At 47.9% G+C, this 69,537-nt stretch overlaps 4 protein-coding genes across 8 annotated transcripts; 1 reads left to right on the forward strand and 3 right to left on the reverse strand.

Annotated features, from left to right (window-relative positions):
• Positions 1–11,107: 11,107 nt before the first annotated feature.
• On the reverse strand, positions 11,108–18,487 carry LOC138241055 (uncharacterized). The gene is made up of 9 exons (XM_069193586.1): positions 18,390–18,487; positions 17,103–17,216; positions 14,716–16,398; positions 14,475–14,574; positions 14,108–14,256; positions 13,408–13,520; positions 12,743–12,832; positions 12,409–12,531; positions 11,108–11,970 (listed from the first exon to the last, which is right to left on the reverse strand). Exons 1-9 carry the CDS (start codon positions 18,454–18,456, stop codon positions 11,806–11,808), a joined length of 2,604 nt encoding a protein of 867 aa, XP_069049687.1. The 5' UTR covers positions 18,457–18,487; the 3' UTR covers positions 11,108–11,805.
• A 5,138-nt stretch (positions 18,488–23,625) lies between these two features.
• Positions 23,626–28,904, forward strand: LOC138241056 (glutamine amidotransferase-like class 1 domain-containing protein 3, mitochondrial). Of its 2 annotated transcripts, none has more exons than XM_069193587.1 (5): positions 23,626–23,730; positions 25,329–25,441; positions 26,031–26,202; positions 26,826–27,027; positions 28,093–28,904. In XM_069193587.1, the coding sequence occupies exons 2-5, from the start codon at positions 25,334–25,336 to the stop codon at positions 28,283–28,285; spliced, it is 675 nt and encodes a 224-aa protein (XP_069049688.1). In that variant the 5' UTR covers positions 23,626–23,730; positions 25,329–25,333; the 3' UTR covers positions 28,286–28,904. The 2 variants fall into 2 exon arrangements, with proteins under 2 accessions (XP_069049688.1, XP_069049689.1); XM_069193588.1 differs by having other exon boundaries at positions 23,632–23,730; positions 25,332–25,441.
• Positions 28,905–30,625: 1,721 nt separating this feature from the next.
• Positions 30,626–35,920, reverse strand: LOC102685327 (L-threonyl-[L-threonyl-carrier protein] 4-chlorinase). 2 transcript variants are annotated; one of them, XM_015351528.2, is made up of 8 exons: positions 35,771–35,920; positions 34,198–34,321; positions 32,915–33,165; positions 32,076–32,400; positions 31,679–31,770; positions 31,304–31,443; positions 31,054–31,158; positions 30,626–30,858 (listed from the first exon to the last, which is right to left on the reverse strand). In XM_015351528.2, the coding sequence occupies exons 3-8, from the start codon at positions 33,042–33,044 to the stop codon at positions 30,757–30,759; spliced, it is 894 nt and encodes a 297-aa protein (XP_015207014.1). In that variant the 5' UTR covers positions 33,045–33,165; positions 34,198–34,321; positions 35,771–35,920; the 3' UTR covers positions 30,626–30,756. The 2 variants fall into 2 exon arrangements, with proteins under 2 accessions (XP_015207014.1, XP_015207015.1); XM_015351529.2 differs by lacking the exon at positions 34,198–34,321.
• Positions 35,921–38,180: 2,260 nt separating this feature from the next.
• LOC107077881 (TNFAIP3-interacting protein 1) lies at positions 38,181–56,007 on the reverse strand. Of its 3 annotated transcripts, XM_015351505.2 has the most exons (8): positions 55,559–56,007; positions 55,141–55,447; positions 50,344–50,497; positions 49,869–50,012; positions 48,572–48,700; positions 47,826–48,059; positions 44,484–44,609; positions 38,181–43,972 (listed from the first exon to the last, which is right to left on the reverse strand). In XM_015351505.2, exons 2-8 carry the CDS (start codon positions 55,281–55,283, stop codon positions 43,664–43,666), a joined length of 1,239 nt encoding a protein of 412 aa, XP_015206991.1. In that variant the 5' UTR covers positions 55,284–55,447; positions 55,559–56,007; the 3' UTR covers positions 38,181–43,663. The 3 variants fall into 3 exon arrangements, with proteins under 3 accessions (XP_015206991.1, XP_015206990.1, XP_015206992.1); XM_015351504.2 differs by lacking the exon at positions 55,559–56,007 and having other exon boundaries at positions 55,141–55,533; XM_015351506.2 differs by lacking the exons at positions 55,141–55,447; positions 55,559–56,007 and adding an exon at positions 52,894–53,045.
• Between the last annotated feature and the right edge of the window lie 13,530 nt (positions 56,008–69,537).

Consider the following 69,537-nt stretch of genomic DNA (forward strand, 5'->3'; position numbering starts at 1 on the left):
AATTCTTAAGGATTAAGAGATGCCAAATCTACCATGGTATAAAGCAATTGATCAATTAAGCAAATAGTGCTTCAGTGAAGTGAACACTGAACATCAAGGGCAGAAGGGTATTTGGATTTGTTTGATCCCTAAATAAGAAAGGAAACTACCAGGCCTATCTAGCTAATTTGGTGGCCATATATGAGAAGTTGTGAGTTGTGAGAATATGGAAGAAGCTTCCCAGCCATGTAGCTAAACTCAGTAAGAAAACTGACTTTAATCAAGAAATAATGAATTGAGATTTCTAATTCAATTAACTACAAAAGGGGCTAGATGGTTGAATGGCTTCCTCTTGTAACCTTTCTTATGGTCCAAATGACTGAAATGGACATACCACGAGTTTAACTGGATTGCAGCTAAATTGTTCAAGGCCATTGGCAATTGAGGACTTAAGACCACCTGTTACACCTGCTGGACTGGAGCTCTCTAGAGACCCACAGGTCTCCTAAGGTTACTCGGGACTTGGGGTTTAGTCACAAGAGGCTATTTTGATACAATATAACTAAACTATGTATTATAAACAGTAACCATTCACTAACAATCAATGCCGGAACTCAATATACAGGTTAGTCTCAAAACCAGAACATCCAGTGATTCCTGAAGGGGGAGGTGAGTGTCTCTGGTCAACCCTCAGACCCAGAGAGCCATCACTGGCGGAGTCCTAGTAGACAATGGGGTTCAGCCCAGTTTCATCACAAATGAGGAATGTGTCAGAAGTGATAGGAGACAATTGTGCCCAACAAAGTCTGTCAAAACAATCTGAACTATCAGGTTTGAATCACAGCCAGAACATTGGGTGATTCCTGCAGCAGAGGGGCTGAGTGTTCCTAGTTTACCCCAAGGCCATTGAGCCATTACTAAGTGTGGCTCCTTCCTCGTGCCAGAGGACAATGGGGCTAGTTAGGGAGAGATTCCCACCCCGCGAGTGCAGTTACTTATGGAAATGAAGCAGCAATTTCTTTTATTTTCTCTTCAACAAACAGCTCATAAACGCAAACAAATATTATTAAAGCACAAACCAAAAACAATATACAACAAACAATATAAAAGACAAGGAAAACACAAATAGTCCATTATTCAATATTCTTCTATCCAAATCAATTACCAAAAAGGACTTATTACCCCCTCCATCCCTCACACTGAGTCAGCCACTTCCTTGTCTCAGCATCCCCCATAACAGCCATTTTCAACATACTGTATAATAATGTTTAACACGATGCCTAAACCATTTACAATTGATATTTGCTTGTTGTGTCTTGTAAAGCAAGGCTTTAGCAAGTAGTATCAGTATATTAAACACTCGAATCAATCTTCAGATCCCCAAGTATTATCATTTGCAATATGAACAGGTGATAGGTTTATTCCATGCTGTTTTCTTTCTCCCTTCTCTTTCAGCATGGAATAAACCTATTACTTGCTCCTTTGCAGCCTACACATGCTGACACAGCTCCCCACCTGAACTAATTTGCAATATAACCATAACATTGCCTGTTATAGGAAGTAACCAGTCTTGTATTGATAGCAATTTCTTATTTGTCAAGTTGTCATCTGATTTCCCAGACCCAATGTGCAATCTGAACATAAACAATATTTGAGCAATATTTAAATTTTGTATTCAAAAACACTGTAGGCATTGCATCACATTGGCTTTGAACACATAGGGTAAAGCCCAGCAGTCCAGTCCAGCTCTTGGGAGTTTTGACACCATGCTTACATGTCATGCATGTAATGGTGGAGGTCATAGTACATATGCAGAGATACAGTACAGTACAATACCTCTTTTGAATGAGTTACCTTATTTCTAGAGCAACCTGCCACTGTCCAGATTTCATTTTGTTCTTGAGAAGATCTAAAGAGATCTTTTCACAGTCTTATAATTTCTCATCGAATAGATTATCCATCCATCAATTTTCTAACCAGTGTAACCAATACAGGGTTGCAGGGGAGCCAAAGCCTATTCTGGCTGGCACAGAGGACTAAGCAAGGTATATCCTGAACAGGACGTCAGTCCATCACAGGGCCCGCACCCAGACACAAACACAGACATGCGCACACTCACACCAGGGCCAATTTGGCAAAAAGCAAATTAACCTGCACTACCAGCATGTGTGTGGATTCTGGGAGAAAACTAGGGCACCCTAGGGAAACCCAGGCAAACATGGGAAGAACGTACTAACGTCAAGCATGTTGGGAATTGAGGCACAGGAACTCAGTGGTGCTAAGCATTGCTAAACACTGCGCCACAGTGCTGCACTGACTCCTACCAGTCCTAAGATCTTTCTACAGCTACACTCCAGCTGGAACTGGAACCCACAGCCTCTGACTTACAACACAAGGGCCCTGATCACTGCCAGGCTGTGTTTTTGACAAGTACAACTGCAAGTACTGTATGTATAATACTGTATATCCAGTATATATGAGGAAGATCTGTGTTTTATCTTCTAATGCCGAGCTATTCAGACTGGTAATAAGGCAATGTCAACAATTAAAGTTTCAGTCTCAGCACGTATTAATCCCCTTCGTTTGAAGTGTGGGGTTCTGGTCTGTCCACTCTTCGCGATCCTGGGGAAACAGAGTGGGGTGCAGTTCATGGGCTGGGGAGCCCAGGGACAGTCCACTCCACAGGGCTCTATAGAAGGGACACGACTCTGAGGTTTTGTTTTTAAAATAGACATCAGTGCATCTGCATCGCATTTACAGTATTTGAAACAGGACAGCTAGTCTGTACTTAGAAGAGCGATATCTTATAAGTGACCATAGAGCAATTATGCCCATGAATACCAATCAATCCAGAATCTGAATGTTCAGGTCTGAATCACAACCAGAACTTTCTGTGATTCCCGCAGCAGAAACTCTGTGCCTCTGCTCTATCCCAGGGCCTGGGAGAACAATGGAGTGGATTCAATTCTTAAGGATGAACAGATGCCAAGTCCACCATGGTATTAAGCAATTGATCAATTAAGTAAATAGTGCTTCAGTGAAGTGAACACTGAACATCGTGGGCAGAAAGGTATTTGGATTTTTTTGATCCCTAAATAAGAAAGGAAACTACCAGGCATATCTAGTTAGTTTGGTGGCCATACATGTGAGTTGTGAGAATATGGAAGAAGCTTCCCAGCCATGTAGTTAAACTCAGTAAGAAAACTGACTTTAATCAAGAAATAATGAATTGAGATTTCTAATTCAATTAACTACAAAAGGGGCTAGATGGTTGAATGGCTTCCTCTTGTAACCTTTCTTGTGGTCCAAATGACTGAAATGGACATACCACGAGTTTAACTGGATTGCAGCTATATTGTTCAAGGCCATTGGCAATTGAGGACTTAAGACCACCTGTTACACCTGCTGGACTGGAGCTCTCTACAAACCCACAGGTCTCCTTAGGTTACTCGGAACTTGGGGTATAGTCACAAGAGGCTATTTTGATACAATTTAACTAAACTATATATTATAAACAGTAGCTATTCACTTACAATCAATGCCGGAACTCAACATACGTCAAACTCAAAACCAGAACATCCAGTGATTCCTGAAGGGGGAGGTGAGTGTCTCTGGTCAACCCTCAGACCCACAGAGCCATCACTGGTGGAGTCCTAGTAGACAATGGGGTTCAGCCCAGTTTCATCACAAATGAGGAATGTGTCAGAAGTGATAGGAGACAATTGTGCCCAACAAAGTCTGTCAAAACAATCTGAACTATCAGGTTTGAATCACAGCCAGAACATTGGGTGATTCCTGCAGCAGAGGGGCTGAGTGTTCCTAGTTTACCCCAAGGCCACTGAGCCATTACTAAGTGTGGCTCCTTCCTCGTGCAAGAGGACAATGGGGCTAGTTAGGGAGAGATTCCCACCCCTCGAGTGCAGTTACTTATGGAAATGAAGCAGCAATTTCTTTTATTTTCTCTTCAACAAACAGCTCATAAACACAAACAAATATTATTAAAGCACAAACCAAAAACAATATACAACAATCAATATAAAAGACAAGGAAAACACAAATAGTCCATTATTCAATATTCTTCTATCCAAATCAATTACCAAAAATGACTTATTACCCCCTCCATCCCTCACACTGAGTCAGCCACTTCCTTGTCTCAGCATCCCCCATAACAGCCATTTTCAACATACTGTATAATAATGTTTAACACGATGCCTAAACCATTTACAATTAAGATATTTGCTTGTTGTGTCTTGTAAAGCAAGGCTTTAGCAAGTAGTATCAGTACATTAAACACTCGAATCAATCTTCAGATCCCCAAGTATTATCATTTGCAATATGAACAGGTGATAGGTTTATTCCATGCTGTTTTCTTTCTCCTTTCTCTTTCAGCATGGAATAAACCTACTTGCTCCTTTGCAGCCTACACATGCTGACACAGCTCCCCACCTGAACTAATTTGCAATATAACCATAACGTTGCCTGTTATAGGAAGTAACCAGTCTTGTATTGATAGCAATTTCTTATTTGTCAAGTTGTCATCTGATTTCCCAGACCCAATGTGCAATCTGAACATAAACAATATTTGAGCAATATTTAAATTTTGTATTCAAAAACACTGTAGGCATTGCATAACATTGGCTTTGAACACATAGGGTAAAGCCCAGCAGTCCAGTCCAGCTCTTGGAAGTTTTGACACCATGCTGACATGTCATGCATGTAATGGCGGAGGTCATAGTATATATGCAGAGATACAGTACAGTACAATACCTCTTTTGAATGAGTTACCTTATTTCTAGAGCAACCTGCCACTGTCCAGATTTCACTTTGTTCTTGAGAAGATCTAAAGAGATCTTTTCACAGTCTTATAATTTCTCATCGAATAGATTATCCATCCATCAATTATCTAACCAGTGTAACCAATACAGGGTTGCAGGGGAGCCAAAGCCTATTCTGGCTAGCATAGGGGACTAAGCAAGGTATATCCTGAACAGGACGTCAGTCCATCACAGGGCCCGCACCCAGACACAAACACAGACATGCGCACACTCACACCAGGGCCAATTTGGCAAAAAGCAAATTAACCTGCACTACCAGCATGTGTGTGGATTGTGGGAGAAAACCAGGGCACCCTTGGGAAACCCAGGCAAACATGGGAAGAACGTACTAATGTCAAGCATGTTGGGAATTGAGGCACAGGAACTCAGTGGTGCTAAGCATTGCTAAACACTGCGCCACAGTGCTGCACTGACTCCTACCAGTCCTAAGATCTTTCTACAGCTACACTCCAGCTGGAACTGGAACCCACAGCCTCTGACTTACAACACAAGGGCCCTGATCACGGCCAGGCTGTGTTTTTGACAAGTACAACTGCAAGTACTGTATGTATAGTACTGTATATCCAGTATATATGAGGAAGATCTGTGTTTTATCTTCTAATGCTGATCAATTCAGACTGGTAAGGCTATTTTGTTACAATTTAACTAAACTATATATTATAAACAGTAGCTATTCACTTACAATCAATGCCGGAACTCAACATACGTCAAACTCAAAACCAGAACATCCAGTGATTCCTGAAGGGGGAGGTGAGTGTCTCTGGTCAACCCTCAGACCCAGAGAGCCATCACTGGTGGAGTCCCAGTAGACAATGGGGTTCAGCCCAGTTTCATCACAAATGAGGAATGTGTCGGAAGTGACAGGAGACAATTGTGCCCAACAAAGTCTGTCAAAACAATCTGAACTATCAGGTTTGAATCATAGCCAGAACATTGGGTGATTCCTGCAGCAGAGGGGCTGAGTGTTCCTAGTTTACCCCAAGGCCATTGAGCCATTACTAAGTGTGGCTCCTTCCTCGTGCCAGAGGACAATGGGGCTAGTTAGGGAGAGATTCCCACCCCTCGAGTGCAGATACTTATGGAAATGAAGCGGGGTATGAGTAAGGTAAGTGCCTATTCTCAGACAGACACAGCTTCGCATCATATCACTGATTTCAGTTAAAATAATGTTCGCCACACTCAGTAATGCCTCCTGTTTTGCAAACCATGCTCTTTCAGCTGAATCTTTGCCTATGATTGGACCATGGTCTCCACTCCAAATACAGAAATGTTTCTTACACTCACACACCATGTCTGACAATGTCCTTCTGGTTATTTTTTTAAACCTGAGGATCTTCATGATAGATAGGCAAGAATAATTTAATGCAACTTTTGCACCAACCTGATTTCTGCTCTCATTCTACTAGTCTTTATGTCTTAAGTCTTTATGAGCACAGAATGAAAGCACACCCCTTTGTCCATCCAGCACAGGTCTCGGTGCTGTTCTGTACATGCTGAGCAGAAAGAGACAGCAACGCTAATTCATTCCCAGCATCTGTTTTTTGTAGCTCAAGAAACTCATCCTATGTGGTTGTGCCCAACAGAGAATGACACATCGCATCTGCCACCTGTATGCCTTTATTTTCCAGAGTTCCCTGTGCTGAGAGCTGACTGACCAGGTGATAGCAAAATGATAACTCAAAGGACTTTAAAGTTCAGTTATTCACAGGAAGTTTGAAACTAATCATTTCTAACTCAGGGTATAATATAATGCAAATGATAATTAGATGATTAAGTAATAAACATAGTAGAAGCAAGAATCAAGAGAAAGAGGCTGTGTGAGAATATTTGACACTGCTTATATCAAAGCTGGAAGGTTACATAACTTCATCACTTCAGGGTCTCACAAAATTTTTAAGCAAATTTGATAAATTTGCTTGGCTTTGACTTGATTCTGCAGAAAATTGCATGTATGTCTGGAGGGTGGAAAGACTGCATGAGTTTGAATGTATATTAGTTCAGAGGAAACCATGACTGTACCAAGAAATGCAAGTTTAGCACTTCAGGTACTTCAGAATTGTCTTTCTTGCATACAAGCAGTACAGCAGGTTCCGAACACAGCCGACTGGTCTGTAAAGATACAACTGCAGCAGGCTGTCCCCCTCAGTCAGAGCATGGTGGGAGCTCGTCTTTCCCAGAGTCTGCAGGGATGAGGGGATGCAGTGACAGCCTGAGGCGAGGAGCTCCACAGGGATGGGGACTGTCCACATGTGTGCTCATGAGCAGGAAAAGGTTCCATATGTAATTCTAAACCGAGGGGGCGTCATTGTCTTCATCAGAAATTTCATAGCTTTGCAGTGATGTCACGCCCCTGTCCACTTTCATGGCTCTGAGCAATAGGGCACAGCCAGGGAAAGTCCCCAGAATGGTCTGGGTTAGTGGCGTCACCAAGGACAATGCCAAGGCTGCCCACTGGAGGGTTACCTTTTCCTGCTGTCGAGAAAGATGCAAGGAATAGCTGAACAACAAGGAAGTCGTGCAATTTCCAGTAAGTGCTCCTTCGAGTGCACTACGGAGTCTAGAGCTTTCCTTTCCTAAATTTAGAATCACAATTTATTTATTTTATAAATATCTGTAACTCAATTTACTGGAGTAGCCTGTTGTGTTTTTCACAGCTATGAATACCTCCACCGCAAGTGACAGATCTCTGATGGAAAAGCACCTGTTGAAGCTATTAGAGCTATTTAATGCTCTTTCCCCCCAAGCCCTCCTGACAATCCTTTTGTGACAACCCACCCTCTAAGACACAAAGAACAAGTGACTCCCACACCCTGAAACACAGAAGCCTTATTCATGAAGGAGAAACCAAAGTTTACATTGCTCAATCTGTCAATATAGATATATGGGTATATACATATATATATATGTATATACCCAAGCTTTACATTTGGAAACTTCTTATTAACAAAACTAACTGATCCCCAGGTGTTTTTTTAGTTCAGCTTCACTTCCACCTGTGTCCCGGCACTCCTATGAAGTTCAGGTCTGAAGCTCAGCCCATACCAAAACTGGAACGAGAATAAAGGCAAATTAATGACTGGAGCGTTTTTGAATAGAACGTTCAAATTTTTTCATAGTCAAATAACACAAAGACACAAAGTCTGGTACAAGGTGCATATCAATGACTCCAAAGGGGAATATTGGGTACAAATGATATAATCCTAAACGACCCTTCCTGCATTCAATATCGCCTCTCCATTCTCAGACTGCCACAGCCTGGTCATTCAATCTACACCACAGAGAAATCAGAGCTTCTCCGAGTCTCCGAACCCCTTCTGACTCACGATCCTCCTGCTCAGACAGCGGTGGTGGTCTCTCAGTTCTCTGCTACATCGCCGTCTCTCTCACTGTATCGCACTCATGCTTTTCATTTTCCATCTTATTGCACTGGAAGCAAGACATGTTTACACTGCTGCTGGGTAATTTCGTTCTGACTGCGCCTTTTGTTTGAGTGGCGTCTGTGATGCTTGTCCAGTTCATACCTCATTGCCTTTTTATTAATCTGATTTACCTTCTCAAACCTGGACAATTGCTCTTTGTCCAGAAAGTACACTGGCTACATCCATCCATTTTCTAACTGCTACATCCAGTTTTGGGTCATGGGGGAGCTGGAGCCTATCTCAGCAAGCGACAGGCATAAGGCATGATGGAATGCCAGTTCATCACAGGGCAGACAGACACAAACACACACACACTCACACCAGGGCCAAGTTTACCAGAAGTCCATTATCCTACAAGCATGGCTTTGGAGTGTGTGGAGGAAACCATGCAAACATGATCATGGGGAGAACATACAGACTCCACACAGACAGCACCCTAGGTCTGGATTGAACTCAGGCCTCCAGCACTGCGAGGCAGAATTGCGAACCACAGCACCACTGTACCACCCCACGCTTTCTGCAGTACATTGTAAATCACCCTGGATAAAGGAGTCTGCTTAGCAAATTTTAAAAAATCGTGCAAGGGGAAAAACATTTAAAACTGTCCACGTGAAATAAATATTTAAGGACACAGCTCTAGTGTGTTTTTGAAACATCAACACAGTCTCAAGCTAAGTCTAATAAACTTTTTCATGTTTAGTTTGTGCCATGAAAATGCACCGCAAGACAAATAAAAATACAAAATCCTGCTGATTTTTTCCAACATGTCTTATGTATATTGGATCACGAAGGTCTATTTGACTTAGCCTTGGCTGGACTAATCCACTTGGTATAAAGTAAAAAGCATTCCATCCTAAAAAAAATCAGTTAAAAAGTGGATGTGGAATACCAAATTGCAAACAATTGATTCAGGGATGCTTTTCAGAAAAACTCTGAAATAACAAATTAACGAATAACAATAATCATTATTCCTCAGTGTTTGTACAGTACAGGGGTCTCCAACCAGAGAGCCCCAATCCACTTACTGTTGAAAGTCACCCGTTTCTAAAGACAGATAACACCTCTGTTTAAAGCAAGTAATCCGTTCAAGTAAGAGAACTCCAGTCCTCTGGAGGGCTGGAGAGTACTTAGATTTTAGACCTAAATTATCTCAAAACCATAGAATGTTACAAATCACACTTTTAACTGATCACAATGGAATTGTTCCATATCTTTTCAGACTGGTGCCCTACAAAAGCCCCTACAACCCAGGTTGTAGGCCCTAAAAATCTTCCTGGCCATCCAATTAAAAACCTTGTTGGTTAATTAGTGCACCTTCCATACTCCATTGGATTTTCATGCTGAATTAGAAGACTTCAGGAAATAGGTAAAGGATAAAGAGGCATACAGGGGCAGTCAACAGCTGTTATAGCTGAAATGCAGCCATCTCTGACTCCTGTGTCTCTTTATACCCTTTCTCTCAGGTGCTGCACATCAGACTGCACTCATGGTGAACTAGCTAATAGGCGAAGTCAGCAGAGCCTCATGGAGAGCAAGCAACCATAATAACACTATGCCCAAGAACACAGTGCACCCTCTGAGACTGCCTGAAACCCCGAATTACCACTAAACAGCCAAGGTAAGGTGTTTTTGAGCCCAACACCTGCAGTTAAGCGTGTGACATGAAGTGAATTAATCTCATGCCTTCCCTGTGCCGATGTTTGTCTCTATTTAGGTTCAGCAGACCTTTCTGGGAGACCCCCTCCCCTGCACAGCCTCTGCCCACCCCTGTCCACCCCTGTCCTACTGAGGAAACCCAGGAACCGGAAAACAAAGCCGCTATTATGCTTGGAATGAGCAATCAAGGACCCCGAGCAGGACTCCACCAGCTTGGGCTTGTCTTCGGGCTGGGCGGTCATCTTTTCCAGCACCGCAGGTCGCCCCCTGCTGGTCTGTCATCTCTCTGCCCAGTGCCACGGAGGTGCGTGGCACAGGCTCCTGTACCCTGCCCTGTCCTGCCCTCGCTGGCCCGCAGGACATTCTCCACATATTCACATAATCCTCCGACACCAACGTTCATTTGCCTTTTTTATTTAGGAAAGTAACGTTTCCTATTGAAAGTTTCCAGAATTTTGTTTGCAAGAATGCACAAGGGTGATCGAATTCAATGGGATTTCTGCAGAAATAGTTTAAGGTGCACGAAGTAGAATGACGTCATTAAAGAATTTTCATGCTGAAAAGAGAAGAAAGAAAACACGTTTCGGCTCTGGAGCCTTCTTCGGGTGTAAGTTTACCCAAAGAAGGCCCTGTCACAGGTGCCGGCCCAGGCAGTCAGGACGTCTGGGAATAAGACCAGCCCTCAGGATACCCACGAGCCCGGAGAATAGCCAAGCCTTGTGGCGTCCATTTTCCAATGCTGAGCCAGGAATAGTGGGAGCACTTGGCTTAAATAACAGGCAAAACAGGGGGCAGGTGCACATAATAAACTAAAATGTGAAATGGTCAGAGCGCCCTTAAGAGGAGGGGCCAAAACGTTGTGTTTTTTTTTCTTTTCAGCGTGGAATAAACCTATTACTTGTTCCTTTGCAGCCTACGCGTGCTGACGCAGCTGCCCACCTGACTTCTTAAATAATTTTGTATATTACTATAATAGTGACCCTGCCTTGTGAACAACAGTCTGTATTATAAATGCAGTGAACAGGCAGGGCAATGTTAAACCATGTGCATAATGACTTCTGTGTTCAGTTCTGCCTTGCCGTCACGCAGAATGTATTTAATTACAAGTTGGGTTATTTTTTGAGTTTCACTGTTTGGATTTTCCGCAGTCATTTCTGCCAAGCACTGCCCGTTTGAATATGCCATACCAGCAGCTCTCAATAGAACACACAACACAACTGTAAACCACAAGGGCTTTATTGCAGAGGAGGAAAAAGGTCCAATAATTTAATTTAAAAAAAAAAACACAAAACAAAGGCGTTTTATTCAGAGTTAAGAGGGACGATACGCAGAGCAAATCTGCTAGAAAATTAAAATAAATAATTCAAATTACTTTTGAAACAAAGCACCGTGGATCAACTCCTTCAAAGTTCCATTGAAAACTTTCAAGAAGATGATAAAAAAAGCAGCATACTTACATTATTTACAATGATCAATCAAATGATCTCTTTTTGGAATAGATATTCTAATAATATATAAAAGGGATTATAAACGATCACTTGGGCCATCTCCAGCTGTTTGAAAATCTCTGAAGAGGGGGCAGCAGATCTCCCAGTCTCTGAACAAGCAGTGGGCCGGGCAGCGCAGACTGCAGCGTGGTGAATGAGCTCTTCAAACGATCCTGGACACTGGGACTCAGGTTTGACATAACGGAGGCGTGTGGAGCTGACAGCTTCCCACTGACACTGAATGGAAGCGTGGATCTAAGGATCTCACTCATACAGAGACTGATGAAGGACATGGCCACACTGACAGACAGACAGTAAGGTAAGAGGTACTGTATTGCTGTCATGCAGTACCACATCCCTGCGGATCATGCTTTTAATTACAAACAGCATGCAGCTGTCTGTGAGGGCGTTGTGTGGAGGGCACAGCTCCTACAACTGCTCATCCTCCTCCCTCACTGGGCTCAGTTCCCCCTGCTGGGATTCAGCCTCGTGGTCCATCTCCTCGCCTGCGTCGGGGGTGTCTGGTTCGAAGGTGGGGTTCACCATTCCGCCCCCCGCGTGCTTCCTCTGCACCTCCTCGAAGATCTGCAGCACCTGCCGACAGAGACGCGCCGCGCGTTAGCAGGGGCTGGGACCCCGGGAGGGAGCTGGGAACAGCAGGACGGAACACAGCAGTCTCGTGGTTTGTAACTCGGGTGTGAGACCGCTCTACATTCAAATCGGATTTCCTAGGATTCTTTTTAAACAGCAACTCTGGGGGAAGTCTATCCATACTCCTGCCCACTTCCACTCCTGCTATGCAAAGATATCTCACGGTTTTAACGCAGCTCCTTTGCAGCCCTCCCTCTATCCCATCATCCCCACCCACCCTGCCAGATCTGATTCACTTCCTGCCATCATCCTTATGGTCAGGTTGCAGGGGACCTGCTGCCATTCGCCTGACTGTACGGATGAGACAATGTCTCCAGAAGCTGACCAAGATCCCTGGGAGATGGGGACCGAGATGGGTGGCCCAATGGGCGCAGGGATTACCTGGGACTTGGGGATGATGCCCACTCTGAAGAAGCCGATGTTGCCGCTTTCGATCTTGGTACAATCCACCACCGTGGAGGCGATGTTCTCGGGAGAGGGGCCGTCACACAGCACGCCATCCACCTGCGGGGAGAGGTAATGGGACACGTGAGGAGACAGGGCAGACAGAGTCCCGCTCGGAGGGAGAGGGAGCTGGCCGTGGGGACAAAGGCTACGACCGTTGAACACAAAGCCGCCATCCCTGCAGAGACAGCCGACGATCGCCAAGCTAGAGTTGGAGCGACATGGGGACAGAGGCTCTCCTTCCCCTAGCTGATCCCCTCCACCTGCTCACCTTGTCTCCCAGCTTGGCGTACACCTGGTTGTGATGCGTCGTGTCCGCCTCGCCTGTGGGATTCGCGGACATCGTGGCGATGGGCCCAACCTGCGGGAGAGAAGAGGGGTTCGTGTCTGCCGGGCCCATCGGTGGGGAGTAGTGACCTGTGGCTTATACAGCACACGACCCGACCTGGTGGGAGCAGCATAACAACGGCTACACACAAGAGGAGCCCCGGAGGACCATCTGGCCCGTTTGGACCCGAGGATCTCATCCAGCTGCTTCTTGAAAGAAGCTGGGGTGTGAGTTTCAACAACATGGCCAGCTCATTCGTTTCATTCTTTACATCCCTCTGTACAGAGAAATGCCTCTTCCTCTCACTTTTAAATGCACTCCCACACAGCTTCCACCTTTTCCCACAAATCGCACCATACGAGCAGGGACAGCCCCACACATAACAGACAGTGGGAGAACAAAACACTGGGGTGTGTTCCAAATCCGGCTTCTTCGCTGTTTGCATTCTGAAATATCCCACTACAAAGACTTCATCCCAGATTGAGTGACTGAGGCCCTTTTTAATGAATGCAATCCTGTCTGGATCACAGTGTGGTGTGGGAATGGTCTGGAGCTGGACAGATTGTCTGCTGCTCCTGTGTGCCGAGGTGCACCTGTCCGTATCTCACCAGGTCAATGAGGTGTGTGGCAACCGTGCAGTCAGGATTGCGGATTGCAACGCTCTGGGGAGTGCCGATGTACTTCGCCGACTCTTTCAAGCCAAAGCAGTCCATCCACGGGCCTGAGGGACACAGACACACTCCCTGTAAACGTCGCTCAACACACACACACAAGCTGCTGCCTCTGAAATCAGCAGGACATCCTGGCTGGAACTCTCCCCGAGTACTCCAGGACAGTGCTACCACCGTCCTCCCGCTGAACATCAAGCTTGACTCCCGGCACGGCTTGCACACCTGCCCGTGAGCTCCTGTAAGCAGCCTTTGAACTACTCGTCTGTTTCTGCACAAACTGGCTGGGATCCGAAAGGCATTTGCATGTTTGCATGTCGCTAACAGGGAGAACGTTTGAATTATGGAAATTCTTTAATCAAATGTAAGATTAAGAAAATTAACACAAATGTATGAAAGAAAACAGCACATGTGGAGAGTAATGAATCTGTAAATACAAGTTAGAGACTACACCTATATTCAGATCTGGATGTAGAGAACTACAGTCCTGTCCTTAACTCTGTCCAGATTATTCACTTAATTGGTCCTACATTTTTATCCATTGACACTGCAGAACCAGCACAGATTTAGCTTCTACTCTTGACCCAACTCCTCCACCACCAGCATCTCCACTGCTCTTGTGCTCTACAGCGCCACCTACCTCTGGGGATGACCATGCTGATGGAGGATGGCCAGGCAGCCTCCATGAAGTCCCAGAGTACAGGGTTGATGAGGTGCCTGGATGGCTCCAGCTGTTTGATGCTAGAGATCCACAGAGACATGGGCCTGTCCTGGGCGTGCACTTTTACCCTGCAAGACCGACACACAACACTGAGCACCAGCGACCCAAAAGGATCTGTTAACAGCAGTGACGGAGCAAAGCCTCTTCGGGCTGACCAACAGGGAAACCTGCAAATGCTTGGCTGATATGGAGGACACCAGTAACCAAAGGTGGGATTTCAGATGCTTCATAGGATCAGCCCTAAAGCAGAGAAGGGGAGAGGTCTGAATAGAGGTCAGCGACTTACTTGTACGCCTTCTCCACTGCATCAGGGCGATTGCACGCGGCTACCAACACGTAGACTGTGTCTGTGGGCATCCCACAGGCGCCACCGTTCTTCAGGATCTCTGCAGGTCAATGGGACAACAGTTAGACACCCCAAGACTCAATGCAAATGTATGGTGACTTGCTATGTGCAGGTTAGGGCAATGGCTGCAAAGGAAATGAGGCTGCAGGTGGCAGCCTGGACCAGGAGGGGGCGCTCTCACCCGCGATCTGCAGCACAGAGGTGGCTTTGCGGGCCGGGACGTGGGGGCACTTGTCGCCTCCGCTGCCGTACCCGCTGAGCTTGACGAAGGGGCTGCCCAGAGGCAGCTGCGGGCTCTGGAAGCTGCTGTTGAAGAGGTTGGCGAGGAAGCAGTAGAAGCTGACCAGGCCAAAGATGATGGTGACGCCGATGTCGTAGCCGTAGGGCAGGGCGCCCACCGCGTCCAGCAGGAAGCTGATGAGGATGAGCTCGAAGGTGAGCGCGTAGGCGAACCAGGCCTTGCTGAGGAACAGCGCCCCCGCCGTCACGAAGCAGTTGAACAGCATGAAGCAGATGATGCCCACGGCCACGTTGAACCCGCGCGCGCTGCCGTACAGCCCGCCGTACCTCGTCAGCCCCCACACCACCCACATGATGCCGTACAGGATGAAGGCCGTGCTCTCCAGCGTCTTCCCCCGGGCGAAGGCCACCGAGCCGCACACCAGCTGCAGCGCCCCCCCGGCCACCACCACCCAGGGCAGCACCAGCACCCCCAGCGGCCCCTCGGGGCCCACGGTGGCGGTGATGGCGAAGGCGGCCAGGACGCTGCAGGCGTGGCCCAGCACCTCCGCGTCCGCGTACTTCGAGTACCCCAGGTAGGGCGCGTGCAGGTCTTTGTCCTGCGGCCGCAGGACCAGGCGGCTGGTTCGGGACAGCAGGGATCTCAGCAGCCCCTCGCCCGTGGGCACCCGCCAGGGGGAGGCCATGTTGTGAAGGGTGACCAGCAGCATGAGGGCGGACGCCACAAAGATGGCCGCCTGCACGCCCTGCGTGCCGCCCTGGAAGAAGCCCTTGGGCTGGGCGGCCAGCGCGATGCAGTAGGCCACGTAGAAGAGCTGGTACAGCCCCTCGGCCAGGCTCCTCTGGGTGCTGAAGAGGGCCAGGACAAAGAAGAGCACGGCGAAGACCGTGGGGAAGGGCACGGGGGAGTAGGGTGGTGGCAGGCTCCAGGCGCCCAGCAGTAGGCTGTACCCCTCGGCGAACTTCAGCACCGAGGTGAAGCCGTAGAAGGTGGCAGCCAGGGTGTCCATGGCCCGGTAGGACAAGATGCACACCCCCAGCTGGTACACGCCCGCCGTCCACAGCCAGGGCACCTGGCCCGGGAACAGAGCAGGCACCACGCCAAGCAGCGGGCAGGCCAGCACGCTGGCGGACAGCAGGTTCAAGGCCAGCCCGGCCGTCGTCACGTCGTTGCGGTCCTGCGCCTGCGCGGCGGTGAGCTTCGCCTTCCTGCCCAGCCGTGTGCCCGGCAGCTGCAGCGCGCCCTTGGTGATGTAGCTGAGGAGCCGCCCCGTGCCGAAGTAGGCGGCCACGAAGCAGACCAGCAGGTAGTTGGCGGCCGTGGCGCCCTGGCCGAAGCCCAGGTCGTAGAGGCCGGCGATCTGGTGCGCGCAGGCCATGCTCACGCAGAAGGCGATGACGGAGAGCACCGCTTCCTTCTGCAGCAGCCCCACCACGCCGATGATGAGGAGGGCCAGGGTGAAGGCCGCCAGGCCCGGGACCATCGCCCCCCGCAGGCCCGCCGGGCCCTGGACCACGCCCTGCCCAGACAGGATGTGCACCAGCCCCGAGCCGCACCACAGCGCCGAGATGGTCAGGCTGAGAGAACTGAAGAGAGGGGCGTGGCACAGGCAGCGACGCACTCCTGCAGCACAGGGGGAGAGACAGGGGAGAGAGTGAGTGAGGACAGGAAGAGAGAGGAGACACAGGAAGTGAGGAGAGAGAGGAAGACAGGGAGTGTGGAGAGAGAGGAGAGAGACGGGGAGACAGGGAGTGAGAGGAGAGACACAGGAAGTGAGGAGAGAGACAGGGAGTGTGGAGAGAGAGGAGAGAGACGGGGAGACAGGGAGTGAGAGGAGAGAGACGGGAGAGAGGAGAGAGAGAGTGAGAGACAGGGAGAGAGAGGAAGACAGGGAGTGTGGAGAGAGAGGAGAGAGACGGGGAGTGAGGACAGGGAGAGAGGAGAGAGAGAGAGAGAGGAGAGAGACGGGAGAGAGAGAGGCAGAGACTATCGTCAGTAACCTCTCACACACACAGTGCGAGACTCCTGGACAACTTAAAGAACACACTTGCAGCTTATTTTGTATATTTCAACAAACTTCTAAAAGTTCTTGCAAAATGAAATGCTGCGATTCACATGACTTGTATTTACTGATATGCTATTCCATCTCCCCTGCTTCATCGGGCATGACCCCAATCTTTATAACTAGTCTTTTTTTCCTGAAACACTCACTGCACCTGTCCTTAGGGCCTGAGTAACAATTCTATTGAAAAGTGACATTCGTGCATTTCCATTTTTATTCGTGCATTACAGCTGAATGCTGGGGATGAGAGTGCTGCTTGCCATACCTGCATAGGCCAGGAGAGAGGCGATGATGAGGAGGAGGATGCCCAGGGCTGTGCCAGGGATGAGGGGCTGGACCGGGGAGTCAGTGTAGCCATTGACCAGCAGTAGCAGGGACCCTGCAGGAAGCAACGCCACACCGGACACCGTTAGCGAAAGCCTGCGTTACAACCGCCCGCGTGTTTTACTCGCAACTGCTTCGCGCGGCGCCCTCTGTCGGTGATTCGCCCGCAGGTACAGGACACCCTGTTTCGAAAGCGCGATTTCTCATCGCGTCCTGTCGTTTCGCAAACTCCTCTCGGTTTACAGCTTTGGGAGCGCCGCTTGCCCTTCTGATCTGCCGGCTCCTACCCCGGGACAAACGCGGTGCTCATATTCGCCGCTAATTCGGGACCAAAACCCACAATAAAATAGATCAAACACTTTCTCATCCTAATTAACGGGTCTTAGAGGTACACAAAGAAAAGCGATTCAAGGAGCTCTTTTTCTGACTGAAGGCATTTTGGGACAGCGACACTTGCTCTGTACGATGGGGGACGCAGATATTGCCCAATTTTACCAGTCTCTGAATGTAACTGCTCGTTTCTGACTCACTCAACACCAGCTCGGTCTCAGGTTGGATCCGAGCGGAAAAAGGGGGCAGAGAATTTCAGCTGTAGTTGTACAAAATACCAGAACATTCTTAAAATGATACAGATAAGTGGAATGTGATCGAGAAACGGTTGCAGAATTTCTGTGGTTCGCAAGTTTATTTAAAAAACTAGAAAATGTCCTGTGCTATAATATTAATTACAGTTCTGCTGATAAGTACTCATTCTTCTGTCCCTTCAGTGATATGAAGACTTTTTTTAACCTGCTTTGCGTTTTTTTCTGTTCTAAACTCATATATTAAACCTCCATTCCTCCATTTTCTAACCCCTTCTTCCAATTCAGGGTCGCGGGGTATTTATTAAACTGGCATACACATTTCTTCAGCTAAAAACGTAATTGATCAGAAAGTGTGGTATATTACTTAAGGAATATTAAAATGAAGCATTTCCCAAAAAGCGAGAGATTATTCTACCTAGGCTAAGTGTTTTAATGTTTTAAAGTACACAAATCTGAAATCGGTTTATACACTTCTCTATAAAATACATAAAGCAGATAATCTATTCTAAAAGACTCCGTTTACCGTTTCCCATCACTGCGCCTAAAGTTTCGAGAGGGGGAGCGGCGTTATAAACTGATTTTACTCGTGAAGGGTTAAATTTGCTGGAGTGAAGCAACAGTCAATTAAATGAGAAAGATTGTACCTCCGGCGATTCCTAGAACTCCGACTGAGAAGTGCAGAGACTCGACGTGCGCCCGCGGTTCTGCCATCGCTGCGTGCTGCCCAGAGGCTTCGGGTGAACAAGACACACTGCAGCGCTTATCAGACCCCAGCCCTTATAAATCCTCCCCTCCCCTCCCCTCTCGGACAGCTCGCTTCTCTTCCTGGAGGAAGTTAGGCAGCCTGGTAGTATGTAAATTAGAACTACTTTAGGACTTCTTAGAAGGCACCCGAAACCCGTCACCTGAAGAAGAACAATGCATTTCTTACGCTGACGTACACCCGCGAGGAGTGGCCCTGAAAAAAAGAGAGATAAAAAAGGCATAATTTCCTGGGAATGATGTATGACTCGCAGCACGGATACACTTCTAATACGAGGAAAAGCCTTCTGAAAATGACAGCTACAGTGGTGTGAAAAAGTGTTTGCCTTCCTGATTTCTTATTTTTGTGCATGTTTGTCACACTGAAATGTTTCAGATCATCAAACAAATTGAAATATTAGACAAAGATAACACAAGTAAACACAAAATGCAGTTTTTAAATGAAGGTTTTTATTATTAAGGGGGAAAAAAAATCCAAACCTACATGGCCCTGTGTGAAAAAGTGATTGCCCCCCTGTTAAAACATAAATCAACTGTGGTTTATCACATCTTTGGAAAGCTGAGTTCAATTTCTCTAGCCACACCCAGGCCTGATTACTGCCACACCTGCTCTCAATCAAGAAATCACTTAAATAGGACCTGCCTGACAAAGTGAAGTAGACCAAAAGATCCTCAAAAGTTAGACATCATGCTACGATTCAAACAAATTCAGGAACAAATGAGAAACAGAGTAATTGAGATTTATCAGTCTGGAAAAGGTTATAAAGCCATTTCTAAAGCTTTGGGACTCTAGTGAGCCACAGTGAGAGCCATTATCCACAAATGGTGAAAACATGGAACAGTGGTGAACCTTCCCAGGAGTGGCCGACCAAAATTACCCCAAGACCGCAGCGATGACTTATCCAAGAGGTCACAAAAAACCCACAACAACATCCAAAGAACTGCAGGCTTCACTTGCCTCAGTTAAGGTCAGTGTTCATGACTCCACCATAAGAAAGAGACTGGGAAAAATGGCCTGCATGGCAGAGTTCCAAGACGAAAACCACTGTTGAGCAAAAAACATAAAGGCTTGTCTCAGTTTTGCAAGAAAACATCTTGATGATCCCCAAGACTTTTGGGGAAAATACTCTGTGGACTGATGAGACAAAAGTTGAACTTTTTGGAAGGTGTGTGTCCCATTTCATCTGGCCTTTTTTCTTTAGAGTGGCCTAGTCAAAGTCCTGACCTGAATCCGATTGAGATGGTGTGGCATGACCTTAAAAAAAGCGGTTAAGGCTTGAAAACCCTCCAATGTGGCTGAATTACAACAATTCTGCAAAGATGAGTGGGCCAAAATTCCTCCACGGCGCTGTAAAAGACTCATTGCCAGTTATCGCAAATGCTTGATTGCAGTTGTTGCTGCTTAGGGTGGCCCAACCAGTTATTAGGTTTAGGGGCAATCACTTTTTCACACAGGGCCATGTAGGTTTGGATTTTTTTTCCCCTTAATAATAAAAACCTTCATTTAAAAACTGCAGTTTGTGTTTACTTGTGTTATCTTTGTCTAATATTTCAATTTGTTTGATGATCTGAAACATTTCAGTGTGACAAACATGCAAAAAAAAATAAGAAATCAGGAAGGGGGCAAACACTTTTTCACCCCACTGTATATAAGGCCACCTAAAGATCGGAACCTTCCCAGAATACATAACGTGGCCTCGCGCCATCACAACATTTATTGTAACCCAGCGTACTTCATTCTTTTCAAACGTTGTCAAAAACGTTTGGTGAACACCGGCACAGCAAGGAAGCAGAGCACGAAGAATTAGGAAGCAGCCACAGAGGGGGAAAAGGGGGCACTCTCGTCACGTCGAGCAACTTGAAAAACGCCCCAGCCTGTCTTTCAGCGTGGGATAAGCAAGAGGTGATACACAGAGCCCCACTCACAGAACTGGAGAAGAGGCAGGAGTTTAAAGGGAAGACGTTCAGACATATAAACGGTTTGAGCTGGATTATACAGCGAACAACAGGCTCAAGCGAGGGAATTGGGGTGATTTGGGGTGCAAGATGTCCGGCCATCATAGAGCGATGTAAACAGGCACAGTGGCAGTGTATACTTTTTCCTATATAATGTAAGTAGAAGGTGTGGACATTTGTAAATATTTTCTAACCACTTCTTCCAGTTCAGAGCTGCAGGGGAGCTGGAGCCTTTCCCAGCAAGCAACGGGCGCAAGGCAGGGTACGCCCTGGACCTGATGTCAATCCATCACAGGGCAGAGACACAGACACAAGCACTCACACCAGCGGCCATGTTATCAGGAGCCAGTTCATCTCCCAGTATGTCTTTGGACAGTGGCAGGAAACTGAAGCACCCAGAGGAAACTCCCACGAATACAGGGAGAACATGCAAACTCCACACAGACAGCACCCCTGGTCCTGAAATGAAGGCAGCAACGCTAACCACTGTGCCATCACGCTGCACTATTTATAAATATATAGACTGATATGTTTGATATGTGTTATACAGTACTATATAGAGACGACAACATCCAAGAGCTGAGTGCCCTGTGATGTTTGGAATACTGGGTGAGACAGGTTTGGCTTGACGACCCTGGTTAATGGGCAGCCTCTTGGCCTCAGGGCGTGCAGGCTCGAACCCCCGTTCACACAGGGTGGCCCCAGGGGCAGTGGAAGGGTGGAGGAGGGAGACATTAGGCGAGTGTGAAGAGAGGCGTCTGAAGTCAGGTTATGCAGGTGGTTTAGTCATGAGGGTGATTAGGTGCAGCTGTGTCGTTGTCGTCCCCCCCGGACGTCAGTTAATGGCTTCCATTACCATGGCATATCTCACGGCACAGTAGTTTTTATTATTTTAATGCTGTGATTCACCCAGTATGCTTCTTGAAAGGAGTCAAGAGATGGCTCTCGGCACGGCTGACCAACGCCTATCCCCGGGGCAGTGCCCGCCTGTGCTGAGCTGCTGAGCACCTTCTCTCGGTTAATTATTCACCTGCTGCTCGTCCCTGCCGGCTCGTCACGGTACTTCCTGGAACCCTGCCTGCCCTCACTTCCTGGAGACCGGCGACAGAGGCAGGACTCGTTAACACGTCGCGATCAAAAACCTCTATGCAACTGTTTCTGTACATCTCATCTCTGTATTAAACCAAACGAGAAATCCTTTGCGTGTGTGTGTGTTAAAAACATTTAACTTTTTTCAAATTTTCCTTTTGTTTAAAATACCTTGCTGACCTAAGTATTGATCGTTTTGTAAATGGCTGGAAACGTGCGCCGATTTCGATCATATTTCCCAGTCGCCTGAGAAATGACGTTTGTTTTTGTGTGATACAATAACTCCCCCTGTTTTATAAACACTGTACAAAACCAGAAACAATTCCTTTGTGAAAGTTACAAGCACGAGGCCAAAAACAAAAACTTCCAGTGTGCCGTTTGGCAAAGATTTCAGCTTGATTTAAAAGGCTATGATTGTATCTGGAAGGGAGTTTCAGAGGTTTGAGAACAGCCCAGCCTGCACAGTCCTATAGTGAGAACACACAGACGTTTAGAATTAGGGAGGTGAAGGTTGAGTCTAACTAAATTACAAAAGAAAATAAATCTGTCAACAAAAGAATGTTATGATTAATACAAAGATTGGCAGTGTTGAAAATAAAACTATCACTATTAATACATTATTAACAGAATTAAAAAAAATCATAAAACAAAATTCCTGTAGACAGGACTAATATGCTTACTTGAACGGGACCTGGTTAGTGTTCTGGTTGCTGAGAGCTCGATATCCAATGGCTGGGATTTCAGAGATCGATTTCTGCTGCTGATGAAGAACCTCTCAACGTGACCTCGTATTACAGCCTCACGGTGCTGGAGCCCCTCAGCTCCAGACCTGGCTCCAGCTCCCTGTGACCCTGTGTTAAGGGTGTAAGAGAATGGATGGGTATACAGTATATGAGTATGAGTTATATAAATATGTGTGAGGTCAGAGTGGAGAACTGCATCAATGCATTTTAGTCACACGTTTGGAAATAGCTCCCCCATGAAACACTGTTTTACCAGTTATTCACGAGGAATTAATCTCGACTGATTGCTTAGAGGGGTAATGAAGAGAGCCAGTCGTTCGCCCAGATCAGATTGTGGTTTGATTCCATATCCCTGTCTGTGAGGGCAGAGGGGCTGACGATATTGCCATCGCGACCACACCGCCATCATAACTATCTCCGGAGAAATATAACACCCCCAAACCACACAGGAAGGAGTCCCAGCCTGAAACTAAGAACAATGAGGCAGTAACATTAATCTGCATGGCACGCCATATATAAATCCAATACAAGAGCAGTATAAACACGACAATACAAGACAGTACAAACAGGGGGAAATATACACATTTTAAATGACTAGAGTAACACCCCAAACTTTCTTTAAAGAAAAGCCGTAGTTTTCCCGACTCCTGAAGCAAGTCTGCAGATAGCAGCGGGAAGGCTGCCCCTATTGGACAGGCTGCGTCATTGCACCGTGTAGGACTGTGGGATTTACAGTAGTTTATTTCACTACTCCGATGGGTTTTCTTCATCGTTATAGGGGGTATGCCCCCCCGCGGTGTACTCTCCCTGAAAGTGGGGTAATAAAGAGGTTCCAGGCGAGTCAAGATCTCTGCGTGTCCGGGTCGCCTTCTGTGAGGCGAGAGTGACCGCGTACATTTCCATCATGCGCGCACCGCTGTCTAACCTGTTGCATTTCACACATAACACACAATCACAAACTACTTAAATGGGATTTTAAAAAACCTCGCAGAAGTTTGTTTTTTTTTCGGTAATGCAGCTCAACTGGAATGAAAACCGGCAGGTGTGTGTGGGCCTGCAGCGCTGGGACTGGGACTGGGTGAGGGGACTTTGTCTGAACAGGTACTGTCAATAAACCTGATGATAAAAAAGCACGGAGCAAGAATGACTCAGCGAGTTTCTTTTCACTCTGAATGGGTTTTTAATTTGTTTTCCTCGTTCTGCGCAGCACGGAAAGCCCCGTGTTTGTTCTTCAGGCCCGCAAAGGCGAGATAAACCCGCCCGCGTGGGCGGAGTCGGAGCCGTGGGACCCGGCCCCCGTGGGTGCGGCCACACCGGTGCGCAGCGGCTGCTGCTATAAGTCAGCCGAGCGCAGCGAGAGTCATTCATATCTCCCAGTCGGAAAATTCTTCCGTGTGTACCTCTGCTTACCTGCCGGCTACCAACTCTTCAACAGGTAAGAAAACCGCAGTATGAACTTGTTATGGATGCTTCTCTATCGCATGTCGACTTATATATGCAACTTTTTTTTTCCTTTACATAGTTCCAGACTTCTTAGAATAAAGAAGAGATTTTTTTTTTCCTGAAGGCTGAGGCAAGAGCAAGTCCGATCTAGGTCTGTTTTTGTCCAAATAGTGCCTTGCAGTTTCCCGTTTTGTGCAGAAGTAATCCAGTGGTGTCTGCGTGTTACCTGCAGGCCCTGTTTACAGAGGTCTCTCCCTGACACCTGGCCTGGAGACACTGCGCGCACTCCTCATGGGAGATCGCTCATTCGCACTCTCTCGTCCTAATTACTGAAGGAACAAGTAATAGGTTTATTCCGAGCTGAAAAGAGATAAAGAAAACACAACGTTTCGGCTGTGGACCCTCACACCCAAAGAAGCATCTACGGTCGGAACGGTGTGTTTTCTTCCTTCTCTTTTCAGCACGGAATAAACCTTTCCTTGATTTTTTGCAGCCTACGCTTGCTGACACAGCTGCCCATCTGAACTACTAGTTACTGAAGGGTTAGAGTGCTGCTGGCTTGTTAACGCACAGCAGCAGTTGTGTTGGTACCCTACCGCTGTGAATAGCACCTGGTTTTCATGACAGCCTGCGAGTTTGATGGTGGTTATCCTTCTATCAGAAGTCTTTCTAACTTCTGGTACCTCCTGGGAACCTACTGTCTGGCAGAGAAACGCTAGTTTGTCTGAGGGGACGCTTGAACAGAAAGAAATGCTAACCGCCTGAAATTATAATGAATTATTAGTAGTCAGCTGGCGTGTCCGTGCGCGGCGTGTGGAGCTCAGCGCGCCGAGCGAGCGACGGGAGTGACGTCACTCCAGAGCAAGTTGAACTTGGGCGTGACAGTTCCTCGACCGACAGGGGCAGAATCCCTGCAGGGGCAGGCGAGATGCGCTTACTACACTTCACAGTCCAGTTAAATACCGGTTTTTACAGTATTGCGGTGTCCGTTTGCTTTTGCACTGATCATTCCAGCCATGTCACCCTGCAACTCACAACCCACTGAAGCTCAGCAGGTGTGAGCCTGGTCAGTACCTGGATGGGAGACCTCCTGGGAAAAACTAAGGTTGCTGCTGGAAGAGGTGTTAGTGGGGCCAGCAGGGGGCGCTCACCCTGCAGTCCATGTGGGTCCTAATGCCCCAGTATAGTGAAGGGGACACTATACTGTTAACAAGCGCCGTCTTTCGGATGAGACGTAAAACCGAGGTCCTGACTCTCTGGTCATTAAAAATCCCAGGGTGTTTCTCTAAAAGAGTAGGGGTGTAACCTTGGTGTCCTGGCCAATTTCCCCCTGGCCCTTACCAGTCATCACCTCCTAATAATCCCCCTCTCTGGACTAGCTTCATCAGTCTGCTCTCCTCCCCACTGAGACCTGGTGTGTGGGGAGTGTACTAGTCCATCATCCAGGTGGGGCTGCACACTGGTGGTGGTGGAGGGGATCCCCATCACCTGTAAAGCGCTTTGAGTGGAGTGTCCAGAAAAGAGCTATGTAAGTGTGAGGGATTATTATTATTCTGTCCTAATGACGCTCTGTGTGTGTTTTGCGTTCAGCAGCAATGGTGAAACGAGTGGCGGTCATTCTCTCTGGCTGTGGGGTGTACGATGGCAGCGAAGTTCACGAGTCCTCTGCTGTGCTGGTGCACCTGAGCAGGGCGGGCGCCAAGGTAAGGATCCGCCCCCCCAAACACCCACCCACGCACGCCGCCGGCACGCACGCAAGCAGGCAGGCACGCACGCCTCATGCAGAACCACAGTAGAACTGGCAATGCCCAGCCTGGTCTGTGTCTGTGTTCCCTTATCGTGACATTCACCCACAACGACCCCCCACGCTTTTGAGTCCGAGCAGAACAAAACGTACCTGTTCTCCGTTCATGGTCTGCTTCCTGGCAGGTGTTGGTGGTGAATTTTTAACCTGCTGATGGCGGTTAAGATCCAGTATTGTTCCTTAGCTGGTGTCTGACACAGTCAGGATATCTGATAGCCGGCCTTTGTGAATATTTCATCAGTAGCATGTGCTTAAGGACACATTATTGACTGCAGGGGAGGGAGGAATGGCCTTATTGTTCTAGGTTCTGACCTTGGGAGTCTGTCCGTGGGGAGTCCACATGTTCTGCCTGTACCTTCGTATGGGGGTTTTGCACGGCTCTCTCGTAAAGACATGGCACCTGGGCCTGTTATTCAGACTCGCGGGGTAGCTGGGTCTGTCCTCTCCCGTTCTGCGGCTGACGGATGCCGACGTTTCCCGTGTGGCAGGTGCAGATGTTCGCCCCAGATGTGGAGCAGATGCATGTGGTCAACCACGTGGAGGGCAAGCCCACCCAGGAGAAGCGCAACGTGCTGCAGGAGAGCGCCCGCATCGCCCGCGGCGACATCGCGGACCTGGCCAAACTGGACCCCAAGCAGTTTGACGCCCTCATCATCCCCGGTGAGTCACATAGGGCTGTACACTGCTGTACTGATGCATGGAGACCAGCTGTGCACACAGACCTGGCTACAATACAGTGACGCATAGAACCCCATTTCAGAAAGCTCCCCAAGAGCAGAGTGATGAAGCCAGTTCGGAGATGGGGATTATCAGGAGGCCATGATTGGTAAAGAGCAGGGGGAAATTTGGTCAGGATGCCGGGGTTACACCCCTATTTTTTGGAGAAACACCCTGGGGTTTTTAATGACTGCAAAGAGTCAGGACATCTCATCTAAAGGACAGCGCCTTTTTACTGTATAGTGTCCCCATCACTATACTGGGACGTTAGGACCCACATAAACCAGGGTGAGTGCCCCATGCTGGTCCCACTAACACCTCTTCCAGCAGCAACCTTAGTGTTTCCCAGGAGGTCTCCCCTCCCGGTACTGGCCAGGCTCACACCTGCTGAGCCCCAGTGGGTTGTAGGGTGATCTGGCTACTGGCTACATTTATTTAGCCTTCTCTTCAGTTGCATAGTTTCTGATCGCACAGCGCTGTGCAGAGGGTTCCTGCGGGGAGGGCCGGGCCGCGCCGCAGGCGGGAGCTGACCTCGCGGCGTGTCTTTGCTCTCCCGGCGCGCGCAGGGGGCTTCGGCGTGGCGAAGAACCTCAGCTCCTGGGCCACCGAGGGGAAGGAGTGCACCGTGCGGCCCGCCGTGGAGACCGCCGTCCGGGCCTTCCACAGCGCGGGCAAGCCCCTGGGCCTCTGCTGCATCTCCCCCGTCCTGGCCGCCAAGATCCTGCCGGGCTGCGAGGTCACCGTGGGGCACGACAAGGAGTCCAACAAGTGAGTGAGGGGCCGCCGGTGAGGAAGGAGGCGGTGGGCTGGTGGGGCCAGCAGCGTCCGTTCCATAGAGCTGATGGTCACCAGAGCCAAGAACGCAAATGTTCCTTAGAACAGGATGTCTAATTGTGGCCTTTAACCTGAGTTAAAGAGGAACCACACCGCTCTTTTTACATTTCGTGGTTAGAGAGAACTGGCACTGATGAGTGCGGTTTGAAATGCAATAAAAGTAAAGCGTACAAGGGTAATGAGTATAACCTCCAATTTACATCACGCGGTAGACGGCGTTTCCTGGTAATGCCTCAGCAGTTCAGAACCAGGCAACCAAACTTCCCGAGAGGTGAAGTGGCCCTGTTCCACTGTGAACAAGCGGGCTGGGGAATCCAGCTCTGTAAGTCCACTGGAAAGATTGCTCTCCACTTCCAGACGGGTTTGCCGACAGCTGCCACTCGATAACTCTGCAGGCGGCTCACGTGGGAACATCTCTGCAGGGAAGTATCTGCTGCGCAACCTGGACTTTTTCCACTCGTACGTCGCGTTACTCTGACTGCGGCTCGAAATCGCTCGTCAGTGACGATTCTTTCTAACCCTGAAATGTACAGTGACTAGTGAGCAGGAAGGGCCGCCTCATGTCGCGGTTCTCGTGAACTCTCCCTCTCGACCGCGGAGAGTTTGTGCTTAATATAAAATTGGTTTAAAAAAATCTATAACGTCAAAGAACTTATTCTGTTACTTGGTTTAATCACTGGTCTGAGAAATTGGGACTGCAGTTCCCCTTTGAGTGGCCATCCTCGGTGACTCGCCATTAGGGAAAACGCAGATTGCTCCTCTAGGTGAAAAACAAATGTCAGTGTCAATCAGCAAAGACGCATTCGTGAAGTACACGTGCGCAGGCCACCTCCAAGGACAGAATTAGGTCTCCTGTTTGAATTGATAGTGAGCCACCGAAGATGGCCAATTTTAAAGTCGCTTGTGCAGGTCGGCTGTCGCGAACCGCGGCTCCCCGAAGCGGGCTCTTGGTGTGACCGCAGCCGTTTACCCGCCCGCCTTGCTCTGCTCTGCCCCCAGGTGGCCGTACGCGGGAACCGCGGCCGCGGTGAAGGAAATGGGCTGCAAGCACGTGAACAGGGACGTGGGGGAGGTGCACGTGGACGCGAAGAACAAGCTGGTGACCACGAGCGCCTTCATGTGCAACGCGCCGCTGCACCAGATCTTCGACGGGATCGGCGTCATGGTCGCCGACGTCCTCAAGATGGCCTAGAGCCCCCTGGACCGGAGAGCTCGGGGGAGGCATGAGAGAGGCGTTACAGTGGTGGTTTGAGGAGGTCACGCCCCCCCCCCGTGGAAGAGTTACCCCAGGGGTGTACAGTTTCTTACGCCCTTGGCTGTTAAATCGCGTGTTGCTGTGTTTTACACCCTGATTGGCTCATCCTGGCTTTCTCATGTTCCTTGGAATGCTCCTGCTAGGTAGGGGCCACGCCCTCCATCAGCCTGCTCCAAGTGGAGTGTCTTTGCAGTGTCGTGTACAAGCTGGGCATTGAAACGAGGAGAACTGATTCAGAGGGAGGGGTAAAGGTTTATTCCATGCTGAATGGATAAGGAAAGAGACGCAGCATTTTGGTTGTGGGGCCTTCTCCAGGTGTGACACTGTTATGTTCGGACAGACGCAGCTACCCCTCGAGTCTGAATAACAAAACAGTACAACTTCTGAAGAAGTGTTGTTTCTTTTCCTTTCAGCACAGAATAGACCTTTACCTGTTCCTTTGTAGCTTATACCTGCTAAAAGTAAACTGATTCAGATGCCATGTTTGTGTTACCCCTGTGTGTGTATTTAATGTGTGAGTTTTCTGTCATTGTTCAATAAAACGAAAGTGAAACTATCGACGAATTCATCCCGTCTGATTAAATGTGTTGATTAAATATGGTTTAACTGATACAATTCAGATTCATTTTTAAATTGATTAAGTATGGAGGTCACTGTTCTCCTTTATTAACTGCTTGGTTATTTCCGCCTTGCAAATTGGCACCATGCTGCTAAAAGGAGCTCAGACTTCCTTAGTTTCTGACGGCCAGGGTTTGTACAGGGACCTGTTCCAGGCTGCTATAGTGACAGATCAGCGCTCCTGACTGGCTGCATGGTGCCATTGCCTCTTCCTGGTTAGCATTCTGAGCTGACACAGCAGCAGCGTTTCTTTGTTGGCAATGTGTCTGGAGAACAGGCCGTGCCCACTAACTATGGAGACATTCTTACAACACCTGCACACATATTCCTTGACTGAGTGCAGGGAACCTGCAGAACTAGAAACCAGCAGGGCGGGCATTTCTTCCCTGTTTTGTAAGGATGGAAAGCTGGTGCAGAAACAAGGGAACATATCTGCTATAGTACAAAAGACTCCTCTTTTGATGCAAGCCAAACTACACCTCTACATAGCTGCTGTATCTAGTCACTGTTATGGAACAGGAACAAGGTCAGATTTTGTGTGTTAAAACCAATGAACGTGTTTAATTTTCCTTCTCTTTATAAAGTATCACAGTAACACAAATATTGCTCAATATACAGGTGGCCCAAAAAGTGCTCTGATTTTGATCATATTTTCCAGAGCCATGAGAGTCACACCGGCAAACAGTTACAGCTGGGATACAGCTGTGTGTGTTTGTGGGATTTGGAAAGTTTGTGTTGTCAACCTCACCCTGCTGTGTAAAAGAGATTTGGAATCTCATCTGACTTCCTAGCATCTTGTAAAATCCACCTCAAGGTGCAGTATGGAAAACACAAGATACACTGCAAAATCAAGCTACAATTGTACAGGCTAAATTAAGTGCCGGTTTGAAATATTTTTTTTGTGCATCCAAGGAAGCATTGAGTCACTTCATTTGGAGGGGAGATCCAGAGTTTTGAGCCATATCGCATATTGTGAACACAGAACCCAAGAAGTGTTCTGGCCAAAGAAGCCAATTTAATGCAATACTTGAACTTGATGGAATTCAGCAGGAAGTAAAACCATCAGGCCCACCCTTTCCATCGCAACAGCTGAAAGCTGAAGCCCAGGCCAGGACACTGGAGATCAGCCCTCTTATATTAACCCTTAGGACATTCTAATTACTGTTATTGTTACATTTATTAAACCACTACCTGGAGGGTCAGGCTGCAGTGTGCGATATGAGGAAGTGAAAATATGTGAGAACTGAGATTTAACAGATGCTGGTAGGAAACCTCCGGCTTAGAAAATAACTCGCGACGATGATAAAACTCATGTTTGCTCGATTATATTGGGTCAGTAAAGACAGAAGAGCATCTCGAGAATGGCAGGGGATATCGCTGCTTTTATAAACAGTGATACGCGACAGCTGAGCCAGTAAATGTCACAAAGCAGCAGTAATAAAAATGAAAATGATAGGACGAGATGCTTGAAGGAAAGTGCAGTTCTCATCTGAACCATCTGAGGTCACTGCTACCCTACTCCTGACACGCTGTGTGATCACGTTCGAGTTAAATTCCTGCACTAAAACACTGGGGGTCAGTCTGATTCTGGCTGGGCACTCTTGTTGTGCCTCCACATGTACCCACAGAAGGATATAAACATGGCTTCAAAGTCAAAACTGGAAGACAATACCAACACAGTTTATTTTCATGCAGGAAACAATAATCATTTGGACGGTGGTGTGGCTCTCATTATGTAAACATCATACAAGCCACAAAGGCCCGTGCAAAAGCCTGTTCTTCATCTCAGCTCAGCACAGTGCAGCTGTTGGCGTGCTGCTTGGGAAGTGTTTGAACTGGTCTCTTCCAGACACCAGGACAGTGGCGGGGAAGTGGCGCGGGCGATCAGGATCCTGCCAGGAAGGGAAAGGTGCAGCTCAGACATTGGCAAAGTCTTTGTCACAGTCTGGACTTCTGCACTATGCAAAGTGAAATGCAGATGATCATGTACAAAGCGGAGGTACTGTGACGCTCACATGTAATGCGTTAGGGCCCTCAGGGACAGGGAAGTTGGAATTGTTTGGTTCCAGTGAGGGCCAGTCACTCACCTGCACAGGAAAGGCGGACGTGGGGACAAAGCGGATGACAAATCCACAGCGCCTCCTGCTGGATGTGTTGGGCTCACTGCCATGCACCAGCAGCCCATCATGCACCTGCAACAAAGGTCATGGGGTTAAAGGTCAGGGGTTAGAGCAGTGACCTACTAAAGCACAAACACCAATGCACCAATGAAAAACCTCTTCTGCTCAGCCGAGAATGGGTTTGTTCTCTGAAAGCAAAGCCTGCAGCGACACTTACAGACATCTGCCCAGCCTGCAAGGGACAGAGCTGAGCGCTGTCAGTCAGAAGAAGATGTTCTGGTATCTCCTGGTTGGTAGACAGCATGTTCCCAGAGCGTGCCGAAGACTGGTGAGGCAGAATCCCCAGGGTGTGGCTGCCTGTGGGCAGAGTGATGTCAAACAACAAGCTCAGCAGACAACTCGCAGAGCTTACAACCCCCCAAAATCAAAACCAGAGACGGGAGAAACCCTTTTGACCTCAAAGCATTCAGAAATGAAAACAATCAACCTTCATAATCACTTCAAAATGAATCACTGGCATACAGGTCAACACAAACCAACTGCAAGACCGATAAACCTGAAACCTCGGACCCAATGTCTTAGATCGCAGTACCTGGGATGACCTGCAGGGCTCCGTTCTCCCTAAAAGAGTCATCCAGAGCCAGCCACACCGACAGCACTGGACCCCCAGCCACGCCCCAGTACCTGCAACCAATCACAGCAAGGTCACCACTGCACTACAACTCCCATGAAGCTCAGCACACACACCCTGGTTATGTCTTGTCCATCACAAACTGGGTGCTCTTGGCTTATATCTCATTTCTTTCCTTTGCAGGACTTCAGACCCACAGAAACTTAATATTATCCTAACTGACCTATGAATATTTACTGGCCCTAACGTTTTAGTATTTATCTACTTAAATATTAATTGTCACAAAGGCTGGTACAGAACTCAAAGAGCCAAGGCTGCCTATCCTTGCTCCCTGTTGTAGAGATCACATGGGACCAACCTAATGTCCTGGTGCCAGGCCACAAAAGGGAGGTCACTGGTCCCCTGCTGCTCAGAGGGGGAAGTATTGAGTTTCCCACAGTCTACACCGGGGGTGCTGCTAAGTTGCTCTGGTTTGCTGTCAGAACGGTCACTCTCCTCCCCTCCTCCAGGACTGCTGTGTGGGGCCACAGGGTACTTGCAGATGAAGCGGGAGTCGAGCAGGATGACATCGGGTCCCAGAATGGCCTTGACCAGCTCCAGTACCTTGGGGTGCGTGGCCAAGTCCATAACCCATCCATACTGCAGGTGGACATTGTGCAGGCTGTACTGAGCATACTCTTTCCCTGTACAAGGACACACAACCACCCCATCACTTGTGCGCAATGAAGCTTACCAATCAAACCGCCACCTGGCTTTTCTTCAATCCAAGTGTTCAATCTGAGACACTAGCAATTCAATTGGAAGAGCTCCTCAAGCCAGAATCAGAGAAAACAGCCTCAGTTTTCAGGGCCTCCAGGAAGACATTAAAAATGGCCCTGTATGATTAGGGTGTGGTACCACTGATCTAAAATATGTTCCCACAATTTCACCCCTTGAAAACAAAAAGAACCTACAGTGGGACAGTAATCGGAAACACTGCAGCACTAACAGAACTGATCTGCTTGACCTGACTGTGCAGGGTGTGCACTGTGTTAGAGAGGGCCACTGGCCAGTGTTCCTGAATGACTGTAGTTGCAGTGATTGATTGGGTACCTTCTCTGGGATGATCCTGATGGACGTTCAGTGTCAGGCGAAGAGATCTTAACCACATGAACCTCAAATCAGACACTCTGCCCCCTCCCTGGGTGCCTCACTTACCAAACTCCCTCTCCAGCCTGCTGAAAGCCTCTCTGGTGGTCTCCAGCTCCTCCTGGTTCAGCACTGGCACCCCTGACACAAAGCCCTGCCGCCTGTAGGAGGCGCCCAGCTGTGCCAGCGAAGAGCTCATGTCTGCTTCCTCAGTGAACCTGCTGCTCCTTCTCTTCTGGACTCACGGCTTCTCTCGCTCCTGGGGCTCAGGGCTGGGGCTGAGCTGGATGCTGTGTGATTTTATATCCTGTGCTGAGTGACTGGGGGGAGAGAGACCAACCACTGACCTCAAGGATGATCGAGATACTGCTGCTTCTCTGCACCCTCCTTGACTGAATTCTTCTCAAAGAGAGGGGTATTCTGGGATGGTTATGGAGCTACAAGAATTATCAGACTCGTAAAGTGTGGCGGGGGCTGGCTCAGTGTTAAAACCATCCTACTTGCAAGAACAACTCGACTCCCCCCCACTAGGGAGCAGTTAAACAGCAGTACTGTAAGAACAGAAACAACGCTCAGATTCAGGTCCCTGCTACTGGGACACAGGGCTCCAACTGACACCCAGATTGCAGCCAAAGTAACGGACATTGGCAGAGAAGTGAGCTGGGCCATTAAGCAACGTGCTGAAGGATCTGTTCAGCTGCTCTGTTCCCCCACCATCCTGCAGGATTTATAAGCCTTCTGGAACCTCTATTTGTTGGGAAAAGACTCAATCGTACTTAAACTAAGCAGTGCTACACTGATCTGAAAATACTTTGGGGAACAATAACCTTGAAATTGAAAAACTGAAAAATAAAAATAAAAAAAACCAACAAAAAATGTATTTAAAAACAAATTTACCTGCAACTATTTTTCACCATTTTCATACAGTATATACAGTATATTGTAGGGCTTACTGCAGAGAAGTCAGAGCAGTCAGCCTCAGCTGTTCCATAACAGAACAACATTACAGACTTCTTAGAACAAAGCAGACAGAATAATCCTAAAAACAGCAAAGGGTAAGTCCTGATTTATAGCTGTACTTGAGAGCAGCAAACATTGCTCCCTAGAGTCCTCCTGACGAACTGGAAGTCTGATTGGTCGGCCTAATATACTAAAAGCTGCTTTCTCTGGTAACTGCCTGTGGGGACTCATAAATGGTTCTTATTTCCTTTTTTCACACATATACAATTATAAACAATTTGTTACAGACATAATACATTCCAATTAGTGTTTGTTTCCTACACGTATTCGTTTTGTATTTTTCCTAAAAACATGTTTAACTTAAATATTGTGATGCGATCGGAGTTGCTTACACACGGCGGGGGTCACCAGTACGCCTTCAGTCCACAAGAGGGCGCTCAGGAGGAAGTCCGGCGGCCGAACGGAAAGTGATCTCTTTAGCGCTGACCGTGTACAGCACAGTGGTTTTGCATAGACCTGGACAGTTAAAATCTTTTTAGTGAATTGATTCATCTGATTCAGTTCTGTTCAGCGAATCGATTCAAACGATTCGTTCATTTGATTCGCCAAGAAAAAATGCTTAAATTAGGCATATTCACTTAAGAACCTAAATGGAAAATAGGATGTACTGTAATGCACAATTGAGATTCCTGGTCGTGTTCATTCTTCCGCATGAAGAGATATGTGGTTTGAGAAACATGGTAATAGTTTTTGTAAAATGTCTGTACGAAATCATTTCTAGGGGCAACTGTAGCTGTTTGTCACGTACAGTTGTTTGCAGGGTGAAAGGCTGGAAAACGAATACAATTGTAACTGCCAAAATATACTCATTGCATTATGCCGAATTAGCAAAAAAATCAGTTAAAGAAGTAGATTAGTTAATAAACAAGGCGAGAGCTTTTACAAACGCACGAACAAAGGCGAAACAATTAAAGAAAAACATCGAAAATAATAAATCAGTAACATGACACTTTATGAATTATTATTTCGAAACATATCAATTCAAGTTAAATCTGTAACAGTGAAATGATCGTGGAAAGCTAATAAAATAGCACACTATATTTGCCTACACTAGGGCATATTTGCATTTTAAGATGAAGATATACATCACATACACATTGTAGTATTGAAACTTTAAAACAGAAAGCAATACGTAGTCTGCAGATGTATCCGGTGTTTAGTACAATTATTGCAGTCTGATATAATTCGGGAATTTTTCCAAAGGCGAATCAATACAGCCGTCTGAAATACCCAGCCCTTAAACTGGCACACCTCATTAAGAAGAGGGGAGTGTGTTTTATTCACAGTTTGAAAGTGTTTAGATCAGAATACGCCCTGCGCAGACTCGCCTGGCTCGACGCTCGATTCCTCTCGTTGAGCCTAGTGACCTAGTGAAGCGAAAGAGCGCATCCTTCGGAAGCAGTGAACGGATCACCTGATTCACGAGTCACTGCCATGATTCAGAACGAACGAACGAATCGTTCGCCAACTGCACAGATCTAGTCATGACATGGGTATCAAAGAGCGCAGCAATTTTACAAGTCCATTTCGATCCCTTCTCCACCTGGTCTTCTGCTATGAATCATTGCCAACAGGTTAAATGTAGTTTAATGCCTATATCCATCAAGACAAATGTATATAAGATACAGTTAAACAGACTGTTGGAATATTGAGCTTAGCTAATTATGTATTGGAGTTTTTCTCAGCAGTGTGAACCAAGGGATTTCACAATACATGGGAAAAAAAACAGTGTTCACACTATTATGTACAACAATTTTCAAGATTTATTATTTACAGTGCTGTGTATTCGTTTTCACTGTACCTATGCTTTAAAGAGGGTGTAGGGATGTTTTAAAATGTCCCAGTTCACGATGTGTTTTATTTGTTAGATTAAAAGCAACAGTAATTAAATGAGAAAGACTGTACCTCCGGCGATCCCTGGAATACCGACAGAGACTTGAAGTGCGCCCGCGGTTCGCCTGTCGCTCGGTGTTGTAACTTCCTTCACCAAGACGCTTCGGGTAAAGATGTTTTTATATGCGGCATTAAGTACTGCCCCCTCCCAGAGAGCGCGTTTCTGTTTCGGCGGGAATATGCAGTGTAGCAAAATGTAAATGATGCCTTACTTTTAAGAATATTAGAATGAAAAAAAGGTGTAGTTAAACTGAAGTCTTGACAAAACACCTGAACGATTATGTTTAATGTAGGCAAATGCAGGGTTTTGCATACAGGTGGTAAAAAAATGTCTTTTCACATACCCCAGCTTGCTCTCCATGAGACACACAGACAGGGAGAGAAGCATGGGCTCAGAGCACAGGGCCAGCCATTTATATGGCACCCCCTGAACAGCTGGGGTTAAGGGCCTTGCTCAGGGGCCCAACAGAGTAGGATTGCTCTACCAGCCACAGGATTCGAACTGGCAACTTTCCAGCCAGGGGTGTAGATCCTCAGTCACAGAGCCACCACACCGCCCCAAGTAAAACCTGTGTAAAGTGAACCATTATTAACAGTAGTAGTAACAATAGCAGCAGCACTGCCCAGCAGTGAAGAACCTGAACTCTCAGGCCTGAACCCCAGCCACAATGCTCTTGCACTGGCAGGAGCTGAGTGTCCTGTGCTGCCTTCAAGGCCACTTGTACCCACAATTCCATTGCAGCAGCAGAGTGCACGGAGCCCCTGCTGTTGCGTTAATTAGGGAGCTAATGGAATTCATTAAGGAGAGAATGCCTTCTCTTGCACGAGCTGATTTTTGCATGCCATTTAGTGGTCCACAGACCCCTCACAGACGCAGAATGAAAATACAGCCCTGTGTCCAGAGTGATTATTATTTACCTAAACTAGAATATAATACAAATAATAATTAGATGATTTAATTAAGAAAGATATTAGACACAAGCAATGATCAAGAGGAGGTGGCTGCGTGAGAATATCTGATACTGCGCTTACACAGTAACAAAGCTGGAAGGTTACATAACTCACTTCAGAGACTCACTAATCTTTTAAGCAAATGTGATAAATTTGCTTGGCTTTGACTTGATTCTGCAGAAAATTGCATGTATGTCTGGAGGGTGGAAAGACTGCATGAGTTTGAATGTATATTAGTTCAGAGGAAACCATGACTGTACCAATAAATGCAAGTTTAGCACTTCAGGTACTTCAGAATTGTCTTTTTTGCATACAAGCGGTACAGCAGTTTCCGAACACAGCCGACTGGTCGGTAAAGATACAACTGCAGCAGGCTGTCCCCCTCAGTCAGAGCATGGTGGGAGCTCGTCTTTCCCAGAGTCTGCAGGGATGAGGGGATGCAGTGACAGCCTGAGGCGAGGAGCTCCACAGGGATGGGGACTGTCCACATGTGTGCTCATGAGCAGGAAAAGGTTCCATATGTAATTCCAAACCGAGGGGCCGTCATTGTCTTCATCAGAAATATCATAGCTTTGCAGTGATGTCACGCCCCTGTCCACTTTCATGGCTCTGAGCAATAGGGCACAGCCAGGGAAAGTCCCCAGAATGGTCTGGGTTACTGGCGTCACCAAGGACAATGCCAAGGCTGCCCACTGGAGGGTTACCTTTTCCTGCTGTCGAGAAAGATGCGAGGAATAGCTGAACAACAAGGAAGTCGTGCAATTTCCAGTAAGTGCTCCCTCGAGTGCACTACGGAGTCTAGAAATTTCATTTCCTAAATTGAGAATCACTACTTATTTTTTTTAATAAATACCTATAACTCAATTTACTGGAGTAGCCTGTTGTGTTTTTCACAGCTACTGTATGAATACCTCCACGACAAGTGACAGATCTCTAATGGAAAAGCACCTGTTGAACACTATTAGAGCTATTTAATGCTTTTCCCCCCCAAGCCCTCCTGACAATCCTTTCTGTGATAACCCACCCTCTAAGACACAAAGAACAAGTGACTCCCACACCCTGAAACACAGAAGCCTTATTCATGAAAGAGAAACCTTCCGCTGTGTCCAAAGCTGAACTATTTGATAAAACCAGTTGCTTCTCATCTGATATAATGCCATGTGAATGATTTATGAACTAAGAACAGGTAAAGGTTAATCCCACGCTGAACAGTAAAAAGAAGCAACGTGTTTCGGCTGGTAAATTTCTTCCCAGATGAGAGGTGACAAACTCTCTCCTTTCAGAGCGGGATTAACCTTTAATTGTTCCTTTGCAGCTGACGCACACTGTCACAGCTCCTCACTTTAACCTTTTCTGTGAAATCCGTGTGTTTAAAGCTCATAAATCAATGGACTGGAGAGGTAATATTTGACTACCACTCTACCCTACAGTACCATGTCCTTTTGGTCCATAACACAGAAAAGCAAACAGGTAAAAAAAGATCACTTTATTGGCCATATACAATTTCTCGTATTAGGAGTTTGTCTTTCCATCTACCGCAGCTTGCTCTCCATGAGACACACAGACAGGGAGAGGAGCTTGGGGTCAGAGCGCGGGGTCGGCCATTTATACAGCCCCCCCGAGCAGCTGGAGTTTAACATCACTTTATTAACCCTTACAATTTCTTGCATTAGGAATTCTCTTTCCACATACCCCAGCTTGCTCTCCATGAGACACACAGACAGGGAGAGAAGCTTGGGGTCAGAGCGCAGGGTCAGCCATTGTACAGCACCCCTGGAGCAGTTGGGGTTAAGGGCCTTGCTCTGGAGCCCAACGTAGTAGGATTCCTCTGCCAGCTGCGGGATTTGAACCAGCAACCTTCTAGCAACAGGTGCAGATCCTGAGCCACAGAGCCACCGCAACCGGACTAAAATGGGAGCCTGAGACAAAGATCTCTAAAGAGCTGGGGCGACTTCTTAAAAATGAGTCCTGACAGTCAGATTCAGTTCAGCTTCACTTCCCCTGTGTCCCGGCACTCATAGGGAGTCCCGGCTGGGTGCTCACTGTCACCCAGCTGTGCTGCTGGGGTCAGCAGGTGCTCCTGCTCAGGCGATGCTGTAGCCCTTATCCCTCAACTGGCACAAGACTAAAGGTAAGGTCATGACTGGAGCCTTTTAAATGAGAACATTCTGATTTTTCCATAGTCTCATCAAACAGGCGTAAGAGTCAAAGACGGACCCAGATTACTCTTGTACTGAGCACTCCTACAAGTTGTTACTAAAATATTAATGGTTCCGGAGAAACTAACAAAAACACGAGAAGATTCTGCCCTTCCTTTCAGGGGTGGAAAACGTGTGGGGAATGCTGATGTATTCTCAAGTGTCTCTTGCTCTAACCTGGCTCCCAGTCAGACAGCCTTACAGCTGAAGGAAGCATGTTCATGTGCAGAACAGGGCCAGAACTCCTCCTTCTGCAGAACAACATCAGTAAAGTTTATAAATGAAATGTAAAGGCCTAGAAGGCATGACAAAGCTTTGGCTATAAAAGCAGCTGTAATCAGTAATTCTCTTCTGCCCCCTAGTGGCAAACTGTTAGAAGAACACAAATAAGATGGCTGATTAAACTACTCACTCTTCTTGCTCCAAATATTTCATTGAATTTAGACCACAGACAATAACCCTGGGCCAACAGGGTCTCTAGGTCTCTTTAAATTGAATTTTCACATTAGGGCTGTAATTGATTGATGTGATAATGCACAGGTTCATATGAAGCACAGTCTAGATCCTATTGGATGGGGAATGGACCTATTGACGAAGTGCACTATCTTCCTGATATCTGTTGAAAAGGACTCAAGAAGTCAGTCAAGGAAACATAAAACCTCACATGCAATACAATCTTAACTCAACCACAAAAGCCTTGGCACATTCTGTGTATTTACCTGTACATTTTCAGGAAGACATCAGTGCTGAGGAGTTTAAGACGGCTGAAATCAGATTTTAAATTAAATTACTTTTCTTGTATAACTTCTTATGCCCTTTTCTTAATCTTTTGCATTTCGAAGTTCTCTGATTTTGCTTAAATTCCCTCTACACCTCATCGTGCAGTATGTTATGACGCTGGATTTTCAGTACTGTAGGTATCGAAGAGAAAATGAACTCTCTTTTCCATTTCCCTCCGTGCTGGTCAGGAAGGATGTCTGAATTTGAGCTAAATGCACAGTTAGCTCCTTTCCTGCATGTCTGGACCTTCCTACCAAAGCTTAAAACGAGCAGGTGGTGCTCTGAGCAGTGAGGCTAATTTCACACAGTAAAGCGATCATGCACCTAATGGGAATGTTAACTGCCCCTACCTACAAAAGAGCTTAGCTTAGCTTTGCGCTGTTAATTGGGTTTTATTCCCTTCAGAGAATGTAGCTCAGTGAAAGCCAGCCCACATTGGGAAAAGAGCAGCATTAAATAAAATACCTGCTTTGCCTCATTTGACTCAAAAATCCCTTTTAATTACAAGTGAAACGGAATAATCGCAGTTCACAAACCAGGCCCAGGCCAGACGTTTCATGTTGAGCATAGAGGCATATATCCTTCTGTGGTATATTAACAAAACTGTCTGAGTATTCTTGCTTTTTTTCCCTAAAAAACGTATGACCAGAAAAAGTCTGAGCCTGCCACATCCCTGCTTAAATCTTTCAATTCATCTCTCAAGTAGTGTCCTGGGATTTATCGGGACCCTGCCTGCACAGTTACTCACTGTCACAACAGAGAGGAATGTTAATTCATTATGTAATTAGTGGAGCCAGCTGATTAAGAGTGGGGGCAGTGTGGCCGAGTCCTGATTCTCCTTCAGAGGCCGGAGTCAGTTACACACACATACTGTAGTTCAGGTGGGCAGCTGCGTCAGCATGCGCAGGCTGCAAAGGAACAAGTAAAGGTTTATTCCCTGCTGAAAAGAGAAGAAAAGAAACACAACGTTTCGGCTGTGGAGCCTTCTTTGAAGGCACACCCAAAAAACTTCCCCGGCAGCTGAAACGTTGGGTTTCTTTTCTTCTCTTTTCAGCAGGGAATAAGCCTTTACTTGTTCCGTTACAAATACAAAGACATTCACACATCTTCCTGTCAGAAGAATGGCTTCAAGCCCACTAATCACACCTCTTACAGCTATCATCCTTTACACTCAGAGCAATTTTGCGATCTCATCCTTCGAAGGCAAGAATCTGGTGGAGATCACGAGCATCTGCTCTCTCCTGGATGAACAGGGGAGAACACAGTCTTAAACACACCGTGAGCGGTTTTTGGAAACGCATTTGACCCTGTGTCTGCTGTCAGCAATGGGAAATTACTTTGGAAAACCAAACGAATACTTCCTGACGGAGAGGCAGGTGCACTTGGATTTTTTTTTTTCGCTGGCGAGAGGCTGCTGCTTCTTTTTCAACTAGAGCGGACTCTCGCTCTGTCCTTGCGTCTCCTCACGTCTCGTTTTCTGACCGCAAGACAACCTCGGGCAGAGGCCACCTGCAGACAGAGGCGACTTGAGGCTTTTCCGAATGTCAGCGACCCCCGTTTCGAGTCAGGCTGTCAGTGGTGTGTTCTGGAATAGCGACGTGTTCTGGAGTACCGTGTGACAGCACAGCCCTTTCCCATTGCCTCTCACGAGCTTTTCATCTGGATAGCAGCTGTCAGCTGTCCCTGAAGGACTGTCACAGCAGGCAGCGCCCGGCCTGAAACAACTCATTTCTTCTTGTTGGTGACAGACAAAGCAATAAGGGGAACGCCTTCATAAGAGCAACAATTCTGACTCTCCCACGCAAGAGCTTTCCTTCCTAATTCTCAGCATTCATCGTCTCTGTCGAATCAATCAACCAATCAATCAGTGAATTAATCAATGATTGCCTTCACGGTGTGCATTTTAAAGTGTTTTGCAAGTAATCAATATTTTTTTTCTCATAGCTGAAGAGAAATAAGGGTCATATAAAGTCGTATCAAGTAGTAGTTAGCTATCCACAACTTGAAACGTAGGATCAGGGGTCTCCAGTGTGTCAGCAGGTTTTTCTGGGTCTCTGAACAGCTGGGGGGAGATGTTAAACTGGCCCAATTAATTCCACAATGAGTTCATTTTGCTCATTTAAACCAACTAAGAGCTGAGCTGGAAGGAAAACCTGCAGACACAGCAGCCCTCAAGGTTTAGACACGAGGAATGAGGGAAGCAGAAGACTGTGTGTGAAAGCAGAATCGTTCATGGAGTTTTGTGAAAACTTGGCTTAAGCCATTTGGTTGAGGGCCAACCTCCCTGCTATAGGATGGGGAAGCCAAGACTCAGGGAAAAGGTGACCAAGTTGTACAGGTGGCGCCGTGGAGGGCAGTGGGTGGCTCTGTGGCTAAGGATCTGCTCCTGTGGCTGGAAGGTTGCCAGTTCGTATCCCGCGGCCAGCAGAGGAATCCTATTCCGTTGGGCCGCTGAGCAGGGCCCTTAACCCCAACTGCTCCAGGGGCGCCGTATAAATGGCTGACCCTGCGCTCTGACCCCCAGCTTCTCTCCCTGTCTGTGTGTCTCATGGAGAGCAAGTTGGGGTCTGCGAAAAGATGAATTCCTAATACAAGAAATTGTATATGGCCAATGAAGTGATCTTATAAATGGGGATGTGGTGGAGGAGGGATGGAAAAACATCCAAGGAAGAGGAGAGGGTGGAGGATGGAAATCTGAGAGACTATGTCAGGATTCTCTGTGGGTATTGGCAGCTGAGCTTGATTAGTCCGGCAACGCTCATCCCTCCTGAACCTTCATTAGAATTCCATTTAGTCTGGTCTGAAGCCACTGTGAGCACAGCGAGCTTAAATGTGTCAGGAGTGGACAGCTCTAGTCTCCAGGGGTCAGAGTCCTCCAGGTCTGGAGACTTGATTTGACCTGTTACTCAAATACTGGCTCAATCAAGATGAGCAGATGACACTATCCCCCCCACCCCGGTGTACACTGTTAGAATTTATTCGTCCACTCATCACTTTCTCACATTCACTCTCTCATCTTGGAATAACCCAGACTGAATCAAACAAGACAGGTGTAGTCAGGTCTTCCTGTGGATTTCATTTCACTCTTTACTATTACTGTCATCACCAGGGAACCTAAGACAATGTTGATAGGCTTCCCATTACCAAGAAAAACCCATCAGCTATTTTATAAATTAAGGAAAAGACATGATGTTTAGAAAAGGTATAAAAAAATAATGATTTAAAACAAGTTAATAGACAAATATATTTTAAAGTCTTTGAGACTTAGGAAAAGTTAATACATGTTAATATGTTCTAAATAGCATTTTAATGATTAGTGCATAATTTATCTCAGCTGCTTCGTTCCTGACACTTTGGAACGTGACGTTTTATCAAGCAGGATGCTGGCAGAGCTCAGGTGAGAGGCTGACAGCTCGTGCTGCATGCAAAGACAGCACCTCGCACTCTCATAGGTCCGCACAGAAGTCTCATAGGACTTCCTCTTCAGCCTAGGGCACAGGTAGTCACAGACTGGAGCTTCTGCCCCATTCCACTGCAGGAGGCTGGAGAAACCTGCCTTTTAAAAGCCAGTTTTGGATTGTCATTGCGTCACTAAGGAGCTGGTTCCATCAAAAGCCAGAGCTGAGGGTCTGGTATCCTGCAGCGCAGGAACAACATTCACACGTTAAGGCGCTAAACGACGGGGAGCTTATTCGAAGTGCTGCAGGTGTACGACCCGAAGTCCTGAATTGTGCAGCGAGTCGGAAAAACAGGAAGTGGCGCAGAGAGGGGGAGCGAGAGAGAGGAAGCGACCTGCCTGACTCACAGAGCCCCCCCCAGCGCTGTCAGTTTCACTGTGAAATACCAACAGCAGCTCAGTGGGAGTCACGGCGCCGGTGCAGAGATCACAACAGAGAACCGAGAACAGCGGGGGTCAACAAGGAGTCCCCTCCCCCACCAGTGCACCCCCAGAGTCCGCACGGGGTGCGGGGGCAGGCTAGTGGTAGTCTATGGAAAAGGGGGAGGCCTGCACTTCGGCGTGGCGCTGCTGGCGCTGGGCACGGGGGCACTCGGCGGGCTTGTGCCCGTGCCGGGAGCAGGGGGCCCGGCGGGGGGCACCCGCCCGCTCCCTCTCCTTCTCCCGCTCCAGGTCCCGGTCCCGGTCGGCGGCCGGGCGCTCGTGCTCGTTGTTGTTGCAGCGGTGGACCAGAACCGGGTCGCTGGGGGGCGACTTCTTCAGCAGCAGGCGCTGCAGCACCTGCTTGTCGGAGCGCTCCTTGCGGAAGTCGTCCTCGTAGACCTTCAGCTGCGGGGAGAGAGGGCAGGAGCTCAGGGCCCAGGGTTTCCTGCTCCTGCTGGTTCGTTCCACTGACACACACGGGCAGTTCCCGCCCCCCCCAGTAACCCACATCCCTGTTCGCTTGAGCCCTCTCTCAGCTTCTGCCTCTGCTCTGTGAAAATCCCAGATAACAGCGTGACTCTGACAGCTTCCTCGCTTTCGTTTCCCCTTTTCAGAATGACAGTGGTTCCCCTCTGACGTGCTTTTGACTGTTTCCAAACACTTTCAGGAAACCGAAAATACATTTTGCTCCCGTGCAAAAAACACTTTTGAGATGACCCTGTACATCAGGGAACTACAGCCTTGTTCCATGCCTTCACTCTAGCTGAGATCTAAATGATGTAACTGGTCCATTCCGCTTCATAATTAGTACAAAGATTTCGAAACACTCCCTCACTGACCCGCTGAAGTTCCAGGGCCACTCCACTCTGCCCGGGGTCAAGGGTCGGGGGTCAGAGGTCACAGACCAGCCACTGACCTGCTCTTGTAGCAGCGCCATCTGCTGGCGCATCTCCCCCTCCTTCCTCCTCAGTTTGCTGTTCTCCAGCTGCATGCGCTCGCGGTCCTTGTGCTCCGTCTTGTAATCCGCCTCGTAGATCCGCGTCTGGAGGGAGAAGGGCAACGTGAGTTTAAAGCGCACTGCCAGCACACAGAGTTACGCGGTCTGACGGTTGGCTTAAACGTTCCAGTTCTTCTAGGATGAGTTAACAAATGATTGACAATAGGGAGCGCTGTTGCACTGGGGGTTCCACGTATCCATCGTCACTTCTGCATAATAACCAGAGTGGGGTGATGCTGAGCAGGGTGATTAATCAGTATGAATTCTTACAGCCTTTTCTTCAATTCTACATATTAGTCTTACAAAAGCCATTCGAACCCATCTGAATAAATGGAAACACGGCATTGTCTAATAGAGACACCAAGCTGTGTGCAGCAGCCCGATTCACAGCATCCATCCATTCTCGAAATTCTGCACCCAGTTCGCAGGCAAGCCGAAGCCCGTCCCAGCAAGCAACAGGCGCAAGGCGGGGTACGCCCTGGACAGGACGCCCGTCCATCATATTCACAGCAAACGTCCGCGTGTTTAAAGCACATCTGGATTTCTGTATGAAATACATATTCATCCTTTTCAGGACAATGATTGCATAATAAACCTTACAAACCCCTGAAAAAGATCGGTTCATGAGTGCAAAGTGCTGGCACATGTGAAACAGAAGTAGCCACTCGCGACACTTGTTCGATACGGAGCAAAGAAAACGGGCAAGAGAAGCGACACAACTTGGTGTGCAGTCGGACTCCGTTCTGAATCTTGACTTACAAAAACAGCAAAAATGGGCCGTCCACATCACACATCTCAGGGAATCTGGAAACCGAGCACTGAAAACCTTTCACCGGGAAGTCTGACATCAAGCCCAGCTACACTGCACAAGTTGCCAAGTGTTTCTTGAGCCAAATCAATTGGCCAAAACATGTCCACATCAATACTGTTTTAGCACCGAAAGAAAAGCAGTGCATGTGTTGGGGAAATAATTCAGACGACTGTCAAAAACAATTATTAAAACAATTCCCGTGTCATTTTTAATGTGATTTTGGAAAGTGCTATTCAAGTCCTGGGTTCTGCTATGCAAATTAGTATTATGAGATGAAAATTGCTATACAAGCGCATTTCAATCCCAGCAGCCCCGGGTTCCTGGCACCGTCACATGTTCCCTTCTGCCAGCTGATTCTCCTGGAATCATATTCATTTCAATGCAAAAGTAATAATCCTCGCTGGGATCACGGCTGGCAGGGATGATTCCGATCCAGGACAAAGGAACGGCTGTGTCTTCTCCAGAAAAGAGATTTTGGTTTACAACCCCCCCCCCAGGAAAGCCTGCTTCAGAACCCGGAGACCTCGATCAGTCTCAAAATCTAATCACAGGGCCAGCCACGGCCATCGGTGTTCAATCGCGTTCCTTGCCGGTCTTAATATTAATTCCATATCCGCTTTTCTGGACACTCCACTCAAAGTGTTCTACAGGTAATGGAAACTCTCCTCCACTACCTCCACTTGGCTAGGACACCTGGGTAACACCCCTACTCTTTTCGAGAAACGCCCTGGCATTTTTAATGACCACAGAGTCTGGCCCTCGGTTTTATGACTCATCCAAGGGATGGCACCTTTTTAGTGATCCCACTAACACCATTTCCAGCAGCAGCCTTACTTTCCCAGGAGTCTCCCATCCAGGTCCTGACCTGGCTCACACCCGCTGAGCTCCAGTGGTGCAGGGCGATGTAGCTGCTGGCTGTCTTATGGTTCTCAATACCACTGCTGAATTAAAAGGAACAAGACCAACTGGTGGCTGACTCTGGGCCGAGGGTGGGGCTCAATCACGTCTCCAAACTGCAGACAGAGACGACGGCGGCGTGCTGTCCGCTCCAGTGCCGTCCTGCAGTCCGGCGCCGGCAGGTCACGGGCCGGAGCTGATCCAGGTGTGACTGCAGATTGCCATGCAAAATATCCACCCCACCCCCCCCCTCTGTTCGGTCAGACACATCGCACGCGCCCCCAGCTTCGCAGATCAGGACAAACGAGACCGGACGGATGTATATTCGAATCCAGCAACGCACCCATGGGTGCAGCATCCTGGACCAAAGCAGAAAAACGAACAGCACACGCACGTCCCAGCCAGGCGTGCGTGGGGTCTGGAAAGCACATTGGCTGCAAGAGCCGAGGCACGCTACTGTTCCCCTCCGGCCCTGCCATTCTAGATGGCCCTATGAATTGGCTACATCACTCTGCTCTCCTCCCCACTGAGAGCTGGTGTGTGGGGAGCGTTCTGGCGCACTATGGCTGCCGTCGCATCATCCAGGTGGGGCTGCACATTGGTGGTGGTGGAGGGGAGTCCTCATTACCTGTAAAGCGCTTTGAGTGGAGTGTCCAGAAAAGCGCTATATAAGTGTAAGCTATTATTATTATTATTATTATAACAGCTGTGAGAGACCCCATCTTTATCAAGGGATCCCCCGTTGAAAGCTGCCGATCCCTGCTAAACAAGACTCCTTTTAGCGCAAAGTCACAAACAACAGCACAGTACTGTAGAAGACACACCCACCATTTTTACTCACCCTTGCTACACCAAGGCACCCCCCAATTTGTTATAAGACAAATAACCATAATGCTGACAAAAGCAACCTAGGATTACACACGGAAAACTGAAACAAATAAAAAAGTCCTAGATTTAAGGTCATTGGTCTATTCGGCAGAACTGACATTTCTCCCAGATTTCTTCACATCCTCCCCTTTTCACTGCAAGGCCCTCGGTAATGAGAGCAAAAATACCAGATGAAATGCCAGAGATGAATCAGCTCATCAGTCAAGGACACGGGTTCAGAGAATCTTGATGAGGGAATTCCCTTTTGCAGACTAGGGCGAAGTTACAGAACAGTACCACTGGATGGCACTGTGGTACCATTTGCAAATTTCCTAAGTATAGACAGTGTCGAGTTTGCTTTGTCACTTTACCAGGGCAAAATACTGTGGTAATTGAAAGTGCTTAGAGTAGGTTTCTTTTAAAGGTGATGGTATTCTTCTGACAGGTGCAATAAATACATTTTAGCATACAGTATACACAAAGCATGCTCACTGGTAATCCATTGTGACATTCTCAGTATATATATAAGATATCACCTCATGTACACAGAGGCATGTTGGACACATCAGTGCCTTGGGATGCTTCATCGGACAGACAAGCCACTTGAATGTTTGCATGATTTAGGATGCCAGTATCGTCCCCCAGATCCTTAGATTTGACAAAAAAGCTGTGAAGGCTCTGCTCACCTGGCACCTGAGGGCTTCCAGCTGCTCTTTCAGGTCTTGCACCTCCTTCACCCTGTCCGGGTGTCCCTCGACTGTCCTGCAGGGGGAGCTCCTCCCTCCCTGCTCTCGGCCCTGCCTGTCTGGGCGGGCAGCGGTCTCCACCGGAGGCGGTGATTGGCTGGAACCCCGGTAGTGAGCTCGAGGGGGTTCGGCCAGACCTCCCACCTCGGGGGGTCTGCACACCTCGAGGCCGTTCTGTAAGAGGGGCAGCAGGCGAGAGTGGGGGGGGGGGGGGGGGATAAGAGTGGGTGTATATAACTGCGCACATGTGTAAGTGCATGTATTTGCGTGTGCATGTTTGCGTACATGTACTCGTGCATTTACCTGTGCGTGTGCATGTGTGTATAAACGTGCATGTGCACGGTTGTGTACATGTGCATGGTTGTGTACATATGTATGTGCGTGTACATGTGTGTTCACATGCATGCTTGTGTACATGTCTGTGTCCATGTGAATGTGTGTGTGCACGTGTGTAAGTGCATATATTTACATGTGCATGTTTGCCCACATGTACTCGTGCATTTACCTGTGCGTGTGCATGTGTGTATAAATGTGCATGTGCGTGTTTGTGTACATATGTATGTGCCTGTACATGTGTGTTCACATGCATGTTTGTGTACATGTCTGTGTCCATGTGCGTGTGTGTGTTTGTGTACATGTGCTCGTGTATTTGCCTGTGTGTGTGTATGGGGGGCAGGGACACTCACCAGCACACCCCAGTCCCGGTCAGAGGCAGTGCGGTGCAGACGGCCCTCCAGCAGGCGGACGTACTCCTGCAGGTGCTGGTTCTTCCTCAGCTCCTGCAGCATAGTCTGTTCGTAATACTCCCTCTTGCTCTGGAGAGACAGAGGAGCCAGCCGGTTCACAGAGGCCCGCAGCGGACCGACTCACATACAGCCCAGACACCCAGACAGACAGCACAGCCGCGTCATTCTGAAGGGACAGCAGCTCAGTGAACGTAGAGTCTCCTCTTACTTCCACACAGGGGAGCTGAAGAGAGGTTACAAACATGAGGCGGATATCCAGTCCTACCCTGTCAACAGCTCATTTGGTTGTTAACGGATTTATTTTCATCTAGGTGAAGAATCTGTATTTAAGCGGCAATAAGCTCATAATGTGAAGAATTGCCTTCTATTTTCTTAATTTCCCTGCTTGTTTCTGGCTCTTGTTTCATTGTCATACCTGAGGCGGTTTCTCAGGGTGACTGGCCTGTAGCATTCAAGGTACTGAAAGCTTGAATCGAACGCCCTTGAGCTCTCTGTTCTTGTCTGAAGCAGCGGTTCCCAGCCCTTAGCCTTGCAGGAATCCTGCCTGCTGATACTCATTACAGCTGAGCTCTACTGCTCCAGTGCTCACGGATGACTCCACTGACCTGCTTGTTTGTTTAGACTTTTATGTAACCTGTTTCTTCTTTCATCGCTGCGGGTAAAAATACACCACTTCCAGAGGGCTGTTTCCAACAACTTCATCGTACAGAGTTTTACACAGCCTCTCCTTAACGTGCTGGTATTTCTGACCCAACAGCTCCTAGTAGATGATGAACAGAGAGATGGGAGGGATAGTATCGGACACGCCCACAGTGGGAGGGTTGTATTGGACACGCCCACAGTGGGAGGGTTGTATTGGACACGCCCGTAGTGGGAGGGTTGTATTGGACACGCCCACGATGGGAGGGTTGTATTAGACACCCCCACAGTGGGATGGGCAGTATTGGACACGCCCACGGTGGAAGGGGTGCCATTGGATACATAACGGGCTATTGGACAAGCTCACAATGATGTTACATCCTAGATACATCCATTTGACATGGCACACCTGAATGAGGGCAGTCCTGAAATTTAAAATCTCGCACAAGGTTGATACGAACTACAAAACCCATTTGACCCTTTAAGAGCTGGAAACAAAATTCCAAATAATCCCCCAATAAAACGGAAAATCAGTGAGCCTGTGATTAAGAACCCAGCCAGGACCCAGATTGGGACCCACGGCCTCATTGAGCGTCACCTGCTCGTGCTCCAGCTTGAGCAGCAGCCGGCCGTTGTGCCGCTTGAGGGCGCTGCTCTCCTGCTCCAGGGCGCCGACTCTCTGCTGCAGGCCCAGTGTGGTGCTGCGGTAGATGTGGTCCCACTCCTCGTTCAACTTCATCAGCTACCGGCAGGGAGAGAGAGAAGGGGGGGGGGAGCATGAACGATTTGGCATGCGTTCTGGGACGTGCGAGTGAGTGTGCAAAGGGTTACAAACAAGAGGAGGCCTGCCAGTGTCCAAGCATGTTGTGTCTGAGCGCCCACATCTGTGAGCAAGGCAATCGCACCTCCCCCAGTCTACACCATCCTACAGCTTTAATCCAACAGGCTGGACAATTTGTTTGGCTTGAAATATTTCTTCAGTAATTGATCTTCTTGCTAAAAACAACCCTAAAACAACTGAAGGTTTTGCGTGGACAAACAGAGTCCAGGGCGGGACGGGGGACGTCGCTCACCTCCTTGTTCAGCCTGCGCAGCTCCGTGTTCTTGTTCAGCAGCAGAAGCTTCTCCTCGTCGGCCGAAGTCACCGACATGCTCTCCGTGATCAGGGTCACCTGCTCCTCCCCGGACAACAGCCGCTCCCCCTGGGACCCGGCCAGCGAGGCTCCCCTGCAACACACAAGCGGGGCACAGGGTGAGCACCTGCAGAAGCACCTGGAAGCGCTGCTCCAACCTGGGCCTCGTCGCTGGCAGACTGGGTCTAGATCTTCCTCATGCACATCTGGCTGAGGACAGCAGGTAGGGTTAGGGTAGCGCTAATGGGAGGGCTGGGATGAGGCAGTCAGCATTCTGTCAGCTCTCCTCCTGTGAGGACCTGGGCGCCTGCCGGCTTGCAGGCATGTCAGCAAGGGGAGTACCACTGCTCCAGCCGGCCCTACCTGTCCTGCCAGCAGTGCCGTGGAGCTCACAGCATGGGCAATGATCCTGCAGGTGGGCATGCTGGCGGTGTGCGGCGGGGACGCAGGGGAGCCAGGTCCTAAGCCGTTGCATATCGAGGGTGCATGCAGGAATTTGGAATCAGCCATTACAAACGTATGAAAAAAGAAAAGATCAAGCACACAATTCCCTCCTACCCTCCGCCATCACTACACTCCACTACAACACCACAAGGTCAGGATCGGGATCAGGTGTGTTGGAGGACAGGCTTGGGCAGAGAGCAGGACAGAGGCCTTCAGCCCTCTTCTTAGTCTCCCATGACTGCTGTGTAGTTTTCTACTGTAGACTTGAGCTGGATTAGATTTGCTTTCTCATGCAATTTGTCATCTCCCTGTCACAGTAAAGATCAGCTGATCTGGGCAGAATCCTGAGAACTGTGTGACATCTTGAGCAGGTGGCAGCCGAGCATTCTGGGTAAGCTGGGTATTCTGTCCTCCAGATGTGCCCTTTACCCAAAACAGTTCCCTTAGATGAAGCATAAAACCGAAGGCCTGACTCTCTGTCGTCATTAAAAATCCCAGGGCGTTTCTCGAAAAGAGTAGGGCTGTCCTGGCCAAATTCCCCCTGGCCATTAACTATCATGGTCTCCTAATAGTGCCCATCTCCCATTCCTGATATGGCGACACAAAAGGCTGGCTGCTGCTGCAGCTGCTGTGTCAAAGGAGCTCAGCTATGTGTATGTTTCAGACTGAAGTTTGACGAAACAGCCTCCGGGTTTGGATCTCCAGGGGTTTTCGTGATAAGTTTAATTCAGAACTACTCATTGCTCATTGCCTCTTTGCATCTCTACAGCACGGTGACGCCTCTCGAAACCTGAAACACACAGTGAAAGAAAAAAAACACCCCAGCAAACGCAGCGTCCCCCTGTCATGACACAGGGACTGGAGGGAATCACCCCTCTCTCCCTCTGATACCAGTTTATGGGGAAGGGGCTCTGCCCCTCCTACCTGTGACCCCTGTGACCCCTGTGACCTGAAACTTCCCCCGGCTGCTCACCCAAACCACACTCATGCTCAGATGACCCACTGACTCACTGAGAATGCCTTTTGCTTTGACATTCACAATGGATTTAATTCCTGGGGGTTGTCCACGATTTCAAAGTCCTGTTGCTGAGCCAGCAGAGTGGCAAACCATGAAATTTTAGTTGACCTACTTAAAAAAAACAACACATGGAAAGGAAACTGCCGAGCACCAGCAAAGTGACTGCATATAGGCAGCACGTGCACAGCTCCATTTCACCTAACGTGATCAGGACAAATGTGCTAGAGTACAGTTCTCAATAAAACAAAGAGAGGGAATGTATAGTTTACCCAAAACCGCCAATAGTGTCACATTTCAAAGAAGGACAGAAAAAAATCCTGCAAGGTTGCAAAAGTACCAGTTATATCCAAAGAAGCAAGTAGCCCCGGCTGTTTGTTTCCAACTTGTCTAATACCGATTTTTTTGTTTCTTTCCCTTGGTTGTGTCCCATCAGTCGGGAAACGACAGTAAAAAAGTGGCAGCTTGGGATCAATGGGTCGGTGAATACTGATCGATATGAACTGCGCAGAGGAAGGAAATGGGAAAGACTGAAGACCGATCTGCATGGGGCTTTATCAGACCATCCCAGTCTGTAGTTGAGCTCACAGCCCAGCCCAAACCTTTCCACCATACCATAGCCCATCGCAGCTGGATAATCCACGTTTTAAATAGAAATGGAGTGTTTGTTTACCAGCCTCTAGACTGGCATGATGAATCCTAAGCCCTCCTCATGTTTGCTCTTGGGGTCATTTTCTTCCCAGACTGGTTGATATGCAGTCTTCCTAGTGGTGCAGAGTCAGTGTCCCTCCAGTCCCCACAGTTCTGTGTCAGAAGCAGCTGGATGTGTTAAAGGCCTCACTCCTCCTGCTCACCTATCAGGTTGCTCATGGCTGTTCCTCTGGACCTACTGACTTACTACCTTCCTCCTCCCCACCTGTTCGCCCGACCCCGGTCTCCCATCTGTCCCCCACTGTGGGTGACAGGGCCTTCTCCTGCCGCGCCCCAAAGCTGTGGAGTCACATCCCCAAGGACATCAGGGAGTCACCTACCCTGAGCTCGGAACTGTCTTCTCCAGAGAGACTGACTTCATCGGATCCGTGTCTGTCCCTTGCATCTTCTTCTGCATTATAACCCTTGTTTTTAATTGTGCTGATTTTGTCAGACCTCTTCTCCAAGAGAACTTTTTTTCTCTTACAGTAAAGCACCTTGAGCAGTCTTTTAAAGAGGCTTTATGAAATAAAGATGATGATGAACTCTTATTCCATTATTCACTGGCAGTGGTTAATTCCCTCTCTTCCTCACTGGGAAAGTCGGAGGTGTGCGGTCTGCCTCTCCCCCTGTGTTGGAGCCCTGGCTGATATTCTCTCGGGGCCACACCGTGCCAACAGCTCTGCTCCTGCCCCAGCGCCTACTTCTGGAGTCGTGGCCCCTGCCAGCGCCTGAGCGATGCAGAGTTTACCCTGACCCACGAGCGGAGAGGAGAGAAAACTGGACAATCCGAGCAACGCTGACTCACGGGGGAGATTCAGTTTGACTACCCAGTTCATTTGTTTTTCATGAGTTGTCCCACTTTCGGAACAATGCAATCCCCCTCCCACAGCTTCCAGTACTGGGGGGGGCACCCACCACGGTGGCCCTGCGTCATCATACAGAATTCCCCCTCCCTGCCTGAGGACCTCAGCTTGCTCTGACAGCTGCAGCCCTGCGGCACGCCCACCAGGGGGCGCCGTGGGCTGCAGACTCCGAGAGGTCTTGCTCGCCTGGAGGAACGCGACAGGTGGGAGCCGCCGTGACTCCCATCAGATCCGAAGGAGCATTTGAAGACGCATCCCCAGCGCTTGACCCATACCTAACCCTAAATCTCACCCCAACATCCCCATGCCGGACGCAGGCTCCGCCTGAACCCTAATCACACGAGCCGCCTGTCTTTCATTCTCTTCACCTCACGCAAATATTCCTCTCTGACCCTCAGCTTCAACCCCGTTCCTAACCCCCTGGGCAAAAACCAGGCTCCAGGAACATTTATCACAGCGAGGCAGCCAAGAGTCAGCAAACCCCTTTGCCTCTCAAACACCCGCACCTTTTTTTCATATTTCGGACCCATCGCAAGTGAACCGGACCTAATTACAGACAGTCCCCTCTCCTGTCAGCCTCCTGCCCCCCGGAAGGACGCCTAGGAGAGAGGCTTCTTCGCCGCTCAAGAAGCTTTAACAGTTGTATAACGCGGAGGGACAGAAAATGTCTTCCTTCTCTCGCCGGCTCAAGAAGCAGAAAAGCGCACGTCGCCAGACAGCACTCCAACTCCCCACCATTGACTCAGTACAGACGGGAGTGCTGTGCGGTGATTTTCATCGCCTGTGCGCTACAGAGAGGAACGATAGTGATCTCCACTCCACCGCAACTAAGGCACCGGCGAACTCAATTCAGTCCGGTGAAAGCCTAACCAACACGCACCCAGTCACCACAGCGTCGGTTGTTGTGGGACTGAGGAAAGGGGAAAAAAAAGTCTTATGGCAGGAGAGGTTGTAAGGAAAAGAGGTTGGAGGAAAAGAAAGAGAAATAAGGAGGCGTGTCCGCTAATTGTTCACATTTTAATAACGCGCCTTTCCGTACGAACGCGTTTCCGCCTGTCTCCGGCGTGAAAAGTGAAAACTGCGCCGCAGCGCCCTGCGGATCCGTCACATGCGCCCTCGAGTCGCGTCACCCACGGCCGGGGGATTTTCAGCGAGCGAAAGAAAAAAAACACACACTCACACGCCGTGACCGAAGAACAATTTACAGGACGAATATCCGCTTACTGGAACCGCGCCGCAAAATGCTATAGATGAACAATGCAATAGTGAAACGTAATGTTAGATTACTGGCATAACGTATCGCATTAAGTGATCAAATTCCGACAAACTCACTTTGCTCTTCTGTCACTGGCATACTGTCCTGTCCTACTGGTCCAGCTGAAGAGCCGATCTTAACCGGTCACTTTTAGACACCCAAAACATGTTATCCGAACACAGCCTGTCTATAAACGGATACGGTTCTCGTTGAATTTAAAAAATACACATATGCACTACTTCTGATATTGCTATTACCGTATTACCGTTAATAAAAGACCATAATTGCTGCATTATTATGATTGCTATTATAAGGCATAAAATCCAGAGATGCTCATTCAAGGTTAGAAATCGTAGGCCTTGTTTGTGGCTAGTTTTGCCTGGCTGACTATAAACCACTAAGTTCCTTAATGTTACAGAAACTTTGATTTTCTAAACGTTCGCGGACGCTTGTTAGCGCAAACTCACCCGCCGTCTGTCAGGCTGCCGCCGTCTCGCACGACGCCGGGCTCACAGGGTCCTCGCAGGCTAAGCGAGCTGTCCTGGCTCGGAGAGCTCGGTTCCGACCCAGAGGGCACGGACTGCGGAGCCGAGAGAGAGCTGGCTTCCATGGTGTGGCCGAAGCACAGGGGGGCCGGCGACTGAAGAGAGCTGAAGAGAGACCGAAGTTCGGCTTTCACTACCCTACCCCTGTGTCTCTCCCGTCCAGAGACAACGACGCGACAACTGACTGCGTGCTCTGGCGAGACGGGAGTTGCTGGTTCAGTCACCGGCGCTGGAAGAGGAAGTTTCAAAAGAAACATCTCACACGCAGGGCAAAACAGAGAGGTGTCTGAAAAGAGGAAGCGGCGTCAGTCACCACGGGGCTGTGGAAGCTGGAGTTCACCTTTTGTCAGACTCCGGCGTGGACTGAACTTTCCGCTTCGGGGGGTCGTGGTGCGAATTGAGCCCCACCGCTGAGGAAACTCTGACCGAGCGGTGCCGGCGGACGCACTCGGATACTGTTATCTGTTGTTTTATTTTCCTCACGACGGGGGGGCTTTTTAATATGCGAGAAACAACTTCCTACGTACGGTTCACGGGCACAGGTTTGCAGGCAGGTGTTAAACTACTGTATGTCAGGCACAGAATATTAAAACATGACCGAAATAAATGACAGGCCACACGAGGGACACTGCAGTAAACACGACAGGTGTGAGGCGCGTTGAGAATTTAAGGAATTAAGGTAAAAGGAAGAATATTCATGGAGATGTTCATTTAGTTCATTCCTGTCGACGTGCATTCGGGATGCACATGGACGTACTTCTCAATTTTGCAGACAACCGCAGAAATAAGCGAGAAAAACGGCCATCGTTATTCTATAGCGAAAGATAGAAGCATGGCCAAGCTCGGAGGGTCAGACAAGTTCACGGTGTCGCGGTCTGAGCCGTGAGCTCATGCATGCGCTCAATAGGAAGTTCTGGGAGCGAGTCCGGGGAAATTCCGGGGACACTGGCGCGGGTCCAGCCGAGAAAGAGAAGCGCAGCCCCGTGACTCTCTGTGGTGCCCAAGGCGCATCAGCTTTTCCGCGACAGTCACCACCCCGCCCCCCCCCCCCAGCGCCTTTCGCCCCACTGCTGCCTTCTCAAAATAACCTGTCGCGCCCTTCCGTTGTGTGTGACGTTCGAAACAAAACAACAACAAAAAAAGATTGCGTCCCCCCCATCAATTTGACACAGTACGCCAAAGCAACGTATTAACGGTCAGGACGAATGGACTGTACCGTCACGCCTCTCTAGCTTAACCACGGACAGTACACGCGGTGCGTCTAGCCCACGCACTCCTGCACCCACACACACACACGACACAGATTTAGCGGGCTTGTGCTTCTTGAGGTCTGTGGTAGACTCCGCTTCGCCTTACAGCAGGAGGTCATCTATTACGTCACGTTTTCTGTGCGTGTTTTCGGTGGGTGGTTTGTCATGAAAACCTCAGGCGCAGGAGAGTGCGTGGGTGTGTGTGTGAAAACACCTCCCACCCCTCAGCCCACAGCCCACGTCGGAAGGCCAGAGGGTCCTGAGCCCAGCTCGCGTCGGGTCACAAAAACAAGAAAAAAAACACAGTAAACAAAAACAAAATCAGAACAAAAAAAAACAGGAAATTTCCCTGTCGGGATACTGAAACTACTGTTAACTTCATTACTGTTAACAGCTAACAGAGTTTTAAACAAATAATTCACTGTTAACATTCAAAGACATGTTGAACAAACAGAAAATCCCAGTATTAAAAACAACGGCCAGACCTGTAGCACAGAATTAACGATGTGCAATACTGTCAGAACAGGCCTGGTAGCCATTCACTGCCAGTAGTTTCTTAGCACTTTGCTATTATTATTATAGGATACTAATGTGACTGACTTATATGAGACAGGAAACGTATCATTTTTATTACACATTTCTGCTGACGGTCATGATCTTTGCTTTATAACAGAGTGGACAGATTTTTTATCTAGCCAGAACCTCTAAATAAATTCCGAAAAGGATCATCTGCTTTCTGCCCAGCGAACAGTTGCAGTTGTCTTAGACGAAATTGCAGAGCCTTGAGTACAGAGTTTGTGCTCTTTAATGGAGCGATCAACGGGGAACCCGTACTGCTTTGAGCGAGGGTGTCCAGCCTGGCAGTTTTCAAACGTATCCGTTAAACAGCTGAGTAATAAACGGCCGAAGCAACTGCACTGTAAAACATCAAGCAGGTGGTTTGTTAAATGAAGTAATTTAGAGGTCGTCTGGAAATGTCAATGTCTTCAGCTCTGCAGAAACCAGAGTTTCCCTAAATGAGCAAATTACCCGCCTAGAATTGATCAGTAAATCTGGAGAGTTCTCAGCTCCTCAAAAAGGTGGTGATTTTGGGTGACAGGGTGTTTCTGCTCTCGGGGACGTGTCCAGTGGAATCAGGGCTGCATTTGCTCTGCCACGGACAGCGGGCTCTGCAGTCGGCCCCGCTGCTTCAGAAAGCGAAAGAAGTCTTCACAGCTGGCTGGGGGCCACGTTTGGGTGTGTGGGAGCGAGAAGCAGGAAGGGCACCCATGGGTGCACAGGGTCGCAGCTGTGCATCTGTGAAAACGACTGCCTGTTTGCACATTAGCCTGAGCAGCCCTGAAGCTCAGACAGACAGATAGCAGAAACATTCAGAGTTACCAGGGGCAAGTCACTGAACTCTGAACTCTGAACTCACTGAACTGAAAACAGATAATTAAGATGCTTTTATGTCCCATAAACTCCTTATGTCTTCAATATCCAATACATTATACATTATACCAGTCCAGGTATAGCTATCCCCAGCTGATGAGCTCTCATAAGCGGGAAACAGTAGTCTGCAGTTGCTGGCCTTAATTTAATTAACACAGGCAGCAGTCTGTTCGCCTGGTCCTGCTTTCTGATGTTGTGAGTCTGTCCTAACTAGTATTCGTATAGTCAAAGATAGATGTATTCACACCTAGATACACCACATACATAATTGGGTTTTCAGGACAGTGGTGTATGGTTACATGACCAGAAATGTATGTACTATTCATCATTCATCATAATACCAGTGAGTGGTATCAGTATGCCTAACAGAACTATGTACTGGCCTGTGAGTGAGTAGTGGTGTAATAGCTTTATTGACCGAGGTCTGCCGACAGGCCAAAGACAAATTGCACGTTTCAATACAGGGGGATCGATTTTTCCGAGCCAAGGGACCGGGGCAGATAGAGAGCCGATAGGAAGATGGAGGTCAGGATTTGAAGCTGCTGTTCGGTGTGCTGAGCAAGAGGCAGGAATATATATCAAAACCTGAGGACAGCTGCCAAAAGCCACTTCAGTAGTTTGGACAGGTCCTAGTAAGTATGACACAGTCATGGAATGTACTGGAGGTTTGTTTGGCCTAGCTGAGGGAATGAAGAAGGGAACCCCCCTCCCCTTTGCAAGAAATGAGCCAGGGAGCTGCTGCAGGGGTGAAGATGGTTGGAGGGGAGCGAGAGAGATATGCAAAGGGATGTTCAGGTTGCAAGACAGGATCAGACATCCTCCAGAATGTCTGTTAAAAAGAGACCTGTGGTGGGGATGATAACTCTCAGGACTGAGGAATATGGAAAACCATTAACTTTATGTGCTGCAGCTGTTGTAGTGGCATCTTAACTGGATTTGAATCCCCAGGCTTCACCTGTAGAGATAACTACCCAGCACACTGCCTCCAAACTCGACAGTTGCAGTGTGTTAGAGTCACCGTGGTGCCATAGCTACAGAATACAACTGTAGCTTATATGTGTTTCTTGCTTACATCAACTCCTGCTAAAGCTGGATTTCTCAAGGGAAGTAAGGGGATGAGGCCCATCCTCCTCTGACCTGACCTCTGACCTTCTCTGGCCAGTGTTTTGACTCCCAGGAGTGCTTGTTTCTGCTCTCTGTCTGGGTCTCACGGTCCCCCTCCATTCTGCCTCTGGTCAGTGATAAAAGTGTACTCCTGCACCACCTGTAGAATCCGCAGTAGAGCAGTGTGCGAGTAACACACACGTGCTGCAAGCTTGATCGCTTAACCCTTTCCTCTCAGCCACCTTTACCCGACTTCCATTAATCCCACAAAACAAAAAAATCGCAGTGGAGAGGGAGAGGCAAACATGCTCAGGGTCAGGAGGGCCCCACGAAGTGGACAGCCAAGGCTGGGTGACATGCATGCAGCATTTCCTGTAACTTCAACAGGAATTTGCATTGCACTTATGTTCAACAGGGCTCTCTATACAGAAGAATAAAGCAAGCATGCAGCATTTCCTGTAACTTCAACAAGAATTTGCATTGCACTTGTGTTCAACAGAGCTCTGTATGCAGAAGTAAAGGAAGGGAACCTAATGATACGACACACATACCCTGTGAGAAAGAGTTAGAACGTGGCCAGCCTATCGCAGCAGAGGACTCTCCAGGCTGTGCTGAATCGGCAGGTTTTTCATGGAGCTCCCTGTAGTAGCAGAACAGATTAATAGAAGATGCCCTGGCTCCTCGCTCCACTGTGCCCACTGACAGTATCTTAGGGGGGGCATAAGCAATTAGAACGCTGATCTGCAGAGCCCTGTCCCCTAAAGCATGGAGAGCAGTTCCTGTGCTTGACCTGATTGAGTGGGCTTTGAAAATCCTCCGTCCCTCTCCTTGCATCCTTATACCGGAAGCTGCCTGTTCCACCTGTCCACCTGTCCCACCTGTCCACCTGTCCCATTTGATCCTGCAAGGATATAGCTCCTGTCTCCAGCAACTCGACCACATCATAATTTATCTCCAGTTATTTCTCAGGCCTGATTGGTAAGCCTGAGCAGACTGGCAAAGTTCCTCCTCCCATCAATAACCAGGCTCGATAAAAAGCCATTATAGGCTGTGATTTAGTGCTTGACCAGGGAAGGCTGCTCTCCCCACACCCATAAAACACTGTGTGACAGGGCCCTGAAATATGACAGCTGTAAAGCCCTCTTAGCAGGGACCAGGCAAACAGTGACGTATGGCTTTATGGAAGCCCTGAACAGCTCTATCTGCATCAATTTGCTCTGCAGCAGTCTGGGGGCTCTTTCTTCACGTGCACCTGCAGGCACGAGAGTGAGTGCATGCGTGTGCGTGCGGTCCTGTCTGCGTGTTTCCATCTATTCCATCACGGTGCTTAACAGTCCATTAACCCATCTGCTACAGCACAAGGGGATCGGGGATGCAGTCTGTTAAACACACACGCAGTGGCCAGAGTGAGCGCATACAGGCATACCGCAGGTCTGTGCGATCGGACCTCAACTTCAGCTGCAAGATGGACTGTTTATCTCGAACCTCCACAAGGTCATAGGTTATTGCAGCTATAAAATCTGGGGATAAAACGAGCTCCATGTCCAATTAAGCTTACAAAACAGTAATAAAGTCACCTTCTGTCTGCATGAGAAGCACCTAAAACCTTTTATACAGTAAGATATGTAAGAGACTTTAAACTGCAACACAAACAGGCAGTTACACTTACAGTAGCTCACAGACATTGGGAGGAGAACACTGGATTCTCTACGTCATTTGTCTTAAAATCTTGCAGCCCCATCTCACTTTCTTTCTGACTAATCAGTTAATTACATTATTTTCTCAAGCGAATCAATTTAACCTGTTGTTTCCTGGTCTGAAGCAGGTAGTGATCCGAGGAGACTCTTAAAACTCAATGGTATGCAGCTCTGGGACCCGACTTTAATAGTACTGCTCAATGAGAAGAATTAACTGGGGGAAGAATGCATCTCAGAAACTGACTGACAGGACAATACTACTTCAGTGAAGCAGGATAGGCAATTATTTCTGGGAACATTGTTAACAAAATTCCAGTCTCACTGACAGACCTAATTCCAACCTACCTTTTCTGATGACAAATTCTTGAACATGTTGTAAAACATAAAGAGAGTCAATTTCTGTAGAAGTTACCTTCAGACTAGAAGTCTTCTGATTGGTAGAATGTTCTGGCCACTTAATTATGCAATATTGTTTTGGAAAAATAACATTGCATTGCATTTCTGAGTGTTTATATGCAGCAATTTCTTCTGAATCATGTAGGTTTACTCTGAGTTTTTCTTGAGCCTGTAACTCTAGGCCAGGAATAAAACCCTTTGGGTTATGAAAAACAATTAATATTAATTACAATTTTAATTAATTGTAATTAATATTAATTACAATAATATTTTACAATAATTACAATAATATTTTAAAAAATAAGACATATAAGGATAAAAACTGGTAATTTGGTGGGCAACACTACTGTGTTTCACAGAGGATGTGAAACGCTCAGTGTTGTATCTCCAAACTGAACCTCAGTATCAAAATTTCAACTCAGTATGAGAAATTTCTGAGAATGTCTCTTTGAACATGAGGGTTACACCCCAAACTCACATTTTCTTCTTCATAGGAACACTTCCTAATGAGAAGAGGCCTTTCTGTCCCTCTAAACAGTTTGCTAATTAGTAGTTAATTGATCCCTTTTTCTCATCTAGCTATCTCTCCAAAGAAAACGGGTTTGAAAAACATATCTGGATCGCTTGTTCCACACCCCTACACCTCTTTGTGTAAAGTAAAACTTCCTGTTCTCAGATCAGAATGCATTTCCATGAAGATTCCACTTGGGACCTCAGGTTTGTGTTTCACCCATGATACAGAAGAGGTTGATTGGGTTAACAAAGCTATCATAAGTTGCTCTCGTGAAATCAAAAAGTCCAAAACCACACACGACTGGTGGTTCCTTCCTATCAGGGATGAAGGGTTCAGAGCAGGCTCCGGGCCAGGTTCAGCTCAGAGCCTCTAGCTCAGAAAGCAGGCCCAGAAAGAGAGGCCAGATGTGATGAGAGAGAGAGAACGTGATGTAGATTGAAGTTGGGCGCATTTCTAAAGCACAGAAAATCCTGCACGAAAAATCCCCCTGCACTCCGAGCTGTGTCTGACAGTGCACCGCAACAGAGCTGTATGAGTAATGACAGCTAGTGCCAGAAAATCACTGCAGTAATTAATAGGAAAAACAGGGCGAATTTAACGGACTGTAAAAAAAAAGAAATAAATCCGAATTTATGATCCAGAGATGAAAGTCATTACAGGAGGCATCAAACAAACCTGACCTGACAGCCCCTAAAACCCTCTATCAGCAAGTCAAATCCTAATTGAATTACCCCTTCAACAAGGAGTAATGGAAGTCCAAGAATTTTGTGTTTTTATTTAAAACCTACCAACACTCGCGTGAGAGAGGTGGCCATAACAGATAGTGGGAGATCTTTAACGAGGCATCATGATCTCACAGTCTCCGGACTGAGAGCCGAACCAGAGGAACGTTTTAAGGTTTGAATCAGTTTTAAAGATGGGTTTGGTTTATGGAGACGTTTTCCATTCTATCTGTGATTTAGCCAGAGGCTGGATGGGTATTGGCTTTTAATTGGCTTTAGTCATACTGTGTTACAGCTGCTGCAGTGAAGGACAGTTGTGGCCAGTGTTTAATTTCTGAGTTCAAACTAGGGTTAAATTCAGGGCTGGGCAAAGGTTAAGAGGTTATAACTGTTAAACCTAGAGCATCTCGCTTGTCTGATTTCTAATAACAGCTCCTGTCTTAACTATCATTCTTTCTGGATCCCACACTGAGAGCTGCTGGAATGTACGTAGCTGGACTGTGCTTTTAAACTGCCTAGGGGCTTCAGCTTTTAGCAGAACACTGAAGCAGCTGCCTTGTCTCCAGTGTGGGGGGATTTACAGGTACAGTAGTTTCTCAATGAGATGTCCAGTGCGTGCTAATTAGCCCCCCAACAGGGGTCGATAGAGGTGAACGCCCCTACCCTTCACACCCTCTTTCTATGGTAGTGTCATCATCACCCTTTACCAGAACATCTCTTTTATTACCGAGGGGAAAAAACAGATTGTATCCCAGTCTGACACTGCTCTGTCCTGAAGCTTGTGATGAAACGAGAGGCAAGCTCCGATTAAGGGTTTTAAAATTCACTGCAAAAAAAAACCCCGCAGGTAAGTGCAATGGAACTGCAACTGAAAGATTTTTCCTCTGTGTTCAATTGGAAAATCGTTTGAGTTCAACTAGTAGCCTGGGAAATTGCAATTTCTGGCAAAACGAAAGGCTCTATTGGCACACACCTTTCCCTCGCAGGGGTGAGAGAGAGACTGGCGATGGTATGGTTCTGTTGAGCTGTAATATCACAGCAGCCGACATGTGGGAGAATTTCATTTTCTCTGTCACTTTGCACTTTAATCAGAGGTCCATATAAAGAACAACACTGCAGAGCTGGGGCGATTTGTCAACCTGCAGATGAGTCCCAGGCTCTAGGAAAACAGCAAGGTGCCCTTCAAATATAGCAGCCTTGCTGGACGGTGCCAGTGGACTCCTGGGGGTTTGTGTTTATAGAAGGGGTAACAGCAACGTTGCTTGTATATAACATACAGGGCCGTTCTGTTGAACTGCAAGGGATGCATCCACATCTTTTAAAGTGAAAATGTTTTAGCTAAACTTGAATGTCCCAGCCAACCATGTTTATAGGTGAAAGAAGCTAATAGCCAAGAAGGAACTGAAAAATCCATAACTGAAATACGTTGATTGCTTAAGTATTCTCCCACTTTCCTATGACAAGCCTGAATTAGTTCAGCTGCACGAAATGACAATGACAAGTTGCACAATTAGTTGAATGGCCTCTGTAGGTGGTTCACATGATTTCACTGTAAGGCCCGTCACTGTTGATTTCAAGCAAATATCCAACCATTGAATCGATACATCTGACGTGTATATGGAGCTACAAACCTGTGCACCTCCAATAGGCACCAAGAAGTCTGTATATAAGGGGATAGGGATTTTGTTTACTGTATCATTTTAATATCCACACTGGTTCTTTGAAGGTTAGAGTAATGATCAGGGCTCTGGTTGTGCAATCAGAAAATCAGGAGCCCAAATTTCAGATGAGGACACTGCTCCTGCACCTCTGAGCAAGTCACATTACCCAGATTTCTCTGACGAACCCAACCAAGTAACCATGTGCTAAAATGTTTATGCAAAAACAACAGATAATTGTAACTCCTGTAAATTGCTTTAGACAAAAGTGTCAGTCACATGACAACAGATCTTTTTTAAAGCTCACATCAGATTTAAAGCATACCATCGGGTGTTTTGTGATTACAATGAGAGGTGTACCCACATAAAAAGCAAACAATAATGAGTGCAGACTTGAATTTGCGAGCTAAATGCACAGGAGTCAGCAATGTAATTTTTTTTTCGATAGTTTCTTCTATAGCGTGAGAGAGCAAGGGATGAGATCAGTAAGGCAAGTCCTTAAGCTTGGGGCACAAAATGCCTCATAGGTTTGCAAAACTCTCCTTAGCCATTAACTGCAGTTACCAACCCTTGAATGACCATTCAGTTTATGCACTCACTGTCTGTAGCCATTAAAAATCCCAGGGCGTTTCTGGAAAATAGTAGGGTGTCCTGGCCAAAATATCCCCCTGGGCTTTACCAGTCATGGCCTCCTAATAATCCCCATCTCTAGACTGGCTTCATCACTCTGTTCTCCTTCCCACTAATAACTGATGTGTGGGGAGTGTACTGGCACATTCTGGCTGCTATTGCAGTGGAGAGGAGTCCCCATTACCTGCTGGGCCGTTTGGAGTGCCCAGAAAGTAAGTATATAGTGGGTATAAGGATTATTATTAATTTGGATTGCCTGCCGATGAATCACCTTATTTACCATTTAGTACATTCACCTCATCTGGAGACGCAGAGTGCTGTGCGGGTCCGCAGGCAGACTTCTGGAGAAACCTGCACAGCTCTCCCAGTGTTACAGGTGACTCTAAAGGGCCAGTAATCAGGGACCTAGAAAAAATGCTGAACCTCTGTAAAAAAACCCAACAAATAGCTGTCGATCAAACCCCGAATGAAATTCAGGCTGCAGCTTTATTAAGTGTGCTGGGAAAAGGATTATGAGTGTGTGGACTCCCACCAGCTCTGTCTGCCTCACACGCACAGAATTCCCCTGGAGGGTGCATAAAGGTAGCTGTGCAGGATGAATTTCAATTCCGCCGGAAAATATTAAACTGGGTTCTGACTCCAAAACTGCTGCAGCTTGGTGCCAGTGACGTGAGCCCGTCATTGGCAGGTATCAGCAGGAAGTGCATGACTGCACTACAGCAACTGTGTTCTATAATGTGATCTCTGACAGGGAAATTACCCAGTAAATAATGAAGCCATTGGACGAGATTACAGAATCCAGTTGCCAGCTGATCTCTGGGATTTGATACGGGTTAAGAGAATCACTGAGATCAATTAAAAACGTGGGAATGCCGAAAAAGTGCATCAATACATTTGCACTCTCTCCAGCTGGAGGTCAGTAGAGGATGGGTTCCTTTCTTTCCCTGCCTGCTGTCTCCCAGCAGACAGCTGCTTACCTGAACCCTCTGATTCTTAAAGAACTCAGGTCTGATTTGGTAAAGTAACACAGGCACGTGCACAATGAGCTAGTCTACGCTTACACAAACAGGAACAGGGTTTCTGTGCCTCTGGGTGTGCCCGTGAGTACAGGAACCTATTTCTGTGCTTGTAGGACTCATGTATGTGCATGCAGCTCTTGAGTGCGTGCCTGTATGAGTAACTGTCTCAGCGCAGGAGTGCACTTGTGTACAGCTTGCAATAAATAGGACTTGCAAACATGTCCAATATTTGAGGCGGCCACTCACTTCATCCCTGAATTCACATTTCCCCACACCACCCATCATGCATTCTAACCCCAATGAAATAAGAACTGCAACAATACCATTAAAATGCATACTGATCTAATTCATGCTAATTATGACAGAGCCTCTCTGCAGCCCGATACAAGGAAATGTCCACTCAGACAGCGGCATCTCAGCTTTTACCAGCCACAATTTGTTTTGATTTTCTCCTTATTTGTTTCACTTGTCCTTGATTCTGTAAAAGAAATTAAGAGATACTTTGACCAAGAGCCCTTCTTGCCCTTTGCTTTGTCTGGGGGCTGTCCAGAGGCCTTTGGGGACCACTTCAGCTCCTGTCACTCTTCATTGCTCCACAGTACAGAAGTAATGCAGGAAGTGTGTTAGACAGCCGCAGAGCCGAGTGGGAGTAGGAGCCCAGAAGAGCTTGCTGCGTGCTCGCTGCAGACAGTCTCGGATTTCCACAGCCCAACACCAGCAGTCAGTTTGGGTGCCACGCCAACAGACTAGAGTGCATCAGCAGGCAAGTCTGATAGGGTTTTTCTGCACACAGAGAGAGAGAGACAGAGAGTGAGACAAGCACAGACAAGTGCACGGATCTCCCTCTCCGCTGGGCTCGGTAAAGAAGTGCTAGCCCATGGCATCGGCGTCGCCAAGGGATCGCTAATTGAGAAACAATCGTGACACAAACAGAAAGCAAACACGCCGATCGTGGGGACAGGCAACAGGGAGGGAGGGGGTATCAGTGAGAATACCCTGTCTGTGCATTTAATCTGTTGTCTGTGCAGCAGGCAGAGCAGCCTTTATTGCTGAGAGCCCTGAGTGACTGCTGTGAGTGAAGGCATGCAGAGATATAGCCAGGCCCTGCTCCACCTGGTGCTGAGGAGGGCTGCTTCTTCAGTTCCTCCCCTGGCATAGCATCCAGCTGCCTAATGTTGACTGGCACAGAGCACTGGGAGTGCCAACACCATGTCTAGGAGCTGGGCACATTTGAGTATGTTTAAATTTAGACATATGTTTTTTTTTTCCCAGAAGCAAATAACCCCTGGTGCTGCCCTGTCACTTGTCAGACGTGCCCTGGGGAAAATCCCACCCCTGCTCTCCATGCAGGGGTGGCCCGACGCTCCTGGCACCTCAAACAAGCACAGAATCAAGCCTTATTCCAGCTTACTGCAGGTTTTTGTCTATGTGATTCGCCAGGTCTCGACCCTCTGCGTCTTGTCCACCAAAAGGCCCTGCAATCTGGTTCCTTCCACAGTTGAAGAATTTCCTGATTGGCTGATCAATCCTTCAGAAAGAGTCATGTGATCCTTGGGGAGCCAATGAGGACAGACCCCGCCCCCAAAACTGACCATGTGTTCCTACATGGTGACACAAATATAGCAACCCGGGTCTTACTGAAGCCCTATAGTCCAGAGATACAGGCTGAGTAGCTAGAAAACTACAAATATAGAATAAAGCATCTAGTATTTAATTTAATAACAGTTCTAAGTCTTATATAGTGCCTTTCTGGATACTCCACTCAAAGTATTTTACAGGTAATGGGGACTCCACTCCACCACCAGCACCAATGTGCAGCCCCACCTGGATGAGCCAGAGTGCGCCAGTACTCTCACCGCACACCAGCTCTCAGTGGGGAGAAGAACAGAGTAATGAAGCCAGTTCAGAGATGGGGATTATTAGGAGGCCATGACTGGTAAAGTCCAATGGGAAATCTGGCTAGGTAGGACACTGGGGTAACACCCCTACTCTTCGAGAAACGCCCTGGGATTTTTAATGACCATGGAGAGTTGGGAGGCCTTATCCGAAGGACGGTGCCCTTCTTATAGTGTCCCCGTGACTATATTGGGGCATTAGGACCCACACAAATCACAGGGTGAGCGCCCCCTACTGAACCAGCAGCCTTAGCTCCCCTCCAGGTACTGGCCAGGCTCAGAGATGCTGAGCTTCAGTGGCTCACCAGCTGCGAGTTCCAGGGTGATATTGCTGCTGGCATTTACAAATCCTTTATCACAGGGTGCGCTCAACACCGGCTCCTGTATATCCGCGCTTACAGCATTATTCTCCAGTTCTGTTGCCATTACTCAGGAACAGGAAATAACAAGTCTCCGGCCGTTACAAAATCGGAAAAAAAGGAGAGTTTCCAGCACCAAGAGGGGCTCCTAATCCAGCGTCTCCACAGTTCACATCCCTCCGAACCTCGCGGAGACAGCCGCGGGGGCCTCATCTCAACATGCCCAGCCGTTAATCAGCAAGATCCACTTATTCGCATCAAAGCAAGGTGACACTCTCCGCCCTCGAGCGGAGAGGCGAGGAATTAATTGATTCATTAAGGAAAGCAGAGCGGAGATCTGCACCTCCCACTCAGGGAGACCGGGAGCTCCAGGAGAGCTCTGAGAGCACGGCGGGACACGTGCGGGTACAGTGCGTTCTGCTTTCTTTCAGGAAACGGCTTTTAGAGACCCCGGGATCAATTAAGTACCTCACTACCAAACAGGCTAGGAGGACCACGTGGCCTCGTGTCCTCTGTGACCTGTCTTGTGTCTTATGCCAGTGTCTGCAGCATCGGCAGATGAAACGGTCACCTTCTGTGCTGGCGAAGAAAGTCCACTAAACATCCAGACACCGTCCGTGTCAAACAGAGTACTCCTCGGTTTCTGCTGTATACCGCATCCCTGACAAAACAGACTTTTTGACTGCAGTTCGCCTCCACGATTACAACTCTGGCAAGAAGAAAATAAAAATCACGAACAGGAGCACAGGCACGGAGAGAGGAAATTCTGTCCCTGGCCCTCGGGGCGATTCCACAGCGCAGCCCGGCGGGGGCCCGAACAGGAAAGGAGTTTATATCAGTTGCGAAGAAACGGAGAACAAATGGGAGCATCTTCTCCCGTTTAGCTGTGCATTCAATCCTTGTCAAGGGTTCTTTTTTAACCACCTGAAGGCAGCCCTGGTCAATCTCTTGTGTTTCTATAAATGTTCCGTTTCGGAGAGCGAGACACTTACATATGTATTCAGATTCACGAAAAGACAGCCAGACGTGGTCCTGTAGTTAAGTTTTTTTACCACCCGTATCCTCGCCCTCCTGGTGCTCCGTCAAGTTCTCTCTGAAACGCCTGGTCCCTGTCCCTCTTGCGCAACATGTGCAACGCCTAACCAAATTCAGAACAAAACCTTTCACCACGCCGTTTTAATCTCTGTCAATCCAGCAGAGAAGAGGCTGCAAGGTTGTGACAGGGAAAGTTGTAAAACATCGGGGCGTTAGCTTTTGAAGTCTCGTTGTGAGTTACCACCCTGATCCTCCTGCTCTCTCAGAGGGGTTCACAGAGCAAATCTCTCCACAATCCCCGGCAAGACCCCAGAGCAGAGTCGCAGCTCAAATTCACCCGGCTCTCTCCGTGACGATTTAATTGAACACAAGTCAGCTCCATTATCGGCAAGGGACCTTAAAGCAGATCGCAGAAGACGAGAAGATTATTGTACGTAACTTACAACTAATTCAGGGAACCTGCGCTGAGGGATTTGGCCACATGCGAAACCCGGGCTGTCGGAAAACGAGATCAGAGAGAGAAAACTCTCCGTGTGATTCAGGGAATTACAGAGCCCTTTGATGTGGAAGAGGGCTGATGGGAAGCCGAAAGATTTGTTTCGGCGAAAT

Source organism: Lepisosteus oculatus, chromosome 8 (assembly GCF_040954835.1).
Source record: "Lepisosteus oculatus isolate fLepOcu1 chromosome 8, fLepOcu1.hap2, whole genome shotgun sequence".
Taxonomy (NCBI): Eukaryota; Metazoa; Chordata; class Actinopteri; order Semionotiformes; family Lepisosteidae; genus Lepisosteus; species Lepisosteus oculatus.

Coding starts and splice junctions, on each gene's coding strand:
- LOC138241055 (XM_069193586.1), bottom strand. CDS start 18,456: ATGGCAGAACCGCGGGCGCACGTCGAGTCTCTGCACTTCTCAGTCGGA. Junction 16,399..17,102: donor CTCTCTCCTGGCCTATGCAG/GTATGGCAAGCA, acceptor CCTGTGCTGCAG/GAGTGCGTCGCTGCCTGTGC. Junction 11,971..12,408: donor GCATCATCCCCAAGTCCCAG/GTAATCCCTGCG, acceptor CTCTGTCGGCAG/GTGCTGCAGATCTTCGAGGA.
- LOC138241056 (XM_069193587.1), top strand. CDS start 25,334: ATGGTGAAACGAGTGGCGGTCATTCTCTCTGGCTGTGGGGTGTACGAT. Junction 25,442..26,030: donor TGAGCAGGGCGGGCGCCAAG/GTAAGGATCCGC, acceptor CCCGTGTGGCAG/GTGCAGATGTTCGCCCCAGA. Junction 27,028..28,092: donor CACGACAAGGAGTCCAACAA/GTGAGTGAGGGG, acceptor CTCTGCCCCCAG/GTGGCCGTACGCGGGAACCG.
- LOC102685327 (XM_015351529.2), bottom strand. CDS start 33,044: ATGAGCTCTTCGCTGGCACAGCTGGGCGCCTCCTACAGGCGGCAGGGC. Junction 32,401..32,914: donor CAGGCTGGAGAGGGAGTTTG/GTAAGTGAGGCA, acceptor GTCCTTGTACAG/GGAAAGAGTATGCTCAGTAC. Junction 31,444..31,678: donor AGCCCTGCAGGTCATCCCAG/GTACTGCGATCT, acceptor CTCTGCCCACAG/GCAGCCACACCCTGGGGATT.
- LOC107077881 (XM_015351504.2), bottom strand. CDS start 55,475: ATGTTTCTTTTGAAACTTCCTCTTCCAGCGCCGGTGACTGAACCAGCA. Junction 50,498..55,140: donor GGCAGCCTGACAGACGGCGG/GTGAGTTTGCGC, acceptor TGTGTGTTGCAG/GGGAGCCTCGCTGGCCGGGT. Junction 48,060..48,571: donor ACCGGGACTGGGGTGTGCTG/GTGAGTGTCCCT, acceptor CCCCTCTTACAG/AACGGCCTCGAGGTGTGCAG.